A 72,089-nucleotide genomic window follows, 5' to 3' on the forward strand; every position below is an offset into this window, starting at 1 on the left:
CTCATTATTTTAATAAACTTGAGAAAAATAAAATATTAATAAGTTATTTTCCAGCTCATTTTCCATGACATAACCAAACACTGGAAAGTGTTTTCCAGTTCATTTTCCATAACACTACCAAACATCGGAAAATACTTTCCCGGAATTCACTTTCCAGGAATTCACTTTCCCCGGAATTCACTTTCCAAAAGGAATTCACTTTCCTGCAAACAAACGGAGCCTTGGTACGAAACGAATGATTCTTATCTTGTCGCTACAGCCAGGAATCCATAACGAACTTGATTCTTTCTATACCTGCTTGGAGTAATTATAAAAAACCTATTAAGTTTTGATATTGTTTTTATTTTCTATTGTTTATTGAGAAATTATAATTTTTTTAAGTTTTATTTGCACGTTAACACTTAGTATTTTTTTTTAAAAAAAGTTTGATTATTTACAGATCTACTATTATATTTAATAACTAAAAAGCTTATATAGCCTCAAAATAACAAATTCTCATTCATAATCTATAATTACAATAATATCCTTTATAATTCCATAAATACAAATTATATTTCGTAAAGTAATTTTTGGGCATAATTGATGGGTTTTTTTTTATTGCATTTGAAAAGATGGGAACCATATGATTCATAATATCGATGCATTAAAAAAACTTAACAAAATTCAATGTACTAACACTTTTTAAATACTAATAAGTAAGGAAATAAATATAAATACAAAAAATTTAAAAAAAACAAGTTATTTGATTACCAGAAAAAAAAGCCTTTTAAAGAACTTTTTAAAAAGTTAAAAAAACTCTCTAAAGCAGCCAAAATCAAGATAAACAACTTTCACTAATTTAGAAAATTACAAGAATGTTTCTTATTACAAATATTTTATAACTATATTACCTTAGTTGTAAAGACAAATACTATATTTTGTCTGTAGTAACTTACCAAAACACTTGATAATCTTTAAAATGTTATCATTTTAATGGTAATATCTAATCTTTAATGACTTTTTATTTATTTATTTGCATACATAGTTCTTAATTTATTTGATTAGATATATGTATAAAAAAAATTATTTGAACTTAGATTCTTTAAACTTTGAAAAAACCTACATATATATTTTTTTATAAAAAATAAAATATATGTCTCACGGCGGAGCACAAGTCACATAACTAACGTGTGTGTGTGTTTATCACGTGGTTTCATACTGATTTTATTTGTTTGATTATGACCCAATGATATATCAGTCAGAAGATACGTATTAACATAATAATTTTAATTTTTGTGTATATTGTAATTCTGAATCTTAGTTGGTCGAGGAAGTCACTAACATTTAGTGACTAATTATCTCGTAATCTAAAGCATTATGCTCAATGCATTTTGATTTTTTAACGAGCTTTACCTCTTTATATTTTTGTTATGGCTTGCTTGTGAAACTCTCCTATAAAAGCATAAAGTCAATCTTGTATATGTATTCTCATTATTGTATTATATTATACGTGTATATTGAATGTTATTTATTTATTAAATTGTTGAACTCATCCTCTCATTATTTATTTATTTTAGACTTATAGCTTTGTTAATAGGTAGTTTTTGTTGAATTTTTATAACATATTTTTTTATTTGTAAGTAATATTATTCTATTATATCTAGTTAGTGCGCTATATTTATTGAATTGTATTATAATAATTAATTGATATTATAAAGCTAATTATGCTATCAAATACTGCATAGAACTCTAATTATGTTTGAGTTTTTATTGGTAAAGAACATGGAGAGAGACCTTTCGTGACATTTTTTTTTTTTTTTTAAGTTAATGCAACAAGGCACTTTTTAATGCATGTTTTAAGTATTTCATTATCATGAGGCTTACCATAACTGAGGGAGGTACATGCGGACTCCGCCTTCCTTTCCTGGGTCAGACATGGTTAGTTCAGCACTCCAACAACTCGTATTTCTCTTATCAATTTCTGCCCACTAACTCTCTGTTAACGTTGATTCATAGGCTGGGTGCGTTTTCTTTTTTCCAGGTTCTTTCTGCTTTCATTTTTTCCCTTGTCAACTTGTTTGATGAACAGTTCTTTGATATATTTGAATTTCTTGGTTATTTGATTATCGTGTATTTGATGTTGAAGGTTGTTGAATTTGATTTTTTTTTCACAATTTGGAGCTCTCTGATAAAGGACTAGTAAGATTTTATCCAATGTTCGCCGCTGATGCTGTTCTTTATCTATGGAGAAACATGGCCAAGATGCCTCTCTTTGTGTTCTTCAAGGACGCAAGGTATTGTTTCTGAAACTATTAGCTTAGTTCCTTTTGGTTACCAATGGACGCCAACAACATCCATTATAAAATAAAGCCGATATGGACTTTGTTCGTTATTGATAAATGTTTTTTTCTTTGTCGTCAGGAGATCAGTTTCTTTCTGGTTTTTGAGATTAATTGTTACCTTAGGATAGGTTAACGATGATTTGGTAAAATCTAACATTTTATTCCCTAATTGTTTGGCCAGGAGTGTTTTCAGGAAGGATGAGTTGGGGCTGGAAATAGCACAAATTGCAATTCCTGCAGCTCTTGCTTTAGCAGCAGACCCTATTGCTTCTTTAATTGACACGATATTCATTGGCCATATAGGTTTGTGTTTGCAACTTTTTTTTTTTGGAGAAGACAGTTGCATGTATGTAATAGATATCACATTATGGGAATTTTTATTTGTTTGTATTTTAAATGATGATGGTTGAATACCACTACAAAACTATGAAGAACATCAACATGTTGTGTTTGATGTTGTAACTAGCAAGATGATTCACATGCTTGCAAAACTGAATTGATATCTATTTGAATTGAAATAGTGATAACTACTACCAGCATAACAAGCACAAGGTATAGTACTTAGTTTCAGTTTTCATGTTCTTTTGCACAGGCCCTGTGGAGCTTGCTGCTGTTGGGGTTTCTATTGCTGTTTTCAATCAAGTGTCCAAGATTGCCATATTCCCACTTGTTAGTATCACAACTTCTTTTGTTGCTGAGGAAGATGCTACTGGAGGATTGACTACTGAAGACCATGAAGATGCAAAACTTGAAGGTGGTTTTGCTGTCAATAAAGAAATGGAAGAGCTGTTACCTCAAGCTGGTATACTTCTGCTATTGTTTTGCCAAGATGATTCGTGGTCTCTACTTAACTCTTCTATGATTTTTTGAATAATTCTAACCTGTGTACGATGTTCGGTTTCTCTGTTCTTCTCTGAGCAGAGTCCACATACAAATCATCATCCGTGAGCAGTAATTACACCAAAAGGGAATATGAGAGAAGGCATATTCCATCTGCTTCTTCTGCTTTGCTCGTTGGTTGTGTTCTTGGCATAATCCAAACTTTATTCCTCACTTTTTCTGCTAAACCAATCTTGAGTTGCATGGGTGTAAATTCTGTAAGTGCACTAGCTTGAGTGATTGTTTACTTTCTTATTGTCTTGTTGATGAGTTGATGAGTTGATATGATGCTAGTTAGAGAGTCTGGTATTAAGTTTGTTATATGGAGAAATTGCTTAAATATATCTGCTTCCACCATGAAAGTTAACAAAGCAATTTTATGCAAGTTGTTTCTCACCACTTCATCAAACAGCGGGAATTGATTTACCCAGCAATCTCTCTTGTTTGAACTTCAAATTCCCCATAAAGATTTTTTTTTCCTTAGGAAGTTATGTTGTGTCTGCAGGATTCTCCAATGCTAATACCAGCGGAACGATACTTGATATTGAGGTCACTTGGTGCTCCTGCTGTTCTCCTTTCCTTGGCTATGCAAGGGGTTTTTCGAGGAATTAAGGATACAAAAACTCCTTTATATGCTACTGGTGAGACGATTTCTTTTGTTGCATTCCCCGTAGTGTTGATAGCCGAATTAACAAAGTATAGTATGCATGGTCTAGTCCAAAATTATTGATATTTTACTTGTTGATATTTATGTAGTTATTGGAGATGCGGCAAACATTGTATTAGATCCCATATTTATATTTGTATTCCGAATGGATGTCAGTGGTGCAGCCATTGCGCATGTCATTTCTCAGTAAGTTCTATCTTTCTGCTAATAGTAACATACACATTTTTTGTGGTTTCTTATCTCGTATTGTACTTTGATTGATGTCTGCAAATTGTATGGTGCGGGCACCATGATTTACTACTTGTATATGGTTATCACAGGTACTTGATCTCTATAATACTGTTGTGGCAATTAATTAAACACGTTGATCTACTATCACCAAGCATTGAAGACCTCCAAATTGGCCGGTTTCTCAAAAATGGTGAGGCCTTCTTTATTTTTCTCTTCTGTGTGTCTGTGTACATATCAATTGTCTCACTTTCCTACGGCATTTATCTGTTAATGGCTACCATCACTGATGTATTCTAGACTTTTCCGTGCTTCCATTAAGGGTGTCTTCTCCTCGTAAGAGTAATAGCTGCAACAGCCTGTGTCACTCTGGCAGCATCATTGGCTACAAGGCACGGATCTACATCAATGGCTGCATTTCAGGTTTGCTTGCAGATTTGGTTGGCGACCTCTTTGCTTGCTGATGGTTTGGCTGTGGCTGGACAGGTAAGAAATGTGAATTGTATGTAAATGCAATAACCGCAGTGATAATTACACCATCACCTGCATTCACTGATAAAGAAGCAACTCCCCACTCGCCTATGCATGAAGTTTTAAATGACTTCTGAATAGATCATGTAAAGAGAGCACAGAAATACATTTACATCATCTCCAAAATTTGAACCAGAGCTCTTCGAAATTTTCTTGAGGAAAAATCTTCTTCTTATTGACTAAGAGCTTGGTTTAATCACATGATACTGCCAAAAATGGAAAATTTTTGGGAAGAGTCTTCCTTCTTCCAGCATTATCATAAGCTCTCTCTGCCTTCTGGTTCCAAAGTATCCTAGAACTATAAAGCAGGGTATATCAAATTGTCTTAATGCATGCTAACTTTAAACTGTTTCCATATCAACAACCCATCTTGAGAGCTGGGATAATTAAATTGCCTTTCCTTCCAAGTCTATTAATCAAATTTTAGGTTCTTTTTGGAGTACATATATAGTTTTGTTTCTTGGAGTAGCGAGCTAGCTTTAGTATTAAGTATGTTTTGATTCTGAGTCTCTCCATGTGATCAGATGGTAATGGATTCCCCATGTTTTTCAGGCAATCCTAGCAAGTGCATTTGCAAAGAGGATTATGACAAAGCCACAGCCACAGCTGCTCGTGTATTTCAGGTATGCTTCCTTTTTAACGCAATTAGTAGTTTTATTGGAATGAATCTAGTGCTGATATATAACTAATATTAAGTACTCACAAATAATTTTATAATTTTAAATTATTAATCATTAAAATATTTATATATTGTCATGCCATCAGATAATATCGATTCCTCTATGATTTATATTTCATTCTCTTCTACTTCTTCCACCATCATTTTTAAGAATTGGTCAGTTTAAAAAAGTTCTTATCTGAAAAAAGACTAATAGAAAAGGAATGAAAAAAAGAGAGAAAATAATGGATGACTTGGTCTGAATAAAATAGAAAAGAAGCATGGCATTTTTCTTTATTTTTTTCTTTCTTGTAGTATAGATATATGATGGCTACTTATTTTGTTTTCACTTTATATATATATTGTCTGTGGTGGTATTGCAGTATGCTTTGGTCCTAGGTCTAGTGCTCTCTATCATCCTCTCAGTTGGATTACAGTTTGCTTCGAGATTGTTTACAAAAGACGCCAGTGTTTTGCACCTTATTAGTGTGGGCATCCCGGTATCTTCACTTCCTTTCTTCTGTCAACAAAAGTAGTGTATTTTCTTTCTTTCTTGTTCCATAGATTCTGGATCATTTTGTGAATAAAGATTTTCGAACTTTTTCCTATCAGTTTGTTGCAGCAACTCAACCAATCAATGTTTTGGCCTTTGTTTTTGATGGAGTCAACTATGGAGCGTCAGATTTTGCATATTCCGCCTACTCAATGGTATACTTTGCCTCTCAATTCTCCCTACTTGTTTTTCAAAGCTTAGTTTGGCTTATAAGAAAGCAAAAGGAAAAAAAAAGTTAATAATCTTACAGCCACCTTCCAAGTCCTGGATGTTTGGAATTCATTTACTCTATCATCTGCATTTTGGAAAATAGTAAATGTGAGTCTTCATGTTAAATTCTCTTACATCATCTTTTTTCACTTTGTGTCTCCTTGCACCTCCCAGGTTTTGGTGGCAATTATAAGCATTCTTTGCTTATTTACACTATCCTCAAGTCATGGTTATGTTGGCATCTGGGTTGCGTTGGCCATTTTCATGAGTTTGCGTGCATTGGCTGGTTTTTTAAGGTGATAAATCATGTCGAAATGATAATTATATGATATTCAACTAAGTTATTTTCTACAATTTCTTTCATTTTACTTAATTTTCACTTTATACATCAACACCTGCAGGATGGGAACTGGTATGGGGCCTTGGAGGTTTCTTAAGAGCTGAATATTTCTCCATCGGTTCATCTAATTAACATTATTTCATATTCTTATCACTGACATGGCTCAAAGTATGAGTATTTATGGAGGATGGCTCTACATTTCTTCATTTCCTTCCGCCATGGTTGATGTATAAATGTATATGCAATGTGAAAAAACCTTGTCATTGTTTATGGGCTTCCTTCATCATATCCATTTTCCATGTGTTGTACAAAGCAAAGGTAGTGGCTCCTTTTGCCATGGCGATGCCAAGGAACTGTCTGCCTATATCAAGGAACTACATAATTCTCATTTGATTTCTTGACATTAAAGCAAAATGGATTCATTACCACTTGATTTTCTGACATTATAAAAAAGGAATGTCTTGTTTTATCCAACCTTATTATCTCCTGTCTATTATATCTATAATTGGGTTTTATCCATGTTGTAATTAGTGCTTTATAAAAGCAATTCCTTCATTTTTTTTATTTTTTTTTCTGAAGCAGCTTGCTTTGTCAATATTGATTTGAAAATAGCATTTTCAGAATTGAAAAGTCTCCCTTAAATTGTTAGGCATACATCTAATTCCCAGTGGATAAATTCAAGTACGTTGTGTTTCCCATGTTTTAAGGCTCTCGTTGGGAGACTGCTGGTGTACTAAAAGCATGGTTTCCCCCCCTAGCTATCGGTTAGCTTTGCATGGATCAAGAAATGAAAAACCCTGAGCAAGAGCTAACGGCTTAGCCTTTTTTATTTATCAGAACTAAGATCATTTATAACTCACAAAACCAAACCGTGTCGAAAGGAGAGCTTCCATTTGCAGGAGATGAAGGAGCTCGGAAGGTTTCTTCTTTTTGTTTCGAAAGTGTGGTGTCTCTAGTTTGTTTTACTCTACTTTAAAGAAAACTAAAGGAGTTCGGAGATTATTCTGCACATAGCTCAATGTCACCTGTCAATCATGTACAGAGAATACAAAAGAGGGGGGAATTGTTACATAAAAACAGAAACAGTAACTCTTTGATTTGAGAACTCAAGGTGAGATCATATAAACAATCTCCCCAGTACTCTGCCAGATCCCTGAAGAAAAAAGGAGGTAAAGTTAACAAGAGTCGAAAAGGTAGAAGCATAAATACAATCAGTAGTCGAGTGCCTCAAAAAGCACGTCTTCCATATAGAATACTCCGAACTTGGGAATTGTCTTCGTTTTCTCCCCACCAAACATGCAAACAACACACCTCTAATCTGAGCATTGATAGGGAGTCCTCCAACACATTCTCATCCTCCAAAATTCATCTTCTCTAATTATGAAACAAAGCAGCCCTTCCCAGACAATAGAGCATCTATGCAATGATAAGCATCTTACTGTGCTAGTCATCAGTAACACATCTGCAGTCTCCATAGAAAAGACACAAGTCAATCATTTCAGGTTTAGAACTTACGAGCTGCACGATGCAGTGGGTTCATCGAGTAGCATCCTGAAGGAGCGATAAAAGCTGCTTCTTTAAAACGCGTCTCACTTTCCAGCACTGCCCTGGCACATTTTAGAGCATTGAAAGAACAGATCATGCACATAATATTCTCTGGAGAGATGCCAAATTGGGGAACGTCACGGTGGATAATATGAAGAAAACAATCCTTGCCATGGCGCTGTAGTTTAAAATCCGCATCCCAGTCCGGTTTCCCACATAAGAAAAAACAAACAAAATAATAACAAGTAGAGATTTATATTCCACCACCTTGGTTCTTCTTGATCTTTTGTCACTGTGCTTAATATGAGATATAGGTCGACGACTGCAATTCTTCCTTTTTTCTTTTTCAGATATTTATTGGTGGCTCTTTGAATTTGTTATTTGAAGCATTCTATCTTCCAGTTAAGAAAGAAAGATGAGGATACCAAGTCATTTGAGCCACTGAATCAATTCATCATGGCACTTCCCGCTCTTGAATTTGGGTATGTAACTGGGTATATACTCAAAATGCATGCAATGACCGTGCTTCGTGTTGTATGAATTCATCAGGCTTATCAAGTGATGAAATATGAACTGTGTCATACTATCATATGAATTCATTTAAGATTTTAGAATTAAAAGAGTTAAACATATGTTGAAACCCACTTGTTTTACAACGCAACTTTCAAAATGACATGTATCTCATAGCTAAGATGACATTGAAAATTATGGAAGTTGATATATAAGTGTTACAGATATCCAAGCTACTGTAAATAGGGATTCTGAGCTAAGACTTCTCATATAAGTGACAGGTATCTCATAGCTAAGACTTCTCATATTACAAGGTATTGGTGGCTACCTAGAACATGCTACCCAGAATGCTGTAAACTATTAGAGAATCAAATCTGGGTATGATTGTTGATTGGAATCATAAAATAGTTATAGAAATAAAGCAATATTTGGAAGTTGCAGAGAAATATGAGTTTTAACCTGTTAGTTAGCCTACCTTTTCTATTTATACATATAAGATAATATATAATAGCTAATGTAGAGATTACAACATTAAATTAATCTTATAATATTTTCTAGATATATACATTCTATAATATGCCATATACTGAACAATGTGAATTGTCTAGATTGTTATGATCCACGCTTTTGTTACTGATATAGCATGTTTTGGAAAAAAAATGCAGTAAGAGTGACTGCATGAAGTCACACCATTTGGGCTAGCTAGCAGCCTTAAGGGGGGCTGCACCACACTTTTATTTTCTTCTTCAGAAAGTCACACAGTATTTATTTATTTATTTTTTATTTTTTTTGAGAAGTCATAATGCAGTCCAGCACCTTGCACCTTCTTCGTGCATAATATATTTCATAATTAATTGATATATTTTCTTATAGATTCCTTTTAAATACAAAATTTTATGCAGCATCGTATTTTTTTAACCGGTGATCAATGGTGCTAACACATACACTATAACTGATAATGCACATTAGTATTTTTTATCAAATAGTTATAACATTATTCTCATCAGTCAGTCCAGTCCAGGTTTATATATTTCTTAGATCATCAGATAAACAAATAAATTCTAAAACTCAATATATTTTTTATTTTATGTATTTATTAACTTAAGTATCATAGAGTCACTGTTTCATAAAAAATTTGTATTTTTGATAAACTTTAACCACTATCAATCCCAATAACTAAAACCATATACCATGCTTATGTTCAAGCCCAGGCCCAGGAGTAGCCTATTTTTTGAGTAATCACAAAAAAAATGAAATACATATTAAATCTTAAAATTTTATTTTTACACTATAACATATTCAAAATTAATCCATTTCATTTGTGACTTTCTATATTTATCACTTCGAATTTTTCATATATTGATTTAAAAAAAAAAATTCTTCTCTTATTAAAAAATATATTTAATAAAAAGATTAGCATGTTTTGTTTTAATTGATTATTTATTGAAAAATTTTAAAGTTTATTCTAAAGTTTCGCATTTGATTTATTTTTTTTAAATGCAGCACCACTTAGATTTGTTTGATTATCGAGTATTATTGGAATCGAGAACACTTGGTGCCTTGTTATTAGTAGGGATGTTAAAAAAAAAAAAATGGTCTATTTGTAATATTTGTGCTATCTCATTCAACTTTTGTTAAAATCAATAATATAAATATTACAAATAATAATAATTAAATAAAAATTAAAAAGTAGATATACTGGTCAAGTGACAAATTAAAATTTTTAAAACTTGTTCAATACAACCCAAGTCCATGTCATGTGCTCCTTTATATTAAATAGTTTGTAGATTGAGATTTTATTTTTATTTTACTTAGAAACATTTCAACTTCAAAATTCTTGTTAGTTGACTTTCTATTAAATTTCTTTAATGTAATAAATAAATATTTCATCTATTTTGTAGAAAGAAGAAGGTAACTAGAATTTAATACATACACAATATATTAAACCTAGCACGAGAAATGTCATGATACCTACCATCCATGTTACAAGCCACTAAATACAAATTTATAAAAACAAACAATATAAATCAAACTCATAAATATTTTTGCAATATCCATCAAAAAATTAATCTGGCCAAAAATATTTATCTCGCTTGAGTTTAGAAAAACCAGAATGGATTAAATTTATAATTTAAAAATATTAAAAAAATTAAATTAAATACAATTATAAACTCAAACCCCACCATATCCATGATCAATCCTAGCTAAAATTTTTCTAAACAAGAAGCCATCCTCCATTGCCAGCGTATTCTAATGTCACGCTCTTTTTTTCTAGTGCTCTTCATCTTTCTCGTTTAACTACTTCGTTTATAATTTTGTCCACCTAATTGCCCCATCTTTCTCGTTTAACTACTTCGCTAATGAAAACTTGAAAAAGACTGAAAATTTACTAATCAAACACAGGCACCGAAAGGGGGGAAGCAGGCACCATTCCCTCGAAATTTCCTTTAGTTATTCATGCTAGTTTTCTGTTAAAAGAAGCAAAAGAAAAGCTAAAGGAGGATTTTACCAGACTTTTTAGTTTTCCCACCACCCCTTTCTACTTTTCTCATCATAAAGGACTCAGTGAAAATGAAATGCTGTCCATTCCATACTGATTTTTCAACCACCAAACTCAGCACATACAAGGACACAACATAGTTTAACATATCAAGGAACCAAGATAAACACTAATGTAACACAAAAGGAACTTTTATATATGAACCAGGCCATGTTAAACAAACGTGTAGATAACTTTTTTATCCCAAATTTTCATTGATTTACCACACAATAGCTCTCTACCTTAAGCAGTACAAAGGCAAAAGCAAAAGCTAAATCCTTCACATGTGGTTAGATAGGTACACCATCTTAGTATATTAAGCTAGGCATAAAAAGATGGAAACCTAGCATCTAATCTCTCAAAAAAGGCTGAAGAATCTATCCACATTCCCCACAATTCTCAAGTCCCACTTGCTGGATTTGGAATCCACAGCACAGGTTCCAATTCCATTCCCACACAACCCACTAAAGGAGAGATAATAAAAAAGTAATAAGACAGAGGAAAGAAACAACCATGGGGACCAAAAGTTATTGAGGTATCAAAGCCTAAGTAGTTGCATCAAGATCATTGTACCTTCACCTTCTGGTAATCTTATTGTTTCAAAACTAATTGCACCAGAATGATTATCTCTAAGTTACCAAGGAAAAAGAAGAAATCCATGTTTACATCAAAATATATATTTGCAGATCCAAGCACAGCATAACCTTGAAATGCCCTCCATTAGTTTCATGCCCCACTGCTGATTTTGTGAAGGTCATAGTGACTATAAGAGATACATATAAAACAAACCTTACAATATAGTTACGACGTAACATGTTACTCATCATTGTAAAAAAGGTTTAAAAATGACAATAATAGAATTCTAAAATATTTGAAAATATTGGAATAAAAAATACACCTAACCTGGGCATAATCATTTTTCATAACCCAGTAGTTATCTCACCCTTTTCTAACTTCTGATGTAATAATAAAATCATGAAAATGAATTTTCCCTTTTTTTGAGGTGACTTTCTTTCTCCCTTTCCCCTTCCTTTCAGTTACTGTTACCATTAGTTGCCGCAACCAGCAAAATCATTAAAAAAAAACTGGAAATTATTTACCAAAATCTTGACTGTTGTTGCTGCCTCAGGGCTCACTAAAACTTGTTTTAGTTTTGCTGAGCCACAAGCTGATCAATCTGCAATAGCTCAACCCATGACCCTACTACATGGTCAAGGTCAACAGGTTCAATTTGGGAGTTCACATTTGAACTCTCACTTGATGACGCACTTGCTGCAACACTTCCAGAAACAGGCATTGTTAACTTTTCTTTCATCTCAGTTGGAGATTCCTTAACAAGTGATTGAACCCATGATAGATCAGGCTCGTCTCCATTACCAAGCTCAAAAGAATTTGATCTCCGGAGCTTTCCCAGCTCATCCGTACTAACAGTCCAGTCTGGTTTCCCATTTGAGGAGCCCCATTTTGACCAAGTGTTAACTGGGGAGCCAACAATAGCAGCAGCATTGGAGCCTAGCTCCCTAGAGCTGAGGCTACGCAACTGCTGTAGCTGCTTCTCTCGTTGAGCTAACATTGACGCTCGAGAGCTCATTGGCGAGATAGGTTCCACACTCCGGGGAGACATCCTGCCTGATGCAAATGAAGCCTGCAATAGAGGATGATCGACATTCTTAGGAGAGAAATTTGTATTGATAGGTGATAACATGCTTTGCTGCTGCTGGAACTGATTCAGAAATGCAGAGTTGTGCGTTGGGGAGAAAACAGCTGAAGCCAAAGCCTGGTCAGCATGCCGAGGAGAAGAGCTCTCAGCAGAAAAATAATCGTCAAGATTTGAAGGAGTTAAGGCTTTCAATCGACCAGAGCGATTCAATGAGTTATTGCTCAAAGATGTTTGGGTGAGACTGGATAACTCACTTAGGAGCTGCTGTTGCTGCGCATCAAATTCTGGAAGGTAGCTGTAATCTGCTGGAATGTCTCTCGCATTAAGAGAAGATCTCAAGCGACTAGACTGCATATTGCTTCCAGGAAGAAGCAAGGCTGGGACATTTGGTTGGGGCCAGGCCAAAGAAGAATGTGACATGCCGTTGCCAGAAGGAGACATGGGTGGAGTGAATGATGATGGAGACATAATGGATGCAGCTGAAGGGGATCCTGGCAAGAGGTTCATGGCAGAAGCAAAATCCATGGCAGCAGCACCTGATGTACCCGAGCGAGGAGAGGGAACAGCAGAACCAGTGGATACATATAATGGGCGGAGCTCCTCAACAGTGTGGGCAAAAAAGCAAACTCTCCTCGCACAATTTGTGCCATCTTTGCACAGCCGGGTTCTGTATTGAGCAGGGTGCAGCCAGCACTCAAAAACCCCATGAGCATATTCACACATATCTCCACGTCTACAAGCCCCTTTTCGAAAATCAGGGCACGGGACACAACTATAATGAAACTTCCTAGGATCCCTTCTTCGAGCATTTTCCCCTGGGTGAACAAATGGACACTCAGTCCAGTCATGGGAATAGGCACGGGAACAAGGCCTTACCTTGAATGAATACATTCGGAATTCATCAGTTGAATAGATGCTATTCTTGATATCTGGGAGAGATGGATCAACAGGATACTCTTTCTTCTCTGATACAAAAGAAACAGGTGCTTCATATAGCTTTGACTTCATTGGGGAATCTGAACCTGATAGTGGAGACCCATTTTCCTGGGAAGGTGAAAGAGGTGGAGAATTTGAATTCGCAGTAGCTATGGAAACCCTAAGATTGTGCTTTTGCTCAACAAGAGAACCATCAGCAGCAAGGAACTCTTCTAGAATCAATCTAGCATCTTGGAGCTTTGGCGGAACAATAATAACATCAATTGGACGGTGATCATTGGCATCTACCAAATTACAATCAGCACCAGCTGCTAAAAGCAACTTCACAACATCAACAGCATTCACAGCCCCACCTGATGCAGCACAGTGAAGGGCAGTGCTCTTGTCAGCACCGCAAGAGCGATTGACATCAACATCAGATAGAGAAAGAATCACCTTTATAACATCAATGCTACCATATGTAGCAGCAACCATCAGTGGGGTCCTAAGATCATTAACCATCTGCTTAGAGCCCTTTTGTCGGCCATACCATAGTCCAATTTCATCAACACAAGAAGGGTCACGCTCAATAGATTTCTTAAAGCCCTCAACATCATTGTTAGCAGCAAGCTCAAGCAAGCTAGCAAAAGCATCTTCAGTCTTGATAGTTAAGTGATTCATGTCTATGTTTGAGGGTCTGCTTTTGTCAAAATAAATTGTAGGTGGTGTAGGAGTCACTGCAAGCTTCAATCTCTCTAACCGGCAGCACATGCTTTCATTTACTAAAACAACAAATGAAATTTAAAACCAAGCCCATTTGCATCAACCTGCAGGAAAAAAACAATCAGTACCCTGTTATCACATAATTGGCCAAAGAGAGCACCAAAAATTATCATTCATATAAGTACAAAACATGTTATTAAACTGAATCAAACAACAAGAGCAATAAACCAACCTACTTTTCATCTATCCATGAAACACAACACAAAGTATAACAATTACAAGGAACATAATACAAAGAGATGCTATTAAAATATTTATACGGGGTTAATGGGGTAAAACCGCCCCTAGATCAGTACAAAATCATTGTAACAGGTAGTACCAAGTGATCTACCCCTTGCTAATAAAAAAAGTTCTTTTTTGCAAAGGATCCAGGAAATATCAAAAGCACTAAATGACACAACTGGGGACACTTTAGTGGAACAATTGGAGAAAAACTCGGATTCATGATCATACTCTTGGATTTTGTATGGAAGGTTTTACTTGTTCTCGGATTGGCCAATAAAAGAAGCGTATTGAAAGCAAATCCCCAAAATGAATTACTTTGACAATCATCCTTGGCCTATAATTTCCATCAATGAAACAATGGAACGCATATGTTGGCGGCTTATATTTTATCATCGTTATAATTCATCGCTCGTATGTAAAAAACTATCATAATTTACTCAATTAGAGAAACTGAAATGAAAACATTACAATCTTGATAAGATTGTGGACTCTTTAACCGTGTGAAGGTCTAGGAATGGTGTACAGAAAATAAAAAAGACAGCAATTCGTGATTATTCCATCTCTTCATATAATTAGAAGCAATATACATAATGAACTCAGCATACTAGATATGTACAATTCTGTATTCTTTTGGTTCTTTTCCCTTACACCTTCATTTTCTGAGTTTTCCCAGCAACCAAACAGAAATTGAGAAACTAGGACAGTAAACAAAACCAAAAAACTCATCCCAAAAGAAGATCAAAATCAAAAAAAGTCAAAACACTCAAACTGAACAATCAATATATACACAAATATAAACCACTATCTAGAAAACTAAGTACACATATTCCAACCTGACTGTATCCATTTCTCATCAAACCATTTAAAGCAAAAACAAAATTAACCAGATCAGAAACTAGAAAAAGATCTGGTTTTTAGAGGCAAGAACCTTCACTACTTTTTTTAGCCAAAAAAAGCAAGCAAAACAAACATAAACCAAAAAAAAAACACAAAACTTGACAAAAAGATCTTTCCTTCATGTGATCAATGAAAAACTCTTTATTATTTCCAAACAACAAAGCGCAACCAAACACACTGACACAAAAACATAAAAAGGAAAAACAAGAGAAACCCAGTTAAGGAAAGATAAGAGAAGCAGACATGGAATCGATCAAAGTACCCTACTAATGTTTTTTTTAAGGTTGCAAGAGGGAAGCTCACTTACCAGTTTGTTTAGTTCCAGCTTAGAAAGTGAAAGCTCAAGTTTTTTTTGACAGATCTAGACAAACTATCTTGACAAGTTTAAAGTTACAAGCTTCTCTTTTAGAGTGGGAGAAAGTGAGAGTTTTTAAGTGAGTGAGATAAAGAGAGAATTTTCATCTTCTTCCATCTCTCTCTGTTTTCTTTCACGGAAAAAAGAAAAAAAGAAAAAATATATTTATTTTTGGGTTTTTCTATCTTAGAAAAATATCCTATCCATTAATAGCTTGTAATAAAATCAAATGGAGTGTATTAAAAAAAATAAAAAAATAGACAAAGGCAGAGAGTATAGGGAATTGTTTAAAAACCTAGACAGAACTAGTGGATTGACCTGGAATACAGGGTTGAAGAAGAGAGTATTTATTTTTGCATTAAAAAAATAATTTAAAAACTTTCAATTAAGAATGGGTTTGTTTTAGCATTTAAAAAATATTTTTAAATATTTTAAATAATTTTTTTATTAACATTAAAAATAAATTTTTTAAAAATAAAAAATATATATTATTTTAATATATTTTTAAAAATAAAAAATATATATTATTTTAATATATTTTTAAATAAAAAATACCTTAAAAATAACTGTTACTATAATATTAAATTTAAGATAAGAAAAATAAAATATCCTATGACAACTTGAATATTAATTCGTTGAATAGATTTTTTTAATTAAAATAATATTCTTTTATTTTTTTTAATAAAACAAATACCCGGATGAATCAGGTCTGAAGACCATGGTGCTCTGCATTCCACTTTAACTTTTTTATAAATCTGCCGTAAAGCAGCTAAGTCCTCTCTCCTTTGTAATAATTTTGAAGTATTTAAGTTTAACCTACCGAGTCTGGGCTCAAATTTCATTGGAAATTCAACCCAAATTCACCCCACATAAAAGTTAAAGTTTTGATAGATAAATATCAAGTGGAGTCAGTTCTTGTTAGACAGGAAATGCAACCGGTTGACTTGGCACAATTCCATTGGCTAATGTTGCTTAAATAACATCATTGAAAAAGAAGCAACTTATGTCCGGTTGCAAAAGACTGGTTCTCTCTCTTTTTTAGTTTCAAAAACGTTTGTAAGAAAATTTAAATTTATTTATTTATTATTTTAAATTAATCTTTTTATATTTTCATAGTATTTTGAAATGCTAATATTAAAAATTAATTTTAAAAAATACAAAAAAATAAAACCTAAATTCAAATTTTAAAAATCAATTTTAAAAAATAAAACCCATCCTATTATACACAAAACCTAATCTGATTTATAAAAAATAAAGATAGAATTTTATCTCGAGATCGTTATTTGTTGTGAACTACATTTAAATTAACTAAACATTTTTTTTAATAAACTTTTCTTTTTTATAAAAAAACAAAATCCTTTTTTCTTCAACAAAAGGTTTTTTTTTTTTAAATAACTTATTTGATTAAATTTATATCGGTATTTTTTTCAGATATCCAACATCCTCTGTCGCGTCATGGTTGTAGTGGTCCTGCGTAGCAGAAAACCTCCCAAGCAAAAGACGAACCGGTTGGGCAGGTGGAAAGGTCATGAGATGACTGGTTAGGGAAGTACTGGGAAACAATGTGACCTAACGAACCGGTGACAAGGGAGCGTGACGGGAGTTTGGATAAAACTTGATTTTAAAATGGTAAATGGGGTCCACCATTGAGAGAGATTAAAGGCTCTGGTTTTCGCGAGAGTATGAGGGCGGACTTCAGAGCTCTACTCAATTCTAGATAATCGTGGAATAAAATAACGAGGAGAAAATTTTACAGTCGTCAAACTCAAATAAATTAATTTATTTTTATATTTTAAAAGTATTTTAAAAAAAATTAAATTTATTTTAATTTTTTATTTATTTTAAATTAATTTTTTGTTGATGTTTTCATTTCTAAATAAAAAATATTTTAAAAAGCAATAATAACCACATTTCCAAATACAACTAGTAACATTTTATATATATTTTTTCTACACATAAACTTTAATCATGATTTTTATTAAATATATATATTTAAATCCAACTAATCAAATTAACTATATTTTTTAAAAAATTATAATCGCAACAACTATTTTAAAAACAAATACTCTCCTACAACTCATAAAAGTAAGGTTTTATCGGATTAACTCTATTAAAAAATATATTTTAAACAAAAATAATAAATTGATCAGATAATATAATAATATGTAAAAAAATAGAAATTAGAAAAAAAAACACAATAATAATAACAATCACAATAATAATTGAGATCGGGAGTGCAGATTATAGTTCTTATTTTTAGTTTTGTCTTCTTTTTCCTCTGAAATTTAGTTCATATTTTTCTATAACTAAATACAAATTTGATTTATATTAATTGTTTTATTTATTATTAAATTTTTTTATTAAATCAGGACCTTTAACCATTGTTCAAGTGTTTTTAACTTTAAAAAGTGTTTGAGTGAGGTATAATTGTTTTTTCAATATATTTTTTTTGTTAAAAAAATATATTAAAATAGTATTTTTTATTTTTAAAAAAAATTATTTTTAATATTAATATATTAAAATAATTTTAAAAAACTTAAATTTTAAAAAAAAATACTATTTAGAAGACAAAATCAACTATGTCGGAAACGAAGGAATGAGGCCCCTCATGTGTTCATGAGTCACGAGATAGGAAAATGTGCAATACAGGACCAGATACTTTTAGAATTCTTGCAGCCGCCTCAGTTGACTTTCCCATAGTTCATGATCTTATTAGCTAAAAAAAAAAAGGTTGAATTATTTGAAATGATATTCTGTCTCCATTATAACTTTGTCTTGATTATATTAAAAAGTTTATTTCAAATTCTTAATTATAAAAAAAATCATAATTTATAATATTTTATACCCATATAATATTGAGGAATATAATTGAACTCGTCAGCTTTTAAATTTATTTTTTTTTAAATTATTAATTTAAATTTTATAAATCTCAATATTATCAAAAACTTACTTGACTATTAATTTTAATATTTATAAATTAGGTATACATGCACCAGTTAATCAGAACTCTTAAATTAATTAAAAAAATACATGCTAAGAATAAAGGCCAACTTAGGCGCACAATAAAAGTTGACGTGCCAGAATTTGCAGGCCAAAGTGCTGATTTGTTTAACATATAGTTTTGTCATTAGATTTAATTAATGATCTATGTTTATTGTGATGTGGTGATTCGGTTCAGCATGCCATGCTTTTATTAATTAGATTGATGGATGTGATTAGTTTGGTCATAAATAAATTTAGACAATTATGCGTTTGGATTAGGCAGGTAGATGGAAGGTTTGGTGCCTCATCGTTATTGGTGTATTGTTGGGTTAGTAGGGTACAAAGGCCTTAGATAAATGTGAAAGGAGTTGAATCTTGAGCGTGGCTTGTTCATGCTAACGGGAGTCCCAATCACCCCTACTTGATGTGATTTGCTAAAATATTTGTAACGTGTCTCTAAATTCTCTGCAATTCATCTTGATATTTGAATGTTAGATATATTCAAATTAATAGCTATAAGTTTAATTGTGGATCTGATCTATTGAGAATTATGACGCGAAATGGGTGTTGTGAAGGGAAGAGGAGAAAAATGAGAAGTGTAATATGAGGACTTGGACATACTTACCATTAATTTATGCTTTGTTTGTGTTGAAAAATTTATTTAAGGACGTGGTTAATTAATATATTTGAGGTACATTCAAAAGTAGATCTATTCACTTTTAGATTTAAGATTTTGCTATAATTTAATATTCAATACAAGCTTCTTAACCTAGAATATTAATATTTTTAAATAAATGATGGGTAAATAATAAATTAATTTTAAAGAACCATTGGTTACCATGTTTTAATGAAACTCAAACTTTTATATAAGAATTTTGTATCCCATATGAAAAAGAAATAAAAATTAAACTTATATGATACTCAAGTTTTTAGAAAAAAGATGTTATAAGTAAATTGAGTTTTGGGTTAAAAACACACACTTGTATTAGATCACCCTTACTCATGCTCTGGTTCAGGTTTAAAATAATATTTTAGGTTATAAAAAGTAATTTTTTTGCTAACTAAAAATTGAATTTAGATTTAATCCATAAACAATTATTTATTCTAGCACATTGGTTTACCGAGTCCATGAAAGGAAGAGGTTAAATCCATTAACTTTTGGTATCTAAAATTATTTTGTAAAAAGTGGTTGAAGATGAGTGTTCGGGGTGGTTAATTTTGCATTGTTTTGACATAATCTAATGCTCTTCTTCACCTAATTCTTTAGTATTGTTTTTTTGGTTTTTAAACCTTTGTTTTCTCTCTAAATTTCCTCCTAATATAGAGTCTGGTTCAGTTATTATAGAGGAATAATTGAGTGCCATTTTCTTGATTTTTTGGATCTTATTTTAAAATGCATCTAAACAAAATTAAAATCTTAAATGGTTTAATAAAAAAAAATCATTTTGCATGAATAATAAATTTTTAAGGATAAATAATTGATTATTAACCATAACAAAATTGATCGGTTTTGAAGTGTGTCAACATATCTGGTTTTTATTTTGGAGAAAAAAGTGATAGTAATATCCAATGTTCATATTGATCGAAGCTCGTAGACTTGTGGTTGTATATGAAAGAAAGAAAAAGAAAAGCTTAAAAAGCACTTTCACGCTTGGAAACATTACACAGAAAAAGGACAATGGCTGCATGCTACTTGACACTGATGGAGCCTCCGAAGGTAGTGCGAACTGTGGCTTTCAAAACAGATCAGATAACGATCCATATCTAATTGAATACTACTTTTTTGGGTGCACTTTCGTTGTAATGAAATGGAATTGAGCATTAAGTTTGCATTTACTTTTTTTTTTTTTTCAGACTTTTTTTTTCTCTCTCTCTTAAAAAATCTATCATCCAAACACTTGAGGGCTTAGCTGCTGTGGTAAACTGCAAGTTCAATCCTTACGAACGTCCCGGGTTCGAACCTCAAAGAGTACCCCTATCACCCCCGTGGTGTCTTACCTGTTCACTGGGCTTGCAGGATGTTTAGTGGGCCCGAGGATTAGTTGTGGTGCGCGCAAGCTGGCCCGGACACCCCAGTTATCAAAAAAAAAAAAAATCTATCATTCAAACTTTTTCTTCTAGTGCTATCCTTTTCAACATTTTACTTATTTTGAATTGGTTTCTCTTCTAATTTCGACCAATAGTATTTTATTAATTTTGAATTAATCATTATAATTTATTTTTTTATAAAATTATTGTAATCTTAAATAAATATAATGGTATTTAAATTGTAATAGTTTTTTTTTTCAAGTATCTATTTTTTTTATTATTATTATCATATCATTAAATAAAAAATATTTTAAACTCGGTTAAGTCCATGATCTAGATTACGGGTTTTGCGAGTTAAGTCGCAAAGCCCATGTTGATCCAGCATGTCAATGTCTCAATATTCAAAAAATTAATTTCATCTTGAAAAAAAATTGAATTCATGATGAGAGTTACAAGTTTGGCTTGTTAATTTTGATTTGTTAAAAATCAGGGTTCATAATTTTTTTTAATTGAAAATATGATTCTTGATTTATTTAATTAAATATATGTATTAAATTTTCAATTTACAATTGTGATTTTTTTAATGTCATAAAAAGCGTTAGAAAAACCGGCATATTAATATTTCTAAAAAGAATTATTCAAGTCGCGATGAAGTGCGAGGTAAATAGATAGTTTATATCTATATTGTATAGTCCTTATTACATTTTTGAAACTATGTTCTTAATTTTTCTGATTTAATAACTGCCACTTTGAGGGTATTTTTTTTCTTGGAAAAAAGTATCATTAAGGGACCAGATTAGTGGTGCCTAATTCATAGCCGTTCTTTAATGTTGACCAAGTATGAAAATAACAATGGAAACAATGATCAAAGATTGACTATAATTTTATGGTGCTATTATTAATATTTTATTAAACTGTGATTACTTTACTTTGTGCTTCATTAGCTCCCTCCCTTGTGCCAATTGTGTCAATATCAATAAATAATAAAATAACTTTACCATATCAACATGTTCTTTATACCGTATGGAACACATACCCTCAAGCTTATTTTCTTTTATAATGTGGTTGTGATTGTTTTTTTAATAAATTTTTGTATTAAAATATATATTAATAATATATTTTTTTATTTTTTAAAAATTATTTTTGACATCAACACATAAAAATGATTTAAAAATACTAAAAATATATTAATCTAAAATTAATAAAAAAAATAAAAAATTTAATTTTTTTTAAAAATATTTTTAAAACTCGAAATTTTTTTGCTGCTAGCGTGGGAGCATGATCATCGCATTCTTACACACACACGTACACACACAAAATCACAAGTAACATTATGTTTTTACCCTTCATTGAAAAAAACCAATGAACTAGTATGAAGGGTAAAATAATCATTTCATGAGTTCCATATATTATTCTAAAATTATTCATGGATAGCTTAGTCTTTTTATAAATTTTTGAATAGTTAAATTACTTAGTTACCTTCAAAAAAAAAAAGATTCAACTTCAGACTTGGGTCTTTTTCAAAATTTTCATTTACCATGCATAATATAATTACTCTGCTCCTGGAACAAAAAATCTTAGGCTTGATTTTTGGGGCATATACTCATAATTTCACTTTTTTTTTTTTTGCAATAATCATGTGGTCCTAGGATAATTTAGTAATTTAATCAATAAATAATAAAGGAAAAAAAGAAAAGCATCTCTCTCTGTTTTTTTTTTTTTTTTAAATGTAAATATGAAATCTTTAACTATTGATTTCTCCCGTCGCGTCTTTGAAAGACTCAAAGCATAATCCTTGATGTTTACAGTTTTAGATAGCCATACTTTCATTAATTAATTAATGTAATCTTTGGCTGCAAACTAATCAGGATTAAGCTTTGTAATTAACTGTCATAAATTATGATACTCCGGCCTTAATAGGTTACATTCCTCCATGCACACCTAAAATGACACTTCCCGTCCAACAAGACAAGAGAGTCGTGATGCTTCATCATCTCCTTTTTATTTTTTCTTTGTTTTTTAGGAGAACCTCTTCTTCTGTATTTTTTTTTTTTTCCCTTTTTTTGCCTGATTATATTTTATGATAAAAAAGCGGGAAATCCAAGTCATTCTAGCACCAAAAGTTGTTCAAGCAACCTCTGAACGGATTAAATAATAATAATAATCAAACACTTGTTTTTTCTTTATCAATAATTCGAATCATTATTAAACGATTTATTATTTTTGTGTGGATAACCTTGGCGATCACTAACATAAGACGTTTAACTACCATGGCATTTGAAAACTATTTCCTTGAGAGAGAGGAGTTATATACTGTCCATGGCCAGAAAAAAAACACTTTATATTTTTGTATTATTGTCAACTGTTGTCCCTGTATCTAAATTTTTAAAAAATTAATAAAACTGAGCTATTTTATGAGAAATCAAACACAAATCTAATATAAAAAAGAAATTTTAAAACCACAATAACTCTATAAAAATTAAACACTTGTGCTTGCCATTTGAAACCTCACCGACAAACACTACCTTAAATCCCTACGCTTTCAATCTTGTCTCTCATTTTCGAGGGCTAAGGATGTAGACATGAAAGAAGCACAAGCTCTATATGAAAAACACATTCACAGCTTGCATGGATTATTCATCTAGACAAGATAATGGTCCCCGACACCGAACTTTGAAGATTATTTGATCGTGTATGGATGAGATGCATTCTTTTCAAATTTCTCTAAATCGACCTTCCTGGACAGACACCTAAAATCAAGCATAAATGTAGAAAAAAAATTGAAAGAAATCCATGTCAAATAGTGATACGATTGAGAAAGAAAATTGTTTTTTCTGTTATCTCAAGTTTAAATTCTATTATTACTAATATAATGGTTATCGGAGATTTATATAGTTATTAACTTTTTAATTAGGTATGTACAAGTTAACTGAATATCTATATTTAAAAAAAATAAATAAATAAAAAAGAAAGAAAGAGACTTTCACTGTGTGGTAGGGCAAAAGACCAGGTGCCAATGTGGACTCATTATCTAACATCATGGGGATATTAGATGACATGTAAATATAGGCTCCATATCATAGGCACTATGGTGGACCCCGTCCGAACCACTTGACAAGCTCTGGTTGCCTCGACGGCTACAATGAAATTAAAGATTAGCGACTTGTTTTTGGATGTGAAGTTGCTAGAAACTCAATTGTAGATTTTGTGGTTTTGATTTACTTCATTTTGTTTTTATATTTAAAAAAAATATTTTTAAAAAATTTAATTTTATTTTTATTTTTTATTATAAATTAATATTTTTCGTATTTTTTAAAAAATAAAAAATATTATTTTATTATATTTTTAAAATAAAAAATACTTTAAATGAGAACCACCCGTTCAAACCAAATATTAAGCAAAAGAAGAGCGTTGAGTCATGCAAATTGTCCTCTTGCGGATGGAGAAATAGAGATGGAAGATTTGGAGCTAACTCGTAACCATAAGGGTGAACAAGGAGTAGATCCCGATTTACAAACTCAATTGATCTATAACTTCAGAGAAAAAACTAGCCAATAAATTTGGGATTATGCACGCAAGCACAATTTTTTGCTGCTAGAGTGATGTGCTAACCAAATGGAAATCCAAGAGAAAACATCAATAATACTTGTAAAAAAACCTTAATTTCACCCTCTTTTTCTCTCAAAAAGAAGATGAGGAAAGTTCATATACATGGTTCTGTTTAAAGATCGAAAGTACTTGTCAAAAAAGAAAAACAAGGCTTGTTTTAAATCTGAAATAAAACCAGAAAGAAAAAGAAGATCGATGGTGCTTTTTTATTTTTCCTTGAGATTGATAAAACGGGAGGAGGTTTTGAGCTATGAGGATCATCGTTCCATTTGGTCATTAGGAGTAGAGCAGCAGCCCTTGTGACCCAAAAAGAAACTGTGCGTCTTAGGCCTATTTTCTGAATAAACCACTAGCCACGGCCATTGGGCTAGCTCATAAACCACTAGTCTGTCTGTGTCTCTGTAATAGGCCTAGTCTAAAACTCCGGTGGAATTCACCTGATTACAGCAGCGCCGGGCATTGGGCTCCTCATAAACCAAGTGCATCATCTTGGAAAAGCGGTGACATGTGTATTAATTGAGCTACAAATTAATTAATCAAGAGAATAAAATTTAATTTACTTTGAGTCTTGTTAGTGTCTTAAAAGATGTCAGTCACTTTCAATAATTCGTCTCGTATATTCCTAATTATGAAGAATGTAAATTGATTTGTTGAAGGATTAAAGGGAAAAACAATGAACAGGCAAGAGCAATTAAAACATTGAAAGTTAAAGAATTAAAAGATAATGGTTTGACCTCTTCAAATATATGATTTTCCTTCATACCATCTTCTTGTCTTTAGTATGCAAGTTGCTTGGTGCGTGTCAAACTTGACAGCTTTCTTTTTTTGCTGTTCCCTTAATGACTCGAGTGTTTAAAAATATAAAAACAATTATAATTTAAAATGTATTTTTACTTAAAAATACATATATCAAAATGTTTTAAAAACATAAAAAAATTAATTTAAACAAACATTAATTTTTAATAAAACACGATTTGAACTAAATCCTCAAACAGAGCCTGAACAGATAAAATGATGTCGTTGGCTCGCAAAACACTGCCGGAAAGAGCGACCTAAAGCCTGGGTAGAATTTCGGCTAGTTATTACACCCATGGTCCGTTCATCCGTTGTTGTAAAGGAAGAAGAGGATGATATATGCGCTCATAAATGGTAAGGTGATGTCCGTGTTTAATAAAATAAATTAATAAATTGAATAAGAGTCATTAATGCTAATTAAGAAAGCAAAAGATAAATCCACGTATAAATCTTTATCTTAACAATCATTTTTATTTATTTTTGAGGTTAATTCTACTTGCAATCTATGTACATGTGATTTTTTTTTTTAATAAATGAAATATGTTAAAATTTAAAGAGACATTATAACAATCTTTTAAAGTGTTATGAAATCATAAAAACAATATAAAATATCAATTAATATTTTTTAAAAAATTAAACTAAAATATCCTAAAAATGAGAGAATATTAATAAAAAATTAAATGGAAAACAATAAATTATTTTATTTTAAAAAAAGAGTTAAGGTATCGCTGAGTCTAACAAACCAGACTAGCATATTTAACTTTTTTTAAAAGCAAATAATAAGTTGTTTGCTTTATTATCTTTGTTTTTTAAACAATTAACATAGTCTAGCATTAAAGATGATGTGTTCTCCGATTCTATCATTTTCTAGATCTTAAAAACTTATTTTTAGTTTTTTTTTTTAATAACACCTAAGAAATATATTAAAAAAAAACACATTTACATGTTAAAATAACCAAGAAGATAATTTCAAGAGGTTTGACCAAAAAAAAATCTTATTATTTTACTAGAATATTTGAAAAATATAGTAGTGATTGTTTTTCAAAGTACTTTTTATTTTAAAATATATTAAAATAATATATTTTTTTTATTTTTTTAAAATTATTTTTAATATTAGCACATCAAAATAGTTTAAAAATATAAAAAATATATTCATTTTTAAAAAAATAAAATTTTTTTTTTTTTAAATATTTTTGAAATATAAAGATAAACACTGCCTTTAAAAAATATATATATATATATAAGTCCAAGCCGTGAATGCAAATGTGCTAATTAAAGTAGCCTTTTCCTCCCTCGAATTCCCGATTGTTATGGACCCACTCAACTGGGTATATATGATGATGCTGGGGAAAAAATTGATTAAAAAGCAAGTTTAGACTGGATTTGTTTTGGTGTTAAAAAATATATTTAAGAATTTTTTAATTTAATTTAATTTTATTAATTTATGATATTTTAATGTTAAAAATAAATTTAAAAATATAAAAAATATTATCTTAATATATTTTCAAATAAAAAATACTTTAAAAAACATCAATAATCTAATAAAAATTTATTTTTTTGGAATGTAGCATGGCACGCCACAATGAAATTCAATTCCCTGTTCCTTTTCCCTTGTCACAAGTCATGAAACGGCTGCCAACAGGATAGAGGGCATTGCTAGAAGAATCAACAATGGAGTCTACTCTATTCAAATATGAATTTGTTTGCTTTATTGTTTGATTCATCTACAAGTTTGAACATTTTCTTTAAAACAAAGTGCATGTATCTTGTATTATCTGATAGAGGTTTATTTTTCAACATCCTCATTTCATTATTTTCAAGATTTGAATAAGATACTAGCTAGCTATTCGACTTGTATTTCATTGTAGATTATATTGTATTTTTTTTAAATAAATTTAAAAACTTTTCTAATATTTTTTATATAAAAAATAAAAAAACTTATGTCTCATAAAATAAATTGAAAACTAGGTGTATAATAAAATAAATTCTATTTATATAAAGCATAAAAAAATTATAGATGAATTAAAACAATTTCTCAAAAAATCAAATGCATATAGAATAACTAAAAAATAAATGTTATTTAAAAGAGACTAGATAAAAAAAAATAAAAAAAAATGACTATTAATTTAAATATAAATTTAAAAAACATTTTGAAAAGATACACATATAAAAAAAAGCATTAACAAAAAAAAAATCGATTTCTCAACTCGTTTTAACCCAAAACACTTAGAAAATATCCCAGACAACTTGATAAACTCATTCATACCCTTAAAAAACCAAAAACAATACCCCAAAACCCCAAATTAAAAAAATTTACTAAGCTCATAAATGTTTTTCTAGAAAATTTCAAGGTAAAAAAAAATATCTAATATAAACTCTTTTCATTAAATGAAGCAATTTGACACCAATATTAATAATTTTTATGATCAGAATTGGTGCAACGAAAACTTTTTCTTTTTAGCATCATATTCCCGGTTTTCTTCTCCCACTTCTTTTAGACTAAGGGCAAAAAAAAAAAGTTTAATATCAAATTTTTTTTTTTTAAATCCTTGAAACTGAAGGAACCTAATATTTATAATTTTAAAAATATACAATAAATATTTTGCTCAAATTATATTAAAGCCACTTATTTTTTCATGCTTTTTACTTTGATGTTATCATTTTTCAATAAATTTGACTATAATTTTGTCCAATAAAGGATAAATTAAAAAAAAAAAAAAAACACTATAAACAGTCCATCTACGTTACTATGCTATACGAGGGGATCCACATTGGATTCCCCTGCATTTTAGATTTATAGATAACAGTTAATTATTGTAATATTTTCAATGTCGAAACATTCTGGTTCGATAGTAAATATGAAGGCGGTATCCATGTCCTAACATTTTCTCCGGATAACATAAAAAAAAAAAAAAAAGGAGGAGAAGAAGAAGAAGACTTTCCACCTCTACAATTCATTAAATAATTATGAGTAGTTCAACTGCTCCCCTTTATCGGCAAGATTTACACTATAAGTGGGGGGAAACGAACAACCTCTTCATTTTTACTTAACGAATTTATGTACTAATTTAATAATACAACTAAAAGAACTGGGTCGGTATCGTTTTCGATATGAACAGAGGATGCTCCCCGTCTTTTTTTTCCTTTCCTTTTCATTTTCTGTTTTTAGATTTTTTTATTTAATCTTTTTATGAAATAAATTTAAAAATTGTAGTATAAAGATAAAATTAAAAGAAAAAAATAATCATATTGTAAAAGAAGAAGAAAATAATGGTCAATCTTGACTTTTTTTAGAATTTCAATATTAATCTAAAAGTTCATTATATTTATTTTTCGGTCTTTAAGTTTGAGAAAAGTGAAAAAAACTTACTAGAAAATAGTGGAAAAAAAAAAGATTTTTGGTTGGCTATATTTCAAGCATAAAAAATAATAATTTTTGTGTCAAGAAAAGTAAATTAGGTTTTGTTTTTGTTTTTTTAGTTGATTTTTTTTAGAATGATTTAAGAGTGTTTTAAGAGATATGAGTTGTTTTTTAAGGTTTATATTGTGTTTTGAAGGTAATTTCAAATACAAACGAGTTGAAAAATGTATTTTTGGTAATTTCTAAACACCAGATGTGATGAAAAAAAAAAAAAACTAATCTGCAACATGTTATTTACCTGATAGACAACTTGTCACCAACTTTTTTTTTAAAAAAAATACATAAGTGAACAACAAGTTTTTTACCTAAAAAAAAAAAACCCTAGATGTAGCTTGGATTTCTAGACCAAGCATGCCTGAGCTTTTTTTATTAAAGTGTGCTTGGCCTTATACAATTTACCTTCCCCTTTTTATTCTATGCCTTATCTCATATAAGAGATAAGTTTGACATGTATCAATGTTTTTTCCTTTTATATTCTATATAAGTTAGCTGTATTTATATGAAGCTTTTTTAAAAATTAACAATTATCTGGTATCAGTAACAACATTAAGCTGCAAAGCTAAAATGAAAATATTTAAAATAAAAGGGATAGTCGGTATAAAATATTTATATATATATATATATATATCTTTTATTTATATTATAAAGATTAACTTTTCACTTTAATATTTAATTAGTGTCAACAGCTTTTTTTTAATTTATCAATTCATATATTTTTTATTTTAGTTTATAAAACACAAACATCCTTTTCTTTTTCAATTAGAAGAAAAATTATAATATTTTAGATATTATTTACAACAATACTACTTTAAATTAACTTGGAATTTTACCCTAACACAGGAGATAAAGCTAATACGTTAGTATGGAAATTGACAGTATTTAGAGACAGTAGATATAGCTGAAGTCAAACGCAGTGTTGTTGTTGTTATTATTAATGTAAGTTTCCACATCTTTTTTTTTTTTTTTTTTTTATTAATGTGAGTGTATAGATTAGCTTGCGTGTACCTTAAGTAATCTCACGGCTTCTAAAATTAACAATTATGTAAGTTTCTAGTGCCTATTATATTAGCAATTATATACTCAAACTTAAAATTACAGAAAAAACAAATCTTTTAATCCCAAATTATTATCACTAAATTATGTACAAGATAGTTAAGTTTCCACATCATTGAAGAAGGAGGAGGAGGTGAAGAGCAATGACTAAAATAATGTAACGTTCGCTATTAAATGTTAATTGCCCAGAGCTAATTTTTAGGAATGATTATTTTCGGTTTGGTTCAGTTTTCATTTAAAAAAATTAATTAAACTAAAATTATTATTTTTTTAAATTTAAAATCAAAACCAGTTTAAACTAACTGGTTTCGGTTCGATTCGGTTTTTGTTATTTAAAAACCAGAAAACCAAGAATCAAATCTCGTTTTTGTTCTTCGAAAGCTTGTTTTAGTTTACAATCAAAGTCGTAAATTACAATATAATGAAAAAAGTATAATCACATAAAATATCAAGGAAAATAGAAACTAGAAATTAATCAAGATGGCAAGAAAAACAGATATTTCCATAGTGAACGAGTTGGATCCAAATAGGTCTCAAATTAGTGTTTTTAGAAAAATAGATCTGCTAGGGAGAAAAGAGAATTTGATGGAGAAATAATTAAGATGCAGGGAGGCAAAGATAAAACAATGAGGGGTGGGGGGCTGCCGAATTTGTTGCTAGGGAGAGGAGAATGCGATGGGGAAATAATTACGATGGGGGGGGGGGGGGGTTATACTAGTTTTTTTTAGTTAGTTATGTGGTGGAATGGGTTTTGTTTATCATGGTTCAATTAGTTTTAGATATTTAAAACTGAAATTAAATTGAATCGAAATTTTTTTTAGATTTTCTAATCAATCAAGTTTTTTTTTCTCGATTCAATTTTTTTAGTTGATTTTTTTTTGTTTTTTTGATTTAATTGATTTTTCAGGTTTTTTGCTCACCCCTACTGACTTCCATTAGGCACATGCAAATTTATTGTCCCCTAAACATTGCAGGTCGGATAAAAAAAAATAAAAATTTAAAAGTGTTTATAAATTATTTAATATTATTATGAAATTTGATCTAATAAGTTAATTTTAAAATCTTTCAATCTAATTTTTTATCCAACTTTAATTTTAAATTAATTTACGTGAAAGTTATCTTGATATGATCTAATTAACTTGATAAATTTAAAAATAAACTAGATAATCGGTAAAAATATGGTTTGACTACATAAAAAATTCAAGATAATAATTTTTTTATTTTAATATTGAGACGATAATTTATTGAAATAACTTGAGTTTTTGTGTCAAACCAATAACCTGGATCATGAACTCTATCAGATTTAATAATTTTTTTTAATGATATGAAAAAATAAATAAATAAACATTCATAGAGCATCAATTAAATATTGAGACTTTTGTTTGAGACATCAATAACCTCGTAAAAAAATAAATAAATTATAAAGATCAATTTCAAATTAATAAAATATTAAAAGATAGAATTAAAAAAAATTAAAAAAGATTCAATAAAAATAAAAATAAAAAAAACTTGAAAGATAGAGTTAAAAAAAGAAAAGAAAAAAGATGGGGGTAGCCCTAGGGTTTTAGTAGAGTAAATATAATGTTAAATGTTGAAATCAAGAAAAAAAAATCAAACTCATGAGATTATAAATAACCTAATAGAAAAATATATTAAAAAATATAATTCTTAAAACAACTTAAAAGATAAAAAATAGAAAAACAAAAAAAAAAAAAATTAATGTGGCTAAAATAATTTAGCCACCTTCCGCGTTTTTTGTTAATGTTTTTTACATGTTAAAAACATGAAAGAAATATTTTAAAATTAAATCTATCAATACTTAATTTCAAGTTATAAATAATATTAGGGTTGCAATCAAAGCAACAGATGCAATAGTTCCCCCCACGGAGCAAAAGAATTAGCTGTTTTTTAGACACTTGCAGTATCCACATATATTTGAGGGTATCTCCCATTAGTTTTAATTAAGTATATATCTTTTAAAACCATAATTAACAATATTTTTAAAATTATAACTATAAAAATTATCTCAATATCAAATATATACTGATATTCTATACTAATAAAATTAAATGGAAGCATAATATTTTTAAAAAATACAAAAAAAAATATCCAAATTTAAGTAGTAAAAGGCTGAAGGAAATATCCAAATACATATTCTTGCTTTCACATGCTTCCATTTCGCTTCTCTCCTATCCAAAACCTTCCTCTTCTCAGGCCAATCTTGTCAAAGATTTCTCAGGCCAAATCGTCATTTCAAGGGAAAGAAGAATAAGTACTACCGTATTTTTTATTTCCTGGAATCTTTCTTATTGGAAAGTTTCTTTTTTCTCTTTTCTTTTCAGATCTTTGGCTTGTACTTTTTTTTTAATAAAATATGACTAGAAATCCTCTCCATTTTACTTCGTCCCAATCTGTGGTTTCTCTTACTTTCTACCTTTCTGGTTTTTTCTAATTTTATGAGCTGTAGATATTCAAAACTGGGTTCTTTTCATACCATTATCCAGACCCTACTCCTTTTTTTCAAAGCCCTGAAAGTAATTGCATTGCAAGGAAGTTGTAGCCTAATTTTGGGTCTCGTTTGTGTCCCTGTTAAAGTTTCAATATCCAACTCCCATTTTTCTATTTCCCCATGCCATCAAAATTTTATTTTTGATCAGGTCATTTGCTGCTATATTCATCAATATCGTGTTCCTACTTCCGAGTCAAATATTAGATGATCCCATTTTGATTTTCATTTGTACCCTGGTCTAAAAGGGAGATTGATCTTACTGCGGTGGTCAAGGTGGTTACAATCACACTGGCTTCTTGATTTTTAATCAGCTTTCCTGCCCTTGTAAAGTACCAAAGTCCCATTCTTTAGACCCTTCTTGAACTTGTAGTTGCTCCATTGTCATTGTTTTCTGCTTGATTAAGCATACAATCCTTGAAATTCTTAGATTTAGTAGTGTTTTTGCCTAATAATCGTTGACATGTGATTCATTGGCTTTAATTTTTGTGTCAATGATCATCTTGAATCTCTCCTGTTTCGTAAGCTTCATTGTGTTTAAGCTGTCTACTTTTTTACTACATGCTGCTGTGCCTCCGATGTGTAAGTAGTCACTGAATTTGCTGCTTGTTTTCTTGCATATCTAAGCATTTCAAGTATGCTTAAGCAGGGCAATTTCTTGTTCAGTTCACCTTTCCTTCTATGTGTCTTCTTCTGGTTCTTTCTCATTCATATTGTTGTTTCACATATTCCCTTGGGGTCAAAGCTTTCTGTAGAGGAAAATAACTTGTGGGTTTCCTCCAATGGTGATTTTGCTGTTGGATTCGCTAACCATTCTGAACAGCCTAATCAGTATAGTGTAGGGATACGTTTCAATTCAAAATCTATTCCTTTCCCCAAGCAAACTGTGGTTTGGGTTGCTGGAGCTGATGTCACTGTGGGTAACAAGTCCTTTTTCCAGCTTTCTCAAAACGGGGAGCTGGTATTGGTTGATTCTCTGAGGGGAGTTGCTGTGTGGACCAGCAACACGAGCCAATTAGCTGTTGCTTCGGCTCTTCTTCGTAATGATGGCAATCTTGTTCTATTGAATAGAAAGAAGGATGTTGTTTGGCAAACTTTTGATAATCCATCCGACACACTTCTTCCAGGCCAGAATCTACCTGTTCATAAAACCCTTAGAGCAGCAAGCAGAAATTCTGTTTCAAGTTATTACAGTCTTCATATGAATGCTTCAGGTCAGTTACAGCTGAAGTGGGAAAGCGATGTTATTTACTGGTCCAGAGGAAATCCTGCTAGTTTGAATCTTGGCGTCGTCCTTACCTCCGGTGGAGTCCTGCAACTTGTGGACCACAATCTGAATCCTGTTTGGTCTGTTTTTGGGGAAGACCACAATGACAGTGTAAATTTTCGGTTACTTAAATTAGACATTGATGGTAATCTGCGGATATACTCATGGGTAGAAGCTACAGGATCATGGAAATCAGTTTGGCAAGCCGTTGAAAATCAATGCAATGTTTTTGCAACCTGTGGCGGGCATGGCATCTGTGTTTTCAATACATCAGGATCTCCCGAATGCAGATGCCCTTTCAAGACAACATCTTCATCCAACTTGAAATGTTTTTCACTGAATTGTGATTCTAATCACAGTATGGATACTTATGAGCACACTTTTCTGTATGGGATTTATCCACCAAATGAATCTATCACCATTACTAATTTACAGCAATGTAGAGAGTTGTGCATGCAGGACCCGGCTTGTACAGCTGCAACCTTCACAAATGATGGGACTGCTCATTGCCGAATGACGACGAGTCCATACTTCTCTGGGCATCGAAACCCCTCTTTAAGTTCGATATCTTTTGTTAAGACATGCTCGGACCCCATAGCTGTTAATCCCCATAATTCAAGTTCTTCTCCATCACTATCTCCAGTCAAACGGTCTCATGGGTTGTGCCTTTCTTGTCAAATTGGTGGAGCAGCCTCAGGCACATTACTTTTATTTGTTGTTGTTCAGTTAGGGATTGGCTACTTCATGTACAGAAGAAGAAATCGGATTTTGAGGAAAGCTGCTTTAGCTTACACAGGCCGTAACTCTAAGGGTGTGATGATGTTACCATTTACAGAAATCAAGGACATCACTGGGAATTTCAAGCACCAGATAGGGCCAGGTATGTATAGAGGTGCGCTTTCAAGCCAACAGCCAGTAGCAGTCAAAGACCTTGACGAAACCATTGAAGAAAGGAAGTTTCGAGCTGCTGTATCGAAGATAGGAAGTATACATCACAAAAACCTGGTGAAGCTGAATGGCTATTGCTGTGAGTTAGGTCATAGATATTTGGTCTACGAATATGTCAAAAATGGTTCTCTGGACAAGTGTATCGAAGATGATGAGTTGAATCAAAGACTGACTTGGAGAAGGAGAGTTAACATATGCTTAACTGTGGCAAGGGCTATTTGTTATTTGCACGCAGGATGCAGGGAGTTCATAAGCCATGGAAATTTGAAATGTTCAAACGTAGTCCTGGATAAAAATTACGGGGCCAAGGTGAGTGAATACGGGTTGGAAATGGTTCGTCCTGAGGAATCATACGGTGGAGAGAAAGATGTGGCGGATTTTGGCAAGATGGTGCTGATATTGATAACCGGGCGTCCAGAAGTCAAGGATCTTTGGGAGTGGACCTATGAGGAATGGATCCAGGGGCACCCAGAGAGGGTGGTTGATAAAAGACTTGATGATGGCGTGGATTTAAAGGAGCTAGAGAGAGTGTTACGAATTGCATTCTGGTGCCTTCAATCAGATGAACAGATGAGACCTTCAATGAGTGAGGTAGTGAAGGTATTGGAAGGATCATTAACAGTTGATCCCCCACGACCTCCTTTCAGTCAAACGTTATCAGAAGAAGAGTCCCCGGAGTCAGGCTCCAAACCTCAAAGTCCAATGGAACCATGAAGATCAGTGAGTTTATTAGCTTTCCCACTATGGTCTGCTTTGATATGCTCATGCCATTTTTCCATCAACTGCTTGAGTATACGAACAACTGTAAGAAGAAGAAGTTCCGTTGAGTCTTAGTTTGAAATCAAAATGCAACTTCATACGCATTTTGGGATTCCATATTTGCAAGATAAATGTTGGTTCTAATGCGATTGATGCGTAGCCTCAAGCTGTTCTGGGGGGCTTACTCATCGGTCTTCTCTCTGATATGGAATGCAAGAACAGTCAACCACTAGGGTTGTAAACCTATGAAACCTGCGACCTCTTTGGCAACTTCTCCTCAAGGCACGTCGCCTGAAACTAGTAAGCCGGTGCCTAATTCAAGTACCTTTTTACCAACAATTGCCTGCTCTCGTTTTTGGAGGGAAGGATGTGGAAGGGCTTGAAGCTTGACGGTCCATGAAACTTGATGTTGATTGCTGGCCCATTTTAGGTTTGTTTCCAATATCAAAGCTCTATTGTCATAATGAGTGGGCCTTGTTACCATTATTCAAAGTGGACCTTTACCTAAATTCTAGGTTGGTTTGAAACAGCCTAATTAATTATTTAGTTGTCTTTTTGGAGGAAAATAATTGCGTTATTATTATTCTTTATTTGTTTAATCTTCTTTCCCTTCCGTCTTTAAGCCCCTTTTATCCAGTAAGGCAGCGACTGTAATAGGTTTCAACTAGACCTGGACTTCATTGCGAGTAGGGTAAAAATAATTATATTTAGTCGACGCAAGTATATTTTAGATAAAAAAGAGAAAACTTAATATTAAATAATAATAATAAAAAAAACAATGGCAGCTAGTGTTTATCCTATTAAACTCTCTGAGTTATTTGATAAAAAATAACAATTTCTTTTTAAAAAAACTAAAGCTATTTTTTCAACCTATTAAATGCTAAATATTTTTTTTTTTTAAAACCAAACATACAAAAGAAAAAAAGAAGAAGCAATTGTTAGAAAAAGGCTTGAGCTTGCTTAGGTTAACTCGCTAAGCCCATCAGATCAAGTTGTGAGATCAGAATAACCGAATAAAAAGAAAAACAAAGAAACTACTAAGTCTATTATTTAAAAAAAAAAATCAATGTCAAATTATGACATGGAAAAAAAAGTAAAAAAAAAAAACAAATGATGTGAAGTTGTGAACCCAAGACCAAAGCCATTTGAATGGAAGCACTAAACCTAAAAAAAAACAATAAATTCTAAATTTTAATAAATCAAAAGTTAAAGGATAAAATTCAAAAATAAATTCAATCACAAAAAAAAATTTAAAAATAATAATTAAAAGAACAATGATCAAATTAAAAAAAAATTAGAGAATGAATAATTTTGGATTGAAAGGCTAGATTGAACAAAAAAATCAATTTCACAAAAGAATTAAAGAATAAACCACCAAAGAGAAAGAGAATAAGGATCAAATCTAAAAAAGTTAAAAAAAAATTAAAATTTTGATTAAAGAATGAAATTGAAAATAATTAAAAATTCACAAAAGAGGCAATAAAGAAATTGAAAAAAAAAATATCAAGATAAAATTTGAAAAATAAAAAAAATTTAAATTAAATGATGCAATTGAAAAAAAAAATTACAAAAAAAAGGACACAAATTAAAAATTCATAAGAATAAAAACTAATACTAAAATATTCCCAACCAAGAGGATTTCGCTGAAATTTTCAATGCCATGTGCGAATTATGAGAATAGAGAAAGAAAATAGAAAAAAAAAAAGCTTCTGACAATAATCCGTCCATCACAGACAAACACGTGTAGCCTATTGAGGAAGAGGATGCTGCAGGAAATTGACTAACATGATGAAATAAAGTTCTCACCATCACATAACGAGTGTGTTTGGTATTGCGATAGTTTTTATGGTTGTGATTTGAAAAAAAGTTATTTTATAAAAAGTACTTTTAGTTGAAGTTGGTTTGAAAAAATAGATGTTTGGTTAAAACTGTGGTTGAAATTGAGGTTGAAGAAAAAATAGTTTTAATGTGTGTTGGTTAAGAATGCTTTTGGAATTGAGGTTATAAAATAATTTTAAAAAATATATATTAATATTGATGGTTTTTAATTTAAATTTTATGGATTTAACTATTGCTATTACATCATGAAATAAATCATACTTAAAAAAATTACTTTAACAAAAAACTATCTACAATTCCATTACGTACAAAATTCATTTAACAAGAACTACAAAATTAGATAAAATATTATCAAGAATAAAATTAAGATTACACTATGAGTAAATTTAATTCACCTTAAACTAATTTAAAAAAATAAAAAAAAATTGTTGTTCACGTGAATAGTGCAAGTGAAATCAATTAACTACATTGGTAAAAAAAAAAAAAAAAAAACCATGTTCAACGAACAGTGGAGGCATGCTCCACTGTTCCTGAACAGTGCATGCCTCCACTGTTTCAAAAAAAAAAAAAAATGCTCCACTGTTTAGAACAGTAGAGCTGCCATGCAAAAAGTAGCAATTTGCTATTTTTCATTTTTCTGCGGCTAGAACACAATAAATTAAGGGACCCATGTACAGTAAATAATTTTTTTTTATTTAACCAAACAGTGCGTTTTGAAACGCAACCTCTACCTTGTAGCCAAACGGGCTCGTTGTCAAGCGTGACTTAAAAATCATGGAACCTTCAATGCACTGACAAGTTTGAATTTTTATTATTTTTTAAATTATTTTAAAGATCAATTTACCCATCTATCCATCTAACAATAACAAAAAAAAAAAACCCAAAGAAAAATACAAAAATGCCCCAAGAAAAACATAAATGAATTTTGAAACTAGGATAATTTAGTAAATTTAATGGGCTTCTGAATATTTAATTTATTTTTATTTTTTAAAACATAAATTTACCCCTCTACCCTTTCAAAAAAAAAAATCAGAGAGAAATACAAAATCACACCTAAAAAAAAACATAATTAATTTTGAAACCGAGGGCAATTTAGTAAAATTACTATGCAGTAAAATATGAAATTTAAAAAAATAGCTCAAAACCAACTATCATTTTTTTTTTTAATTTTAAAGATATTGAAGGTATTTTACTGCTAAAAAAAACTTTTATACCCCTAAGCAAAACAAAAATGATAAATAAATCATGTGAAAAATATCATTTTACTCTTGAGTTACAATAATTACTTTTCTTGTGGCACAATATTTTTCTCACGCCTTTTATATTTTCTTAAATTACTAAATTATAAACTTTCTTTGGTATGACAGATATAATTTTACATATGTAATATATAAATATATGAATGGAACATTATATATATATATATATATACATGTAATAATATTAAAAATACCTTAATTTTTTCTTAAAAAAAAACAGAATATAAGCAGTTCGTTGCATTTTGCTTGAAAAGAATTAAAATTTTAATTAAATTTGCAGAGAAGATTAGCCATCTCGCTCCACAAACACATGCACCATTAATTAATTACGAGTAACATTCCCTCTCCAAAGCATAAAGATATAGATTGATGCTTTATTTTGTAACTCGCGGTAGAAAAAGAAAAGGGATTGCTGTATACTTGCCCCCTCGCTGAGTCGGGCACAAAGGGAATAACAATAATCTCAAGCACCTCCCTGTGCCCCACTTCATATAATACCGTTTGATTCTTTTCTGATAAAGCCTTATCTCTTGTATTGAAAAGTGGTAAGCCTTTATATTAAGAAAAATATATCTTTCTGATTCTCCTTCACTATAACTTCTTGGTATATGCACTGAAGGTGTCTACAAGCTGGAGAACATATATCCAGGAAATTGATAGGAAGTTGCAAATTCATTTCTTTAAGAGTGTCCAATCCTGACGGGATTTGGTACAGGTTTGAATGGATTTCTTCTTCAAGTGGTAGTGGTTAGTGTTTGCTGCTGTAATGTTATTTTGGATTTACTTGATCCAGGTCAGAAGCTTTTGAAGTTTTCAAATGGTTATTAAATAGTGTTTTGGAATGTTCCTGTTGCTGTCTTCCAAGTCATGAATGCCTTTCAGGTGAGAGGCACTGTTAGCTAGCTAGTGTCTCTTTCTTCAACTTCATCTGCTGTAACTTTCACAAAGCCAAAAGGAAGTCTTATCAATCCATTACATCCACCTGAAAAGAGCATCTATAGCTAGCTGCTGCATCGATTTCAGCCCTTCCTCTTAGAACTCAATATTTAGCAGTCCAAGCTTATTGATCAAGCCCTCGCATGGCTCCATCGAATACAAGAAGATCAACAAGACGCAAGAGGCAACAAACTGTGCCAAAATGCGAAGAACCATCGAGGGATCTGCCTTGCAGTCACAGCACTACTTCTACCAGCTCCAAAGAGTCATGCACTGTCAACATTAATGACCAAGAAGGTGATAAGGACATCGTTGGCTGTTCTACACCGAAGGCTCAAAGATTCAAAATACCTGAGATCTTATCTTGTCCACCAGCTCCAATGAAGAGAAGGGTAACTACAAAGTCCTCGTCAAAGAAATCTCCCATAGTATTTTTCGCTCCTCCAGATATAGAGCTTTTCTTCTTCTTTGCATTTCGTGGTAATATCCCAGCTTAACTGATGTGCTTATACTGGTTCTATGGATGACTTCTATGTACTAATATTTGCTACTTAATGATGGCCATTTAAGTGTGCAATTAGTAATTAGGGCTTGAAGATTGAGCAATCAACCCTTGATTGCAGATTTGTGCTAGTTAATTATTTCAGTAGGGTTTTGTATTTTATGGATGTATGTGCCTATAAATGCTGAATCTTCAATTTCATTCTCTCTTTTCCCCCCTAAAACGCCTTTTAATTTGTTAAAACGATATCTTGTGGATTAATTTTGTTAATTTCTTGATAATTACTTTTAAGACGTGAGATATAGAAGATCAGTGCTGCGGATTGAGTAAAACATATAGTGCTTAATTTGTAGCTCCATCAGAAGCCTTTACAGAACTGTGATTTCTTTTCTTTTATGTGAATGTTACTTTGTAGAGGGAAAGAAAAGAAAAACAAGAAAAGCTTCTTTTTAGTGTGACTTCGATGATTGAGTATTCTTCTTTTGCTTTTTCCTGTTGAACTTTTTGCTACCGTCGGCATCTTCATCTAATATTCATACTGTTTTTCTCAGTCTTCATGCTCGTGTTAACATGCAATTTTCTTGCTGTGCTAGCTTCTGCACCATAATTTGATCGTCACACTATGGTTTGACACTTGACTCACAACGAGCTGCCTATAAATAAATTAATTAGAAATGCATGTATCTCAAGGTCATAAATTTATTTTATATATAAAAAGAAATTAAATGTATTCTTTGGGAGAATTTTATATGAACAATGAAACTTTTTTTTTTTTTTTTTTAAATTCAACCTCTCTCTTTTCCCATTTCCCTCCATGTTTTATTTTAATTTTGTTTTTTTCCCCTTAATTTCATTCTTAATTTTTTTAATAGTAGTGTGAGTTGTTTTGGAATTGGATTAAGAGAGTTTTTTTTTTTTTCAATCTCATCATTTTTATTTTTAGATTTTTTTTACCGGTCGACCATGTTATTTTTAAGCCAGCCAAGTTCACTAAGTCACACCAAGACAACTCTCACATGATTTAAACTAGATAAAAAGTTACACCGGTAGGTTTTTTTATATTAATTTCATCCTTTAATTTTTTTAGCATAAAAAAAAAGATGTTTAGACAATTATAGTGTTTTCAAAAAAAGTAAGAGAAATTGAGATTCAGGTCATTGATTTAATTGAATTTAATAACTTGGTTAATTTAATAATATGATAACAAATAATAGACAACAATAACATATAAATCAACCAATACAAATTTGGTATGAGTCAACTTAGGTTATCCTGTAAAATTTATGAATCGACACTTGAAATTAGGATAACCCTGTAGAGTGATAGAATTGAAAAAAATCAATTTTTAAAAATGATTTTAAAAAAAATAACTAAGTCAATCTAGACTAATTTTCAATCTTCGTGACCTGGGTTTTAAATCCAAAATTATCTTATAGAAAGCAAACTCGAAAAAATCACAAAGCTAAATTTTTTATTAACAAAATGCCAAGGAATGAAATGAAAAGAAGAAGAAGAAGAAAGTTTGAATTAAAAAAAGATCTAAAAAAACAAATAGCAATTAAGAGGAATAACAACTAGATCTGATATAAAAATAAAATAAAATAAAATATTGAGAGATGCAATTGAAAAAAAATTCAATTAAGAAAATGATCATAAAAAAAATAAAGATTAAATTTAACAGATAAATAAATCAATAAAGGACGAAATTGAAAGAAAATTCAATTCTATGAATTATTTAAAAGAAAACAAATAATAATAAAAAACATTGATCAAATTTGAAAGATAAATAAATTGAAGAGTTGCTTTTAAAAATCTCCAGGGTTAAGTGTGGCAATTACGAAGAAGAGAGAAAAATAAATAAATTATCGTTGACGCCAAACTAGAGGTCCGATAGTAACATGCATAGCCCAAGGATAGATGGGCAACTATGAAGATTCAGAGGTTATCGTAGAAGTTGATGCTTGAAGGCTGAAAGATTTGCGTGTGTCGTATGGAGGGTGTGGTAAAAGCCACTCGTGTTCGCACAAATGACATGTGTTATCCACATTTTAATATTAAATAATATTTCACATATGCTAAAATATCAAATTGCCCAGAATACAACTCAATAATGACAAAAAAATATCCATAATAAAAATAATAAAAAAGCCAAAGACACAAGTTAAAGATAATTTAAATTCAATGATAATGTAATTATTTTACTATGCTAATAAAAGAAAAAAAAGTTGAAATAACAATGCATGTTGTTTTAATATATTTTTATTTTAAATAGTATATTAGTCATTTTATTGTGCGAATACAACAAAAATACTTTATTACCCATCTTGTCTAGTTTAATTTTTATTCTTGAGAATGATAAAATTACAATTTTATCATCCTAATCTTTAGTGGCAATGAGAATGAGACAAGAGTTACAGTAAATCTTCTACAGCAAACCATCTTTAATAAAGGTTGAATTGCCTGGAGATCTTAGTCATGAATAAGATGCGTTAAGCTAAAAACAAAATTATAATAATATAATTTCAAGAAAAAAATAAAGTATTTTTAACTGAATTATTCGGTCCATACTTGAAATTAGCTGATTTACCCATCATGTAAAGTCAGGGCGGCAATTATTAGGGCTCTTCCCAGAAAGCAGTCATCGTATCAGAGCCTGAGAGTATTTGATTTGTTGCTTGGTGGGGTGGATAATGGCGTCAGGTGGAGGTGGAGCCCTACCACGTAGCGTGTGCGGTGCTGGATGGCGTATCATTTCTTGCACAGGACACACACGTGAAGCGAATCTCCTTCATGTTTTCCCGTGAATTTATTACCCCGAGAAAATGGAGTTATTTGTTAAAGTTACCTCGGCGAGGTAAATTTTTTCACATGGGTCGGGTCTTGGGCCAAGTTATTGGGCTTTCTTGGTTTAACTTTGGGGCCTGTATTCTTGAACAATTCTAGTTGTCATTCTAGATGTATCCACACTGTAAAAGAAGCCCAAAGTAGCCCATAGACCATAACTCTGCAATCTTCCTATAGCCCAACAGGAGAAACATATTTCTAGTTTGTAGTTTGTACATCATTTTTCACATCAAAACAGGGAAAGGGCTAGCACAATCAAGCCCTTGCGCACTGGACTAAAAGGAAGAAAGTCTAGGCTAATGGAACAGATTACGTGTCGCTCATTGAAATAAATTTTGGTTATCTTTTATAATTGAAAAATTGAAATTCAAGTTTTCAAACTAATAAAACCTGAATTACACCCTATTTCACTAAAAACAACACCTAAAAATATCATAAAAACTTAAATAACCTATGTTTATAGCATGCTTTAATCAATATAACAACTTAAAAACAAAACAAATCAAAATAAACCTTTTAGATTATGATTTTATGTCGTAGTTAAATACTTAAACAATCTCCATCAAACTTTTCTCTCCCAAATAAATTTAATGAAATTAGTTTTTTTTTTGGGTTTTTTTGGCCAATTCAAGACTTTATCCCTCATTTTTATTTGCTGTGATTTTTTATCACCTCTCTAAATCATTGAAGACTGAAATGTAAGAGAAATGAAAGTCGATGGCTATAAAAAGATGTTTCATAACTACAGGGACCAAAGAATGGAAAACCTTGCCTTTTAAAAAGGGCAAAAACAAACTTCTCTGGTCCTTGTTCCTGTTTTTTAACCATAACTTCAAATTTATTTTGTAATAGTGGTTATTAAAAGAATAATCTGTCACATTGCATTTGTGAGAGTGTGCATAACAAAACATATCCAATCATATGAGAGTGTTTTACAAACCACCACACCTTCATTCATTGTGGACATATGAGCTGAAGCACCTGTATCTAGGAACTAATCAGCTCCGGTCGAGTCAAGAAGTGAGCAAGAATAATTGACAGCCTCACAATATAAGCGGCTAAAACACGGGAATAACATTGAGGACACAGGTCTGCAAAGTGTCCATCAACGCGATAGATCTGACGGCGTGGATGGCGACATGCTTGGTTATAATTGCGTCCCTGATTGCATGCTGATGACGGAAGAACTGTCAAGAGGTGCGAGGTTGCTGTCCAGGATTGGTCCTCCGCCGTGGTTGATTCCTCTGCTGCCAGTTGCGACTTGTGACAGTGAAGGCAGCAACAGCAGTAGGTGACGCAACAGGTTCAAGTGATCTTTAGAATAATTCAAAGCTTTCGGCTCTGGAGACAAGGTCAACAAATGATGGCAGCAGAGTGAGGGCCATCCGGGCAAAAGAGAAACTTGAAAATTCTGTACCAAGTCCACATAGAAACCAGTGCACTTTATTGTCAACTAGACATCCAATGTCGTGTAGCTGGTCGCAGAATCCCTTGAAGACACGACCAAAGTCTGTGACAGACCCGGTGGCTCTCTTCATCGACTGCTATTCATCCTTGAGGTGGATCTCTCGTGCCTTGGACCTGTGATTAAAGGTTGTTTCCAAAGCAAGCCAGACGTCATGGGCGGTGAATAGTCCAACAATTTCAGCCAATGCTTCTCCAGTTAGGGAGGATCGGAGGAGGCAAAACAAGTGTTGATTAGCTTCTTTCCAAGACAAATATTTGTCACTTGGTGTTTGAGAGTTGAGAGAATCAAATTTTGGATGTGGAACAATGGAACCATCAATATGACCGACAAGGACGTCTTGGCTCGCAATGAAGGGAAGGATTTGACTATGCCAAATGAGGTAATTAGCAGAAGATAATTTGACAGTGATCAAATGAATAAGGGTGGTGAAGGGCAGAGGGGCAGAAGGGTTTTCTGTGGCCATTGGAGAGAAGACGAAAGGATTAAAGGGAGGTTAATCCAGAAGCTCTGATACCATGAGAGTATTTTACAAAACACCACACCTTCAATGTGGATGAGATATTTTATTTCTAGTTGCAGAATTACATGTGATCTTTACAAGAATGGAAATGATTTCCTAGAATCAATTACATAGCTATAATCAAGGATCAATTCTTTCAACAATGGTAAGCCTGCATTATCATAAAAATAATCTGCAATTGAATCAATTAGCTTGAACAGAACCTGCAATTATATCTTTGACTGATTTCTTAACATCAACATCATTTAATAATAAGAAAACATAGCTTTGAAGGAACAAAAAATAAAAGAAATAAAGCATAATGACTAAAGTATGAATAATGAAAAACACAAGGGACTGAAGAGGAAAAAAGAAATGTATTCTTGGAAATCATCAAAACTGTAACTCTATTTTTTCTCTCTTTAAGTGGAGACAGATAGCTTATAGAACTGAGAAAAAGAAGAATGGAAACGAAGAACCTGCCAGAAGAAATTAATGGGTTAGCAAATGGAAGACGAATATATGACTTAGGGAGGAGAGACTTATGTGGATGGCTGAAATTGTTTCTTTCACCGGACACGCTGGCACAGGGACCAAGATATGTTTTTTTTTAGCAATACAACGTAGCACCATCGAAAAAAAAGAATTAATGTTCAAAGAAGAACGACAACATTTTCAAAAAAAATAAAAATAAATAATGAGTCAAAATTCATATCAGTCCAGATCACAACGCTGCATCACGAAATCTTTATTTAAAATTCAAACTAATAAAATTTGCTAACAAATAAAAAGGAAGGATTGGCAGTAGAGTAACTAAGTTGCTTTGAAGCAAATCTCATTACCTAAAAGGCTTGGACTGTCTTAAATTTACATAGAAATTTAAATGAGGACACTGTTTGTTTGCTGGAAAATAAGTTTTTTTTAAAAAAATAAATTTTGAGAAAGTAAATTTCAGGAAAATAAATTATTTTTTAATGTTTGGTAGTGTAATGGAAAAATAATTAGAAAACACTTTTCAGTATTTGGTTATATCATGGAAAATGAGCTGGAAAATAACTTATTAATGTTTTATTTTTCTTAAGTTTATTAAAATAATGAGGAACAAATCTTACAAATTAAAAAGTTAAATGAGAATGAAATTGAAAAAAAAATTTATAAATTATCTCAAATAAAATAAATAATAATCAAAATAATAGATATCAAATCTAAAAAATAAAAAAATTAAAATAATAATAATTAATATTTCATAAATTATTTCAAATAAAATAAGTAACAATAAAAAGAATGAAAATCAAATTTGATAGATAAAAAATTTCAATAAAAAAATGATAAGAGAAAAGTAAATAACAATTATAAAAATAAGGACCAAAGTTAATATAAAAATTAAATTTTAAGTGATGAATTTGAAAAATAAATATTCAAAACAAAATATATATAGCAATCAAAAGTTTGAGGACTAAATTTGATATAATCAACAAATAATATGATATTTTTAAATTTTTTTAATTTTCAGAAAGTGTTTTCCGCCCAAAATTTTTCAGGAAAACACTTTCTGGAAATCAAGCTAAATTTTTTCTTTATTGGAAAATGTTTTTCGTTGATCAACTTTTCTAATGACAAACAAACACAGAAAAATTTAGAAAGTTGATTGGTCATAAATCACTTTCCGAAAAATAAACATATCAAGATATTGTTACCTATTTTGAATCTCCATATAAATATACAAAAAAATCAGAAAAGAAAAAAAAAAAACTAACAAATTACGAGTCTCTAGATTCGGTTGTTTATCTTCAGTATGTAGCTCAGTATTTGTCCTTTCGAGGAAAGATTATGATTTAAAATTCCTCAGTTTGTTGCTCCAAATTTGTTTCAAGCACTCTGTATTTTCGTTGTCATGCCTCAGCCATACCTTCACGAGTCCCGACATTTACAATAAAACCGAACCGCTAACGGGAAAAAAAAGCCAAAGAAGCAAACCGGAAAAAAAGAGAACCGGTTCGGTTGTTTCAAAAAAAAAAAAATGAAGCCGTTTCATCAACAAAAAGAAATCTGACATTACAGCTGCTAATACTGCACCTGATACGCATACCCTTCAACTCATCAAGCTCTGGATCCAGACCCTTCAACTTTTTCAGAGAGTCCGATTCGCCAAGGAGTAATGGGGAGGCAACAGAGCCCTTGCATCGAACGCACCCATATCAGACGTATTCCAGCAGCGGATGCAACCTGCAGTTTCCCGGGTGTCATATTTCTCATTTGTTTGTTGGAAAATAATTTTTTTTTTAAAGTGAATTTCAAAAAAGTGAATTTTAAAAAAATTTTTGATGTTTAGTAATATAATAAAAAATGAATTGGAAAACACTTTCCAGTGTTTGGTTATGTAATAGAAAATGAGCTGGAAAATAACTTATTAATATTTTATTTTTTCTCAAGTTTATTAAAATAATGAAGAACAAATTTTACAAATTAAAAAGTCGAATGAGAATGAAATTAAAAAAAAATATATAATTTAATAAATTATCTCAAATAAAATAAATAATAATCAAAATAATAGAGATCAAATCTAAAAAATTAAAAAAAAAATGAAAGATGAAGAAATTAAAAGTAATAATAATCAACATTTCATAAATTATTTCAAATAAAATAAGTAACAATCAAAAGAATGAGGACCAAATTTGATAGATAAAAAATTTCAATAAAAATATGATAAGAAAAAAAAAGCAAATAGTAATTATAAAAATAAGGGAACCAAAGTTAATATAAAATAAAATTTTAAGAGATGAAATTGAAAAATAAATTTTCAAAACAAAATATATATAGCAATCAAAAGTTTGAGGATCAAATTTGATATAATCAGCAAATAATGACATTTCTAAATTTTTCACAACTTCCGAAAAGTGTTTTTCCCCCCAAATTTTTAAGGAAAACACTTTTCTAAAAACCAAGCTAATTTTTTTTTTTTACTGGAAAATGTTTTTCATTGACCAACTTTTCTACTGTCAAACAAACACAATAAAGTTTGGAAAGTGATTTCCCGGAAACCACTTTTTGGAAAACAAACACAACTAAAGGGAAAACACTTTCTTGAAAACTAAGTCAAATTTTTCTTTGACTGGAAAGTGTTTTTCGTTGACTGGAAAATGTTTTCTGTTGACTAACTTTTCTAATGACAAACAAATACAAAAAAATTTTGAAAAATAGTTTTTCAAAAATTATTTTTCAAGAAATAAACATGGACAATTTCATTCGCTCTCAGAAAACATGAAGGGAGAAAGGGATTGCAACGCGAACAAATTATGGTGAGTGAGGTAAAGGGTCTGTCTCCACCATTGCCAATTGCATGAAAGCCCATTAGGCTGTGTCAGAGAACCATCTCAACCCAATAGCTTAAGCTGTTAGGTGAGGTTTCAAGATATGATTTATATTATTTTCTAACACACCCCTTCAAGTGAAAGCCCTTTGGGCTTGAAACTTGCACAGATCCACATTATTTTGTGCTTGATTTTTATCAAATAAATAGGGATGATGAGATTCGAACTCGTGACCGCTTGGTTATAAGGCTCTGATACCATATCAAAGAACTATCTCAACCCAATAGCTTAAACTGTTAGGTGAGGTTCCAAGATATGATTTATATTATTTTCTAACAGGCTGAAAGGTGCTCTGGATTATTCTACACTCTTGAGAAATGAAAGGTGCTTCTCACTTGATTGAATCACTATGCTTTGCTTGATCCTGCTGAAGGTGTTCCTTCAATCATTGTGAATCGTTCATAGCTTTTCTGCAAAGCTTGAGACAATGACCCTGACTCGCGTAGGGAGGAAGGTGTTGTGTACATGTATGTTACAGGCAAATCATTCTTGGCTTGTTGTGTGTCACTTTCTTCAGGGGTTGTAGAGGGCTTTCTATAGTTAAGTAGATCACCGTTTCCTTGTACTCAATTTAAAAAAACAATCTTTTTTCGGATTTCGATTGTCTGCTTTGAAAAGGAATTTAATACTGAAAAACCCAATCGACAAGGAATTTAACCTTTGAAAAAACCGAAAGAACAGGTTATGAGCATTTGCATTTGTATTTGCAATCTTTTGCTCAGCTTCTCTGGGTCCTCTGTTATGGGGTTTGTTTCATGTCAATGTGGAATTGATTTGTAGGCGAGCCCATCAAGAATGTCTATTAATGGATCATGTGATGTTGGGGGAATTTGTGTTTGACTTGGTCAAAGCTCTCGGTTAATAGATTTATTAAGTGAATTTTAAAATGATTTTTTATAACACGATATTATTTTAGATAAATTACGGAAATGAAGTTGCTATTTTATTAAAAAAATAAAAATTCCTCCAAGTTGACTTTGACCTAGTTAAATTTTAAACAAGTTTAAGAGTCTTTTTAGATTAAGATTGATTTATGAGATCTAGGTTATGTTATATCTATTTTTTTATGGTTTTTCTAAGCTATAATTTTGCTTTTATTATCTTCTTCTGTTTTTCTTACAATTAAAAATTTTTAAATATTAGATAATTGCTAGTACCAGGATCCAACGTTCAATAATATAGGGTGGAAGACTTAACCCTATTGGGTCTTGCTAGGCATCCGAACTCAATATCTAAGGACTCTTGTTGTCTCTTTTTTTTTTTTTTTTTTTAACTTCTTTTAAATCAAAAGGGAATGAAAGTCATTCTTAGAAGTTGTCGATCGAAAGAATATAATACATATGAAATCTTATTTTTTTTGTTGACTTTCTAAGGTATAACCTCCACCATGATATTAGTGGCTTAGCTCTCCGCGTTTTCTGAAAGTATTTTTTTTATAGAGAGAGGGTGCTCAATAAGAACGTCATTGGTTTTGCTAGGTAGTCGGATCCAATGCTATTGGGTCTAGCTACTCAACCAAATTTATAAATAAATTTTTACTAAACATAGTAAAGATAATGTTTTCATATGCACTACAATCATTTATAGTATAAACATTTTATATTTATAGTGTGGTTCATAGTAAATTTATAGTGTTTTTTTCAAGCATTTTAATGTTTGATAATTGCAGTAGTAAATGGCTAATCGATGAGTGAACATTTTTGTTATTTTATAAGGAGAATGAAAGCAGCAGCAACATGTAAGCATCAGCTGACACTTGGTGATAACAATATACAGAAGTACATCCTTGTTTCTTTGACATTAACATAAACTATCAGCATTCAGCAAGAGAATGCTCTTTGATTATATATAGATTCCCAGGCAAAACGAAAATGATTCATGGAAAAATAAAGCAGCTGCAGGCAATGATATTCTTGGTCCTCAACAGTGCTGTAAAAATCAAGATCAATAACAGTATGATCAGCTGGCACACGCCCAGTTTCTTGAGCTTTCTTTTCCCATCCTTGTACCGTGCCATTTTTCCATTGCTCTTCAAATCCAGCAGTAACCTACAACAACAATCTATATATATCTACATTGTTAAATGAAGAACATGATTGGCTCTGACCAAGCACGCCCATACTTGAGTTTTTGCAGATGAAAAGAGGCAGGCAATCACAACGCCATAACATCGTTTCTTGCGAGCAGATGTCCTGTGGCGAAGAATGCATTCAAAATAAGAAGAAAACAAAATCAGATAAAAATAGGATTTGAGAGTAGATTCATGAATCGCATGGCAAAAAAGGAGACAAGTACTGAAGGAAAGGGGAAGGAAGGTGCTTTTTATTTGTGGTGCATCCTGGACCTCTCATCAAAACCTCTGTAGGCCTATCAAAGTCTGCAGACTGTACAAATGGAAGGTGCTGAATGTGAGAGGAACGCCGGCCCGGAAAAGACACCGACCAATCCTAACAGATTATCACCAACTTGCTCTGTATGTGGCCTCAGTTTGGGCCCCCCCACGAGGAGGTAAAGACAGCCGAAAGAAGAAAGGTACCGAAACCAACTTGGAAAAGTTCAGTTAAAGCAGTTCCCCGTACAGTTCTTTTTTAATGGGATGATAGTATGTTTTTTTTTTTTTAAATAATTTTTATTTAAAAATATATTGAAATAATTTTTTAAAAATTATCTTTAAAAAAAAAAACTTGTATGGGAGCTCTAACAAGTCTTTCGAATCTCACTCTTTCTGTTTCTTCAATCTCCTCTCATCTTTTGCGCCTCATTCTCTATTTCTGCTTGCTTGAAACAATGATGGGAAATCAACTTGGTTATATTTTACCAAGATGATCGTGAACACGCCCATACAAATTATAAATCATCTCACTGCCGGCAAGGGAATAGTACTTGACTAACTGTTCAACCATTAATCCAAGTCGTCTCCTTTCTAATACAGGCAAATAATGGAAAAAAAATGGAGATGATATCAAGACAAGGGATTATTACAAAAAATCATGTTTCGAGCTTTGTCACCGTTCAATTTCTTAAGAATATAAAGCAGAGACAACTAGGAGATTTTGAAGTTCGTGAAAGCATGTTAGTATCTATGAGGCTGGAGTCGTTAGCTTGGCTGATTGATCCCATTCAAGTCATCTGAAAATTAGTCAATGGCATACACGTCAAGCCCTCTTGTTCGTCCAGGAGCCCCTCCCTTGAGTGAGGATACATCCAGTACTATCCTGCTCAACCCACATCATGGTAGTTGTAAGTCAATAATCACACCATTCAAATAACTTACAAGAGATCATAATGTTGAATATAAGGTTCTTGAAGAAAGATAGTGGAACTAACAAGCTCTTTGATGCTTTCTCTAGTTCTGGAGTTCCATAGTTTATGATAATCTTGTTATCCATTTTCGAAACTGAATGGTCTGCGGGCAGATCAATCCCTTGGGGTACTGGATTGACAAAGCATCATATTAGCTACATTTTCTTAGACATTAAAGACTTGCATATTTTACCAAAGCAGATGAAATAAGTATATCATGGATTTATGTTGATGACAGATATCTTACCTGATATCTGGGTAGCTGCGGCAGCTCCATCTATCCCAAGAAGTTTCTGCAGCAAATCAGAGAGAATATAAAGCATTTTGAAAATAAACTCTGCATGGATGCAATGTCAAGCAGCACAGTATTACCTTAAGACTCTCATAACAGTCATCCAGATTATCGTTATACAAGATATGATCAAAGATGCCCGATGATTTTCCTTGCTCCATCTCCACCTCTGCATTTTGGAGTCGCTTAAGGATCTGCTCCTCTGTCTCAGTACGTCTGTTGATCAGATTCAAGTAAGAACAAGTGCAGGAAGGTACAAGAATGGTTAGGAATTCGTATGAACTTCTGACTTACCTTGAACGGAGGCGAGTCTCAAGCTCCTCCATTGAGGGGGGGCAAATAAAGATGAGGATTGCTTCCAGAGAACTAGCCCTCACTGATCTTGCCCCTTGAACATCGATGTCAAGAATGCACCTCTGCAAGCCCAAATGAAATAGCAAAATATAATCAATAAGCTTCTTGGAAAAACATTTTGAGTTTGCAGATGCAAGTATTTTGATTAAGTTGAGGTCTTTATTTTTAGAAAAAAGGCTCTTTATATGGTTTCTGAAGACATTCAGCAAAAGCAATCCACATGCATTATCATTTCTCGGTTGATCCAGTACCTAAATACCATTGCATTGCTATGAATACCTTACATTGCAACCACAATAGGTATCCACAATTGCTTATAACAAAGTAATATAGATTGACCAAGAAAAGGAGGAACAGAAATATTCACCTTCCCCGCATCAGTTACCACCTCAACAGCTTCAATACTGGTCCCATACAGATTTCCATGAACAGAAGCATACTCAACGAATTTCCCATCTTTTATCTCTTTCTCCATAATACTTTGCTCGGTGAAATGGTAATGAACCCCATCCTCCTCCATGCCTCTTGGTGCACGGGTTGTGTGGCTAACAGAAAACCCAAACATAGATGGGAATTCCTTCATAAGCATGGATATTAATGTTCCTTTACCCACTCCAGAAGGGCCACTTATGACAACTGGCTTCTCAGCATCGCCCCTTACCCCCTTACTCCAGGCAACAACCTCAGTCCCCCGAATTTTTTTCTGCTCCCTGACAAACCAAGTGTCCAACTGCCAAAATTAAAACAAATTAATTATCTTAAGAAGACACAATTAGGGAATCATGTAAACATCACATTCAATGTATTGGCAATGTTGCAAATGGATTTTGAGAACAGTTTATTCACATTTTTGGAGAGTGATGAAACTGTTATGAAGGTTGTGCTTTATCATTTTGGTAATGCCTTTTTTTTTTCATTTCATATATCGTTGGAGACACAGTAGAATCTTAACATTTCCCTTAATAATTATCCAGAAGTTTCTGAAATACCAACCTCAAGAAACAAAATGCAGTCATCAGGGGCGGACCCCTTCTTAACTATCAAAATACGATCATCATTCAATGATATGGCCGAGAGACCTTTACATGAGTTGGGTTTTGATCCCAGCACGATAGGAGTTACCCTGAAAAACGTGAAAACTCTAACACGATAAGCAATCTCAACTCTAAACAAGAACCCCAATGAAGGAACACTCTCTCTTAGGCAGAAATATCAGCTCACCAATTGCCAGTAGCTTTGTCAAAAATTCGAACTTCAACAGGCAATGTTGACTCATCGTTGCCACCACCAATGACATACTACCCAAAAAGAATCTCAATTAGCAAGATCATTGACCGGATTAACCGAAAGAGGGAATGAGGTAGTTTTAGAAGAGAGTCAAATCAACGCAACGAGCTCACTTACAGTTTTATCGCCGATAGTTGTGGTGGTTTTGCAGCCTTTGAATTTTGAGCCAAATTCATTTTCAAATCCAATCTGATTCTGCAGATCATCCACAATGAAAGCTGGAGCTTCTCCCTAAAGAACAAGCCCGAATTCAAGAATTAGAGCACAAGAAAGCAACCAAATGAATCCACATTTCCAAGTTTCTGAATAATAGCATTGCCTCAGGTTGCTTCACATCTCATTTGACCAATTATAACCCAATATAACATAAAAATTAAATACGTGAAAGCTCACCATGGAGCAACTATGTCTCCAATGCAACATCCTCCTGATCAATCAACATGGAAAGATGAGTGATTAAATAAAAAAAATCCGTATTTCTTGATCTAGCATCAGAACAAACTCAATATAAGCAAGCAGAAAAAGATAGAGCAAAAATTGCAAACTTGACAATAACAGAACAAAACTTACTCCAAAAATCAAAACCCAGATTTAAAAAAGCTTAAAAACCCCATATACGTGCATTATTAAATAATCTATATTGGTTTTCTGTTTTAAAAGAAAAATCCTCTAAAACCCCGTGCCTAAAATTAAAAACGAAAACAGCTGCGAACAATTATCTCAGAAAGTGTCAGCAACATCAAAACTTTTAAAAAATCTCCTCAGTATGGCAAAGTTCTGCGGATGAAGCCATTGATAAGGGCTAAAAGAACCAATGAAGCAAAAAGCAAAACAGTCTAAAACAAAAAACAAAACAAGATTTTGAGACCCATGATTATACCTGAGTATATAAGCAAAAAAGATTCAGAAAGAAACAATCTTTGAATGTCAAGCTGGTGATATTTGTCAAGGGAGTCCAAGTTTTGTTCTTTATGAAGGGTACTATGCGATAGGTTTTTTTTTTTCTTTGTCAAAGAAGAACGACCTTAGGATACAAGAAGAAGCTGGAAGACAAATTGCATTTGAAGAGGCTGGTGTTCATATCTGTAGGTGGTTAGAGAGAGAGAGGGTTTTTTAGAGAGAAAAAGAGAGAAGGTGGTGGCTTATGGGTCGTGTTCATTCACGAAACTACAAGACCTGTTCTTATTTTCTTGACTCTTTTTTGTAATGTAAGGGATCTGGTGGTTGTTTTTCTAAATTGATTTTTGTTTTGAAATATATCTTTTAAACTTTATTTTTAACACCATGATTTAAAAATATAAAAAAAGATTTAAAATTAAAAAAAATTCACAAAAACAAACATATTCTATAAAACTTTTTATTTATTATTTTACACTTTTACCTTAAAAAAATTACTTGGGTCTACGAATCTAAGAAAAATAGTAAAATATAGCACCGCTTTTGAGGCTCTGGGAGGTGGGGGAATTTGTAGAAGCGGCTACGATTTTGTTGGTATTTAGATTTTTGGTTTTTAAGCGTTTTTTTTTTTTTTTACAAATATTTAAGTTCAATTTTTTTCGTCTCAAATTTTTTATTTATTTTAACTGTCATTGATTTTACAAATTTGATTTTGTATATCAAAAAAAAATTAATAGATTTTTTTTTAAAATCTTTTCTGATGGGTTTAGAAAAACATCCTACGGAATATTTTAAAAAAATATAGCCAATAAAAAAAATAGCTTGTTATTTTAAAAAAAAAAAACCAAAAAAAAAAATAATAGGCTGAAAACCAAACAAAAAGAAACAAGCAACCTACCATTTGGCTATAAGAACGGAACATCCAGACCAAACGACAAGAATAGATTCATATATATTATTGATATATATTATAGTACAATGTTACAAGTTACGATCTTTAAAGAGTCATACAGCGTCGCAATTTTTATATTTATGAACACATAAATCTATTTTTTTTACCAATAATTATCTCTCATCAACCTATTTATCTAACGGAGCCAAATGTATATGTGTGTAATTGAATAGATGGGATGACCGGGTAATAAGGAAACAAAAAAACAGGGATTAGATGTATATTCTCAAGATAATAAGGATGAATTAGGTTGTTTCATTAAATTATATGGACTGAGTTATAATTAAGTCCATTTATTAAGATGATACGAAACTCATGCAACCAATAAAGCGTGAAAGACTCCTTTGATGGGGCAATTCGCCATGATGGGAGTTGAGATGTAGGATAATCCTCATATGATAAGACCATCACTCCTACTAATGCTAAATCATCAAAATCAGTAATGATGATGATCATGATCATCAAATTGCTAAAACAAGACGTAGAGGAGTCAAATCCACAGCAACAGATTCTTAACCAATCACAAATTGAATTTCAGGCCCCAACTGCTCTTCGGGGTTTGATACCCTGATTAGACTATTACGGACTGATTTCTCCTCTTTAATCAGAAATAAAATTAAAATTAAAATTTATTTTTTATTTTTTAAAAAAAAATATGATTCGCACATTAAAATTATATGAGATTTCAATATGATTCGCACACTAAAATTATTTTTTTTATCCCAACATATTTTTATTTTTATTTGAGATTGTTTATAATTATTTATTTGTATATTTGCATATAAAAATTCAAAGTATTGAGAGAATATTCTATCACTTGGTTGATATTTAATTTAATAAAATAAGATTTAATTTTATTGATTTTATAAAAATTAGAGCTTTCAGGGATTGAATTCAAAGCTTGAGCAAATACTAGGTCCCTTTTGTTTGTTAACAACAATTAATGGTTAGAAGCATCAAGATAACTTTTTTTTTTTTTTATCACTCAACTCTTTATTTTTAATTTAATTTTTTTACATTAGTTTTATTTAAAATTTAACTTAGTAGTTTGTTTTGAATGCCTAGACACAGAGTTCTTGCAATGTTGAGGGGAGATTATGGTGCTCCGTTGATGCTCAATTTGATTAAATTAAATTAAATTTTTTTATTTTAAAATATTTAGAGTTAAAGAACTAAAATTGAAACTGAAAATAACTGTTACAGTTTATTTTTCAAGTTAATTATTGTATTTTTTTTGTTTGGTTTTATTGATTTATTGTTGATGTCTAATTTTTTTAATCATCTTATTAATTAATCAAACCTATTAAATCCAATGGAATGATTCTCAGATTTTTTTACTTCTTTGAAAACGCTTACATCACTTAATCATCATTTTTTTTTTTTGTTAGTAAGAATCTGACTCGATTTACAGCATACAGCATTGCATGACAACAAATTAGGTCATCCTTTCAAGGTTTGATCTTCCTTTACTAGACAAAAATAGTTGAAAGCCAATTAGTCCATGTAGATAGCAGCAAAGATCGAATCTTTCTACTTGATTTTTTTTTATTATTTTAAAGAATCCTCTCAAATTGAATTTAAATCTCATTTATATATATCTTTTTGGAAAATTGAAGCAACTGACACCGTGCTTCGTTCAAAATTTTCCAACAATGAAGTTTCTTCAGAAGACTTAATTATTGTTGCTAGCGCGTGTAAAATATCTATTTGATTGTTGTGGAAAGAGATAAAAAAAACTAAGTACATGTAAAAGCAAAAGAAGCAACAGTTCTTTCAAGCTTGTTAATGTGCTCGAGGTTATTTTTTAATATATTAGAATAATATTTTTATTACTTTTTAAAATTAACTCATCAAAAAAATTAAAAACAAAAAAAAATTAAAATTTACTGAAACTTTAATACAAACATAACTCGAAAAACACATAAAAATAGTAAATTATCAAACAAATAAATGCCAGTACAGGTAAAGTGGGATTGTGGACTTGTCAAGACCGAAGGCTGAATTTCAGTCTCTACCTGAGGAGAAATAATTGAATTTCAGAATGGCATTTATGTTGCTAGTCTTCTCCCCCTCTCTTCTTGTTATATATATATATATATATATATATATATATATATATATATATAGGAAAAAAAAACAAACAATTCTTTTTCGTAAGTACGTTATTTTAAATTACAACAACTAGTCCTCGCAATGATATCTTCCCATAAGTTTTTGAATTGATGAAGGCTCATCTAATTTTTTATTTTTTTCAGAGAAGAATCCCTTATATGGTAACTTATAAAGGTTAAAATAAAATAAAAACTTACCATCTATTTAATTGGATGTTGGAAAGTATAATAACGGTTTTCAAAGTTTTTTTTTAGTTGCTAAAAATTCATCAAAATATTTTTTTTATTTTGAAAAATAATTTTTTAAAATTAATAAATTAAAATGATTTAAAAACATAAAAAATTAATTCTAATTAAAAATAATTTTTTAAAAAAATTTAAGAAAATGCTATATGGACTTGAGATCATCCTACATATGATGCCATTTTTAATTTTTTTTTTTTTTGCTTTATCTTGTTATTTTTCTTGGGTTCAATAGGAAATCCAAGTCATCCACAATTGTTAAAACCCACAACAAGGTCCCCAAATTTCCCTCCTTTTACACATAAGCACGCTGATTCAGTACAAGACTACATAGTTTTGAAATCCGGTTCGATGGGTCGACTCAAAACTAGAATTGGGCTGAGTTGAAAAAAAAATAAGAGAAGAAAATACCCGGTTGCAACCCGGCAAGTTGCCCAGCAAAACCTGGTTGCAACTCGTTGATTTTTTTTTTTAATTAAAATGATGTTGTTTTAATTTATTTTTTTAAAAAATAATTAACACCAGTGACACGGTCAAAACCTGAAATCCAGACCTTTGACCGGGCCGACTATCAAGCTGAGTCTAAAAATTATGCAGGACCACTTAGCAAGATAAAAAAATAATTACTAGTGGGGATATAGGATTCATGTCTAAAAACATGATTTACATATACATATTATTTTTCATAGATGATGAAAAATAATAGGAGAAATTCAGCTTTAACTTGTGTTTTTCAATTTAATTTATTTAAAAGTTAAATTTTATTAATTAAGCTTTATTTATGTTGGACAATTTTATTAAAAACTTCTTTATTTCTCTGCCTTTAACTCTTTTAGTTCAATATCCTGCGTCAATTACCCATTAATTTCATTCATAACAATAGGTTTCAATTATTCTTTTTAAGTTAATTGGTCATAACTAGTATGAACTTTCGGTCAGTTATAAGGACTTAGTCATCATTTTTTTTTTTAATCCATATAGGTTCCTAACCTTTATTTTCCATGCAATATTATCTCTCTGTTTCCAATTTGTTAAATTGACTCCATATCCATCAGTGACTAAAATTCAAAAGAAAAAAAAATAAAACTTAATTAAATTTAATATATAGGTTGGATGAAAGATATTGTAAATGAAAGAAAGGTTAGAGTCCTAAACCGGATCAAAGAAAGGGTATAAACGAAGTTCTTGTTCACCAAAAAATCAAGGCATTTTTTTTCACCAATCAGCCTGCTTTTCAGCATGTCAATCTTCTTCTTCTTCTTCGGGTAGAACTAAGCAAATACAGAGGGTAAAACTTTTTATTTACCTTTTTTTTCGAGGCTTCATGTGATCAATATTTGCTCAGCTCATGACCTTTATTTGAATTTAAAAAAGAACCATACTTTATTTGATTCTCAAAAAGTCACCAAGTTTTCTCCCAATAAAAGCTTGAGTGTTTTTACAATCAAATTAAATGGATCTTTCGCAAAAAAATTCATTAATTCCCTGCGACTCTTATAAATTCAAAAAAAATAAATCATAAGTAAGAATTAAATAAGAATACCACCCTCAGAAATTAAATATTTTAAAAATCACAAAATCATGAACCATAGTTAAGTGAGTGTACATGGTAGCCCTCAAAAAATCAAGAAATACATTACAGCACATAACTGTCTTTGATAAAGGGATTGGATTTCGTATATTAAAGTTTACAGAGGGATTGTAAATGAAAAGCCGTCAAAACCAAACCGAGAAGAAAAAAAAGAAAAAGGTTGTCCAAACTCCAAAGTGTATAACCTAGGTGGAAAGAGGAAGAACTTGAGATTTCTCAAAAAAAAAAAAAATACTGTTTGAGCTTATCCCAAGTGAAAAAGGGTGCGTATGCCGTATGCAAGCTTTGCCATGGATTGTGAGATTGTTATGTTCTTCGTTTTTCATGTTCAAGAACGTGGACTCTGTCTGCTGTTTTGTCAATATCAGCAAGACTTGTACACCTGCTGTAAGAAAATCCAACAATTAATCGTACTATATATATATATATATATATATATATATAAAATTAATTAATTAAAAAAGGAGAGAGTAACTCAAGAAAGATGAGAGTAGCAATTAATCCTCTAGTTGTTTCATTACAAAAAAAAAATATTTGTTTGATGAGAAGGAGAGGAGAAGGGGGCAAAAACAAATAAAGGTGAGAGAAAGAACTCCATTCATTCTCCTCGAAGTAATTTTCATCGATGCTTTTAGTATTGTGATATATAGTATAAATATTATTTTTTATTCTTGATATTAATACATTAAAAATATTAAAAAACCTATTAATCTAATTTTTTTTCAAATTAAACTAACATAATTTCAAATACAAAAGCAAACAAGCAGTAGCTTACTCTAAAGAAACAAAAATTATAATTTCAGAAAGAGAAGACACCCAGGAACTGTTTTCTACTTTCCTCCTAGAGATAATTGAACTAGGGCGCGACTGCAGGCAATTTGAATGCATAAGTTGCATCCCCAAATAATTATCCCTAATGGTCCTTGCAAATAAGAAAATAGTGGTCTATAATGGTCCCAAGTGAAAGTCAAAGAATGTGGGTAGGTCACATGATCTCTTCACATAATTGAATATTGTCACTTCAATTAGAAAATGAAGCTTCCTCTCCAGAATAAAAGGTTATAAATGCATTCCAAGCTTGAATTTCTTCCTCAAAAAAAGACTGAGAAGTACTGTGTGGTTAAAAAAAGAGAGAGAGACTTGAGTGTTGTGGAGCTCCTTGCCAAATAATGCCCTTCCACTTTGTCCTTCCAATCTTGAGTTTGAAGTTTGAACACCACAATTAACCCATGGGTAAAATTAAAAGTTCTTTTTAACGACAAAAATATAATAAATATTTGTGCTTATCCTACATGGTAGGCCCATCCTTATCTCTTTTGTTTTACAAAAATAGATAATTAAATTATTGATGAATATTATCGATGAGTCAAACCACCAATATAAATAATATTTCTCATAATTACGTATCATATTTTCTAATAGATTCGTTTACAGGTATAAACTTTTTATATGGGCATCATATTTTGTAGCCAATTATCAACCATGTAGGCCCAAACTATTTTCTATTCAACCCGACCACCTCTTTCTTCGATCACCAGTTATTTTTTGCCAACATGTCATTAACATTCACTAACCTTTCAATCAATAACAATGTTAAATATTTGCCAACATGTCATTAACATTCACTAACCTTTCAATCAATAACAATGTTAAATATTATTCAATAGTCGGCGCCAACATTTCCCACTAATCAATTATAATATCACTCTCAATGTTCAAGTGAGTCAATGTACCAAGGTCTATAAATACCTTGGGTTGTCAGGTAAATAGATAGGTTTCTATACTTAACATTTTTTCTACAACCATTTACTCTACATATATTTGTAGACTTAAGTATCAAAGAGCCTTCCATTCCCATGAGAGCTTGTTTTTTAGGCAAATCTCCACCATTATCAAGCCCAATAACGAGGCCCATATACTAAGCCTATATTTCAAGCCTAGAACCAGGAATCACAATCCATAGAAATCCTATTTTCTGTGTAAAGTTTTTTCTTGACTTCATCAATGGCACTATCTATGAGAACTAAATAAAATAAAGAGAGAGTAACCGATCTCCCTACCACATGGACTTTAGCTCTTTTAGGTCTCTAATGACTCTCTCATTAGGTGCAGGTGCTCAATGATGTTGTCGTGGTGATGCATTTGTACCTTTACACTTTCATCTTTCATAACAAAACAAGTTTTTCCCCCTCATTTATGCTTGTTAATTTCAAACACATTATTTAAATGGTACATAAATCTTTTTAAAAACATTCTTCATGTCGTTTAGGCTAGAACTAAAAAGGCATGGTCGCAATGTTTAGGGTCAACCTAAAAATGCATGCACACCATTTAAGATCAACCCAAGTGGTGTGGTCCATGCCTAAAAATGGGCTCATTCTTCTCTCTCTCTCCCTCCCTCCCTCCCTCCCTCCCTCTCTCATTTCTTGACCAGAAAAATTTATATGGGTCCAATAAAAACTCTTGACTACTGACACACACCTCAATGTCTTTTCAAGTACTAAGTCAAACCGCCCATGCACACAATATTTTTAATGATTAAGTGATATATTTCCTAACATATTTTTTTGCAAGTACAAACTTTTATGCATGGATCATATTTTTTAGCCAATGATCGATAGTGCAGGCGCGAACCATTTTCTATGCAGCTCAGACATCTCTTTCATGACCAATGGTTGTTTCTCACTAACGTGTCGCTAACACTCACCAACATCTCAATCAATGACAATGTCAGACATTACCCGATGGTGGGCACCAATATTTCTATCAATTAACTATAACACCACTCTCAATGCTCAAGATGAGGCGACGTAACCAAAATCTATAAATACATTAGGTCACCAAATAAACAAACTTAACATTTTTACTACAACAATTTACTCTACTTGTATTTTCTGACTTAAGTATCAGAGTTTCTTGTATGACAAACAACTTTTTTTCAGGCGAACTTCCATCAGTGTCAAGCCCAACAATCAGGCCCATATACCAAACCTACCTTTCAAGCCTATACCTAAGAATTAAAATCCATGAAAAGCTCATTTTCTATGTGAAGTTTTTTCTCGATTTCATCAATAATATAGTGAACAAATCCACTTATAATACTTGATATCTAAAAATTAATAAATCCAGAAAATACATGAAAGAGAGAGAGAAAATCAAATACATGACCCGCCAAAAGTGATAAGAACATTTTTACCTAGATTTTTTCTCCCCTGATTTTATCTATATATTTTTTAAAAAATAAATATAAAAAAATAAATAATAAAATATCACTGGTTATTCTTTAATTTTTTTAAAATTTTCATGAGGGACCACTATACATCTTCTATGATTTTGGTTTCATTAAAGCCGTTGACTAAATTACAATTTTGCATTTCTTAATCCACAAAATTTAATATAAGCAAAATATATATTTAGGAAATTTGTTATATTGGCTCGTGGAGCATATTTTCTAGATTTATTATTTTTTAATTATTCAAAATTTATTTTTTATACTATTATATAATATAACTAATAGAATATCAACAGTTAATTTATAGAATCGTTTCCTGTCTCTTTCTACTAGTTTTTGTTTGCTAGGTGTGGAAAACTTGGAGTCTTAAATGCGTTCCACTGACTTCCACCAAGCCTATTATTTGGATGTTGATCGATGATCCTTTTCCTTTCATTTTATTTTAAAATCTCTTATATTAATTTCTCAATAATTTGACATTTTTCTATGTTTATCTAGTTTAAGCTGATTTCTATTAAACATTTATAGAACGTTGAAATTTATTTTTTAGATGTTTGTTATTTTGTTTGTATTGCATTGATTATTTATTGTTAATTTATTTTTTTATATTATTTTGAATTATTATATTTTATATTATATTCACATCAACAGTAAAACGCTCTGAAATCAAGATTACAGTATCAATAAAAAAAATAAAATAACTACCAGAATTGTATTAACAATTACGACAAGAAGAAATCAAGCTGAAGGGCGAAATCATGGTTTTTTTAAAATAAAAAAGATGCCGGATAAAAAACTTAGTGTAATGAATATTAAAATAAGTAGAATTTAGAGCATAGTTTCAAGACCCGGCCCGGTTCAAGATGTGGATTTTGAGTTTTGTTATCGGGTTGACCGGGTCAATTTTTTTTTTTAAATCAAAACAACATCATTTTAATAAAAAAAATAATAAAAAGCAACGTGTTTGCAATCGGGTCTTGACTGAGTTAATCAAGTTATTAGGTCAACCGGATCATATCGAGTTTTTATTTTATATATTTTTTTAACATGACTTGGTTTCTGTTCTGAATTTTGAGCTGATCTATCAGATTGGATTGGGTTTTAAACCTCTGTATAATAGGACAAGGGAGAAGACGTGATTTTTCTGGGGAGGCAAAATATTTAAAAGAAAGACTTTAAGAATTCTCAAGGGTAATTGAGAAATTATGAAGCTTTTGGGGGTGCCGTGCGGCCCCGAGCAGAGGGTAGCGCCGCTCGTTGTCAGGCTCATTAATCGCTGTCAGGTCATAAATAAAATAAAGAAAGTGTCAGCAGTGACTACTAGGTTTCCATGAAAGATAGGCCGCCCATGCCCTCTTTACAACAATAATCATCACATTTATTTAATGACGGGGACCATTAATTAAGCCCTACTTCAAGTCACAAACCATTAATTAATTACCTCTCCCTCAAGGAAATTCTGAAACCTGCAGTGCAGTTCTGAATATGGGTGTATTAGCAATCATGGTGCTTGAGATTGCAGAGAAATCTGTTTTTTAAAATGTTTTTTTTTACTAGAAAGTATATTAATATATATATAATATATATATATATATTTTTAAATAATATTTTTTATATTAATAAATTAAAATAATCTAAAAATAAAAAAAATAAATTAATTTCAAGTAAAGAAAAAAAGTAATTTTTTTTAAAAAAGAGGGTAAGGTCAGCCCACGTAGGGAACAATCCTCTTCATTAATGCAAAAGAGAGATCGGAGAGCTATTGTGTGTGTTCTTTTTCACCTCCAAATCTCTTTGTTTTAGGCTAAAGAAAACGAAAAAGAACATCAAAGCATAACTCCTCCTGACTTTGTTTGGTTTTATGAAAAAGAATTTCACGCTGGTAATATTTTTTTTTAATTATTTATTGTTTCAAATAAATATTTTTAGATATTTTTAGTATTGATATTAAAAATAAAATTTTAAAAAATAAAAAAATATATTATTTTGACTCATTTCTAATGTAAAATACACATTGGTGTTCCAAACAACCTCTTAGACCCTTAATTGAAAAACGTTTTTTGTAAAATTTAAATTTTTTTACTTTAAATTAAAAACAAAATTTAAAAATAATAGTTACTATATTATAGACGCACCTTTTTGCTACAAGAGTAAATAGGAACTAGGAAGCGAATTCTTTTCTGAATATGGCCCGTCTAGGTCCATTAACACTAACCTTACCACATTAAATTCACTAATCCATGGCCTCATTAAAGGAGTAGTCGTGGGGTTTTCAAATAATGGGCTTTAAATTTGCAAAAAGAAAACTCAATAATAAGCTCTGTTTATTGTTGATATGTTCACTTGCCTATGGCAGAAATCTAACTTGAGAAGTCAGTGCCTCTTAGATAAAGAATAACAGTTCCTTTTGAGTTGGGTAGAATCAGTTCCCAGTGACCGGTAAAATCTTCGATGCAGGCCTGTCATGGACCCATGCTCCTCACCACCCTTCTTTTTCTGCTATTAAAGAATAATATAGATATATTTTGAGATCTTATTTAAAAATTTAAGTTTTTAGGTTGAGATGATTCTTTGACATGATATTAGAGCCTTGATGACCTAGTGGTTACGAGTTTGAATCTCACTATCCCCATTTATTTGATAAAATTAAGCACAAGGTTAATATGGGCTTGTGCAAGTTTCAAGCCCAAAAGGCTTTCACTTGAAAGAGTGTGTTAGAAAATAATATAAATTATATCTGGAACCTCACCTAAAAAGCTTAAGCTTTTGGATTGAGATGGTTCTTTGACATCCTTCCTATGCCCCTGCACGAACAAGAGCTTGCATTTTAACAATGTCGCCAACACAATGCAGAGCTCCGATTGCTTGGTGCCAGGAAAGTTGAAGAATTAGGAAGTCATGAGAATATCCATTTTTTAGATATGGACTAATTGCTGAAGGTTGAAGAACTAGCTGGCCTTCCAAGTCGACCATATTGGACTATTTCTTTTTGTAGTTACAAAGCATATCATTATTACAGAACGGGTTATTATTAGTTATTACGTAGATGGCAACCCAACTAATGAACTGCAGCATAGAAACCTACTGCTCCATTTTCTGCCAAGATATTATATTGCAATAGCAGTTGTTTTTCTCAAAATTAGTGCAGTTTAAGACTTAACTCCGTCATCAGGGTTCATGTGGATAGAAAGGGAAAAATAGCAGAGCAAGTTTGAGTGAAGTCAAAACTTGTTAATTTGAACATCCCAGTGTGCTCAAGGTTGTGGACCTCAAAAACAAGAGATATGTAGCAGACAAGACTAGGTTGATCTAACATACACAGACTAAGAAAGGGCATAGCATTCAAATCATTTTGCACAAAACAGGGGGAAATCATTATACTTAATGACAAGCATTTAAAAGTTTGATCTAGCTATGGCAGCATAATTTCTCTAGTGTGCATGCTCTTGGACTCGTGACCTTAATAACTTTAATCAACAGTTCTTCTAAATCCATTTCCACTTTTGTTTAAATTTTCAAGAAACTAAACAAAAAAAGCTCACCAAACTCGAAAACCTTTGGCTAAACATTCTTCCAGTTAAGATGAGGAATGATAGAAAGAGAAGCACACATCCAAGGAAGAGCAGAAAAATCGCGAGGAAAATGGACTTCCATGGGATTTTATCAAGAGCTCCAGGGGTATAATATTCAAATCGAGGGTCATATCTTACATCAAACTTACCATCATTATCATCATCAGGAAGAGCACTGTAACGAACATCGCGTCTTGATGAAATATTTACTCAACAGCACTTTTAAAATCCTAATATCTGAAAAAGAAACCGAATTGCTTCTGATGCTTCGGATACTCGTAAAGAACCAGTCAAACAGATATCAAAAAATTAATAACTCGAGAAAAAAAATTAAAAGATTCAATATTTTTGGATCAAACAAGAAAATAACCTCAACCATGAGCAGAATGAATCAAAAACCAGGATTGGTTTATCATTTTCAGTAATTCCCACTACACATTTCTTTCTACAATTCTCAAAATCATAAAACAAGTAGAACTACGTACTACCGCTTAAAACCCTATGCTAAAAAAAGAAAAAGGAAAGATATTTTTATGAAAAGAAAGCAAAGACAGGAACAGGAAGAGATGTACCTCGTAATTTAAACTTGGCGGTGCCTAGATGTCACAAGGCTGAACTGGCAGAGCTCAACGATGAAGAGGAGAAAGAACTTTTTTTAGCAGAGACTTCGTTTTTTTCAAATAAATGTAACTGTTAGCAAGAAGCAGTTATATATCTAGCAGATGAACACATCGTTTTAATTAGTGGAATGTCTACCTATGATACGCTGCGTTTTGTTTAGTGCAAATTAAAGCCATTTGTGTCAAGAACAGGACTGTAAGAAATGTTACTCTCCTTAGAAGAAGATGTAACCAAACGGAAGAAACATGGAAAAATAAATGATGAATGAATTTTAACATTACTGTACTCTCCTTCTCTCCCTCTCTCTTTGTTGATTTTTTTTAACAAACCATTCTCTTCCATCTCTAGAGCTGGCTGATAGCCTCTTCCTCTTTGTACTCACCTGGAGAGCATCCAGGTTGGTGCCATTTCCCTTCAACTTTCAACAAGTGGTATTAGAGCCACTGATCTTTGGTTACAAGTTATGGCTCCAAACACCAGGTCCTGAGATCTCAAAAGATTTGAAGAATCGTTTGAATATGCAAATAGGGAACAATCATAGAAATATGAGCAGGTCATGAAATCAATGGGAGGATATGGTCAGCAACTGGAAGCCACCAAATTTTATCATGAAGCCAAGTTTGGAGAGCTCAAAGAACTCATCAATGAGTTGTCTTATCAGCAAAACCCCCCTTTACAGAAGCTGCAACATATTTTTTTTGAGCCCAACATCAAGATTGACTATCGAACATCTAACCATAAGGATTCTACTACCAGATCATGTTGGATAATATTTATGAAGGAAATTACCCCCCTTACATAAACCAAAACACGACTTTCATAACTTTGAAGATGATGATGTGCACAAGTGGTTATACAAATGCAATCAATATTTTGACATTAAAGAAATTGATGAGACTGGGTAAGCTTCCTACTGTTTAGATGGAATTGCCATATATTGGCACCAAAATTTCATCTTGTTAAGATATTTGCGCGTATACAAGACAATACTCTTAGCCTATAGAATATTTTACCAAAACCAACCAAACAGTGTAGTTCAGGTCTAATCTCATAGTCCTAGAGTTAATGATGGTGTAAGCTTTTAGTGATTTTGAAGAGATTCGAACTCATAATCATGAGATAACAAATCTAAAACCTAACCAATTAAACTTTCATTTAAAATTAGTCTTAGTGTTTTTTTAGAGTACTGAAAGTAGAGATCAAACACCGGGTTAAGATATTTTAACCTCAAGCTTATAATCTGTAATGTATACAGACAATACTCTAGCCTATGGAATATCTCACCAAAACCAACCCAGACCGGTTTCACTGAATACCAACCAAACAGTGGAGTCCAGGCCTAGCTACAATTAAGCACCATAAAAAACTTCACCCGCATTGATCACCCGCTATGCTAGGTAAAACCATGTCACACTACTAGGAGTTATGGATGTATTTTGAGTGACATGGTTAGGAAGTGGTACCTAGAGGAGAAAATCCTGTCAAGTTGCAAACTCTCGGGTATGAACAAATCGACAGCTTGCTAGATAATTTAATTCAAGAAGCAGAGATCAATTTGTGCAGCCTAAAACTAATTCAAGAAGTTGACAGTGCAATACATTCAATGTCTGCTATTCTTCCACACAGCTTGAAAAGAGTTTTGCTTTGAAGACACTGTTAGAATCATATCAAGACATCTTTAGAGAACCGAAGAGGTTACCTCTAACATGACCCCATAATACCATACAGGCATTCTGGGTTAGAAAAGGATGTTGTGGAGAATTAGGTTTCTGAAATGTTTGAGTCTAGTAGATGAACACCACAATGTTTTAATAAGTGGAATGTTTACCACTGATACATTGTGTTTTATTTAGTGGAAATTTACCATTGATATATACGCTGAGTTTTATTTAGTGCAAATTAGCAAGTACAAGAAGCCATGTGTGGGCAGTAGCGAGACTGTAGAAAATGTTACTCTCCTTGTAAGAAGCTGTAATATAATGGTAGAACTATGGAAAAATTAATGAATGATGAAAGAATTTTAAGGTTACTATACTGTCTTTCTCTCCCTCTCTCGTCCTTGATTCTTTTTAACAAACCGTTCTCTTCCATCTCTGGAGCTGGCTGATAGCCTCTAGCTCCTTCTTCATACTCACCTGGAGATAATAATAAAATAATATTAATAAATAATATTTATTTTTTTGTTTAACATGATCATAATTACATACTTATAATATTTGACCAAAGAGTTATCAATGTGATCATAATTACATACTAATTAGTTTTGGACTTGGCTTGTATTTTTCTTAGTTGAGCTGGATTTGGCAGATATCCATATATGCTCGTTATGCATGTGTAAGTGCGTGCGTGTGTGTGTCATGCATGCCGTGGCAATTTTGAGAGGAGGGGTCACAGAATATTAATTTGTTTTTTGAGAATAGCAGCTAGGTAGTGTGGGCTGTAAAGAAAAGAATTAGTGGATTTTGAGTCATGAAATGCCTACGTGTGTGCTTGATTAGTGGTAATAATATTTAATAATTGATAATGTATTTTATATAGAATGGGCTTTGACTTAATTCTTTTATATTTTATTTTGAATATCAAATAAATTAATGAAAAGAAAGTTAGCACTTCTCGAAAGCAAAACCATTATTTATAATAAAAGATAAATAGAACATAATAATAATTATTTTATTTTTTTAAAATTATTTTTTTATATAAGTATATTAAAACAATCTAAAAACATTTTCAAATTTTAATTATAAAAATAAAAATTAAATTTTACCCCACCCATAGTTTAAAAAAAAAAAAAAAGATAACACCAATCAGGATACAATCCATCTGGAAAAAAAAAAAAAAAAGCCTATTCATCGTCCTCGATGGTATGAAAGAGCATGCATTGACATGGGCAACATATTTTCTTCTTCCTTCCCTCGAGTGGTGTTCGGAAGCCATTGAATTCATTGATGATGATTTGTGCTTGCCCTAACTCGTAATTTATTGTAGCTGCTTCTGCCCTTTTCCCTCGATAATTAGGGTTTTCAAGCTCCTTTGATCTGATAATTCAACCAGTCTTCATTTTTCTTTGAAAAGTCTTTTGATTAATTTCAGACTTTAAATATGTGGAACATGCACCACCTCTTCATTGAGCATCAACCCATATCTCAAAAAAAAAGAAATGGAACATTAAATTCCTAGAAAAAACAAAAACAAAAATAAAAGACATTACAATATCAACGCAACAGTTATTCACGGTTGCCCGCTAAGGATTATTATTTAAAGGAGTTTTCATTCACTAATTCATTTTTATTATAATATCGGGGAGGAGATTTAATTTGACAATTTATAGCATTTTTTCTAGATTTAAAATAAACGAAAAAGATGATTTCTATTTTTAAGAAAATATTTAAATAATTTGCTCCCTTCTGATAATGTACTCTATAAATACATACAAAAAGAAGCAGATTCATACTCGGAGGTTTCATGCCCTGCTGATTTGTTGTTGTTGTGGTGGTGTTTGTACAGCAATCTAGTAATTGAAAAGTGCAAATTTTGAATCTCAAGAAACCTATCCAGATATTTCTTTTTTTTTTTATTTACGTAGATGTCCGGACCAGTTTGCGCGCATTACGACTAATCCCACAACCCACTTAACATCTGCAAACTCAGTGAGCATGAAAGACACTGTAAGTGATAGACATGTACAATAAGGTTTGAACCTAAGATACAGAGAAAGGGAATAAACATTTTTCACCGCTAGGTCAAAACCTTAAGTACCATCCAGATATTTCTTTTGTTCTAATAGGTTGGTAGCATTACCAAAAAGACGGGTATTTGATTTTGTGGTGATATCATTAAATTTTTTAAAGTAATTAATTTTTAAATAAATTAAAGTTATCGTGATATCAAACACCACCTAAAAATTAAAAAATCTAGATCAACGTTTGATGACACATTCAAATCCTTACCAAGGAAGTTTCTGTGCAGGATTGGCCTAAAGACGACCAAGAAAGTGTGGTGTGTCAATGTTTGGTTTTATTTATCACCAAATCCTAATCAAATTAACTCTTAAAAATACAAGATAGACAGAGAGGGTCACCCTCAGACGCTCAAGTCCCCATGGAGCCACAAACACCTGTTGCTTCAACCTGTCACATGATAGTGGACACATATTACATTCCACTATTTTATTACACACTCCCCCCCTTACATCACTTGATAGCTCCAAGATTTAGAACAACCCAACTGTGCTTTCTTCATTGGATTATCCACACCCGAATCATTTAAAAAAAATCAGCTGTGCTATTAAAAAAATCATGTCAATCTAATACCGTGTAGACTCCATTGCAAGGGATGAACAGCATCCCGTATAATACTGTTCCTTCTATGTTAATTTCCTTCTGTTATAATAGCAAGTACGTGTATTTTTTGAATTTATTTTTAACTAGAGAAAAATCTTTTTATATTAAGTTTTAAACAGATCTTTAGTATCAAAACATATAGCTGCTAGACTTGACCTTGGGATTAACTAAACTGAAAAAAAAAAAATTATTGAATGACCACTCGAGTCAATTATTTTTATTAAAATAAAGTTGTTTTTTCTCTTATTAATAGGGTATAGATAAAGTTTGATAATTATTAAAAAAAATTCATTTAAATTAGGTTTTATTATGTTTATGATTTGGTTTAATTAAAATCTTAATTTGGATCAAATTCCAAATCTTGAGTTTTATATATTAATAAGTTAGATTGAGTTTAACAAATTTAAGTATATTTACAAGAAATTTTTTTGATATTTAATAAATAATTTTTTATTAATATAAATATTCAAATTAACTTATATATACAATGTAATTCTCCTTCCTAATAAATAATAACTTGGAAGCCAAAAGGTTACAACACCTCAAGTTTCTACATAAATCATCGCTCATCTTTTCCTAGATATGACCGATACTTTCAAGACGATTAATAGTTTGATTAATTGACGAAGTAGGATAACATTAATTTATCACGTGAGACGTGGGCATCTTGAAAACCTGTGAGGTTACAGAAGTGGCACCATACACGTGGCAGAAATCTGGTGGAGCTACACTAGCCCTTGCATGGAAGGAACAGACGTAGCTTCAGTGATGGGGCTTGAAGGAGTTTTATTGCGCCACGTGCTGCCTATCTACAGGACTTGTGATAGATACCCTGCGACGCGTGTGTATTTGTGGGACTGCCTCACCACCACTACCTAACCATGGTGGGGTCAACTCCAAAATGTTTTGGCCGACACTTATAATAAATTAGCAGATAGAAAAGTTAATTATAGAGCAGTTTTGCATGTGAAGCCCTCCTTGTTTGACTTATTTCCTCTCTTTGCTCAAAATAAAAATTCCCAAGTTTTAACCCCCTCGAAAATGTCCTATTCATGAACTTAATTTACCACTTATGCAAAATGTGTGTGCTTTACTTGTACGATCTGTCACATTTTGATGATAAATGACCAAATAATTCATAATCTAATACATGGAGGCATTGTATGATGTTGTTTGTCGCTCTTGTCATATAGTTAATATAGGGACCTAATAATACAATGAAAACATACGAACGGGGTTAAAGCTAATTAACAAAACTTGGAGGATAAGAATATTTGCACTTTGAAAATTCATTCAGAAAATTCAAAAGAATTAGCACCACTTTATCTCCCTCGTGTTATAATATGACGGGAATAACACTTTAATTATTACCTATTTTGATAGCTTTTTATA

At 31.5% G+C, this 72,089-nt stretch overlaps 3 protein-coding genes, 1 long non-coding RNA gene and 1 pseudogene across 4 annotated transcripts; 2 read left to right on the forward strand and 3 right to left on the reverse strand.

Annotated features, from left to right (window-relative positions):
- Positions 1 to 1,865: 1,865 nt before the first annotated feature.
- On the forward strand, positions 1,866 to 6,815 carry LOC118051854 (protein DETOXIFICATION 42-like; annotated as a pseudogene).
- A 4,923-nt stretch (positions 6,816 to 11,738) lies between these two features.
- On the reverse strand, positions 11,739 to 16,058 carry LOC118051833 (zinc finger CCCH domain-containing protein 30). The gene is made up of 2 exons (XM_035062577.2): positions 15,769 to 16,058; positions 11,739 to 14,383 (listed from the first exon to the last, which is right to left on the reverse strand). Exon 2 carries the CDS (start codon positions 14,325 to 14,327, stop codon positions 12,129 to 12,131), a length of 2,199 nt encoding a protein of 732 aa, XP_034918468.1. The 5' UTR covers positions 14,328 to 14,383; positions 15,769 to 16,058; the 3' UTR covers positions 11,739 to 12,128.
- A 15,801-nt stretch (positions 16,059 to 31,859) lies between these two features.
- On the forward strand, positions 31,860 to 35,783 carry LOC118051827 (G-type lectin S-receptor-like serine/threonine-protein kinase SD3-1). Its single transcript, XM_035062567.2, has one exon. The coding sequence runs from the start codon at positions 32,848 to 32,850 to the stop codon at positions 35,137 to 35,139; it is 2,292 nt and encodes a 763-aa protein (XP_034918458.1). The 5' UTR covers positions 31,860 to 32,847; the 3' UTR covers positions 35,140 to 35,783.
- Positions 35,784 to 49,662: 13,879 nt separating this feature from the next.
- On the reverse strand, positions 49,663 to 50,514 carry LOC140954665 (uncharacterized). The gene is made up of 2 exons (XR_012168106.1): positions 50,198 to 50,514; positions 49,663 to 50,094 (listed from the first exon to the last, which is right to left on the reverse strand). It is a non-coding gene; the product is annotated as an uncharacterized lncRNA (long non-coding RNA).
- Positions 50,515 to 50,779: 265 nt separating this feature from the next.
- Positions 50,780 to 54,327, reverse strand: LOC118051821 (guanylate kinase 2). The gene is made up of 11 exons (XM_035062554.2): positions 54,019 to 54,327; positions 53,532 to 53,565; positions 53,256 to 53,369; positions 53,073 to 53,149; positions 52,845 to 52,974; positions 52,219 to 52,581; positions 51,792 to 51,913; positions 51,578 to 51,713; positions 51,453 to 51,498; positions 51,230 to 51,335; positions 50,780 to 51,117 (listed from the first exon to the last, which is right to left on the reverse strand). Exons 2-11 carry the CDS (start codon positions 53,559 to 53,561, stop codon positions 51,039 to 51,041), a joined length of 1,203 nt encoding a protein of 400 aa, XP_034918445.1. The 5' UTR covers positions 53,562 to 53,565; positions 54,019 to 54,327; the 3' UTR covers positions 50,780 to 51,038.
- Positions 54,328 to 72,089: the final 17,762 nt, after the last annotated feature.

The sequence above is a fragment of the Populus alba genome, chromosome 16 (assembly GCF_005239225.2).
Source record: "Populus alba chromosome 16, ASM523922v2, whole genome shotgun sequence".
NCBI lineage: Eukaryota > Viridiplantae > Streptophyta > Magnoliopsida > Malpighiales > Salicaceae > Populus > Populus alba.

Excerpts from the sequence above, each read along its gene's own strand:
- LOC118051827 (XM_035062567.2), top strand. The coding sequence starts at position 32,848 with ATGCTTAAGCAGGGCAATTTCTTGTTCAGTTCACCTTTCCTTCTATGT.
- LOC118051833 (XM_035062577.2), bottom strand. The coding sequence starts at position 14,327 with ATGTGCTGCCGGTTAGAGAGATTGAAGCTTGCAGTGACTCCTACACCA.
- LOC118051821 (XM_035062554.2), bottom strand. The coding sequence starts at position 53,561 with ATGTTGCATTGGAGACATAGTTGCTCCATG. Across the intron at positions 53,150-53,255 it reads CAACTATCGGCGATAAAACT|TATGTCATTGGTGGTGGCAA; the intron begins GTAAGTGAGCTC and ends CTTTTTGGGTAG. Across the intron at positions 51,499-51,577 it reads ACTGTTATGAGAGTCTTAAG|AAACTTCTTGGGATAGATGG; the intron begins GTAATACTGTGC and ends GATTTGCTGCAG.